The sequence below is a fragment of the Diospyros lotus genome, chromosome 6 (genome assembly GCF_014633365.1).
Source record: "Diospyros lotus cultivar Yz01 chromosome 6, ASM1463336v1, whole genome shotgun sequence".
NCBI lineage: Eukaryota > Viridiplantae > Streptophyta > Magnoliopsida > Ericales > Ebenaceae > Diospyros > Diospyros lotus.
The window spans coordinates 1912533-1974733 of record NC_068343.1 but is presented as its reverse complement, the minus strand read 5'-3'; the positions used below and the strand labels follow the sequence as shown (position 1 = coordinate 1974733).

General features: G+C 34.7%; 5 protein-coding genes across 6 annotated transcripts; 3 read left to right on the top strand and 2 right to left on the bottom strand.

The window, feature by feature from the left end:
• The first annotated feature begins 1873 nt into the window (after window positions 1–1873).
• On the top strand, window positions 1874–15492 carry LOC127804675 (polyribonucleotide nucleotidyltransferase 2, mitochondrial). The gene is made up of 17 exons (XM_052341599.1): window positions 1874–2347; window positions 3951–4106; window positions 4194–4364; window positions 6009–6134; window positions 6218–6379; window positions 6576–6695; window positions 7090–7227; window positions 7347–7509; window positions 8238–8363; window positions 8790–8920; window positions 9307–9526; window positions 9637–9720; window positions 10291–10370; window positions 12214–12357; window positions 13718–14081; window positions 14179–14408; window positions 14829–15492. The coding sequence occupies exons 1-17, from the start codon at window positions 1970–1972 to the stop codon at window positions 14931–14933; spliced, it is 2898 nt and encodes a 965-aa protein (XP_052197559.1). The 5' UTR covers window positions 1874–1969; the 3' UTR covers window positions 14934–15492.
• A 1526-nt stretch (window positions 15493–17018) lies between these two features.
• On the top strand, window positions 17019–20125 carry LOC127803036 (cysteine-rich receptor-like protein kinase 46). Its single transcript, XM_052339040.1, has 7 exons — window positions 17019–17436; window positions 17656–17974; window positions 18080–18214; window positions 18314–18438; window positions 18540–18747; window positions 18850–19084; window positions 19220–20125. The coding sequence occupies exons 1-7, from the start codon at window positions 17080–17082 to the stop codon at window positions 19404–19406; spliced, it is 1566 nt and encodes a 521-aa protein (XP_052195000.1). The 5' UTR covers window positions 17019–17079; the 3' UTR covers window positions 19407–20125.
• Window positions 20126–20257: 132 nt separating this feature from the next.
• On the bottom strand, window positions 20258–22906 carry LOC127803037 (60S ribosomal protein L22-2-like). The gene is made up of 2 exons (XM_052339041.1): window positions 22620–22906; window positions 20258–20607 (listed from the first exon to the last, which is right to left on the bottom strand). The coding sequence occupies exons 1-2, from the start codon at window positions 22859–22861 to the stop codon at window positions 20463–20465; spliced, it is 387 nt and encodes a 128-aa protein (XP_052195001.1). The 5' UTR covers window positions 22862–22906; the 3' UTR covers window positions 20258–20462.
• A 9134-nt stretch (window positions 22907–32040) lies between these two features.
• LOC127804861 (cysteine-rich receptor-like protein kinase 42) lies at window positions 32041–35391 on the top strand. Of its 2 annotated transcripts, XM_052341917.1 has the most exons (7): window positions 32044–32794; window positions 32874–33256; window positions 33403–33516; window positions 33629–33979; window positions 34090–34324; window positions 34527–34671; window positions 34789–35391. In XM_052341917.1, exons 1-7 carry the CDS (start codon window positions 32082–32084, stop codon window positions 35173–35175), a joined length of 2328 nt encoding a protein of 775 aa, XP_052197877.1. In that variant the 5' UTR covers window positions 32044–32081; the 3' UTR covers window positions 35176–35391. The 2 variants fall into 2 exon arrangements, with proteins under 2 accessions (XP_052197878.1, XP_052197877.1); XM_052341918.1 differs by lacking the exons at window positions 34527–34671; window positions 34789–35391 and having other exon boundaries at window positions 32041–32794; window positions 34090–34328.
• A 1271-nt stretch (window positions 35392–36662) lies between these two features.
• LOC127804857 (DExH-box ATP-dependent RNA helicase DExH17) lies at window positions 36663–50745 on the bottom strand. The gene is made up of 29 exons (XM_052341908.1): window positions 50626–50745; window positions 49321–49400; window positions 48706–48889; window positions 46828–46989; window positions 46435–46672; window positions 46285–46321; window positions 46130–46176; window positions 45823–45860; window positions 45603–45624; window positions 45286–45498; window positions 45009–45165; window positions 44870–44921; window positions 44622–44693; window positions 44371–44420; window positions 44149–44266; window positions 44004–44067; window positions 43840–43923; window positions 43609–43734; window positions 43333–43529; window positions 43048–43236; window positions 42689–42940; window positions 42521–42570; window positions 41935–41952; window positions 41671–41753; window positions 41382–41589; window positions 41212–41246; window positions 39967–40606; window positions 39044–39881; window positions 36663–37164 (listed from the first exon to the last, which is right to left on the bottom strand). Exons 2-27 carry the CDS (start codon window positions 49398–49400, stop codon window positions 40059–40061), a joined length of 3324 nt encoding a protein of 1107 aa, XP_052197868.1. The 5' UTR covers window positions 50626–50745; the 3' UTR covers window positions 36663–37164; window positions 39044–39881; window positions 39967–40058.
• Window positions 50746–62201: the final 11456 nt, after the last annotated feature.

Below are 62201 nucleotides of genomic sequence, written 5' to 3'. Positions count from 1 at the left end.
ATATATATATAAATTGTATCAGCTTATATATGAATCGAACCAGTAATTTCTAAATCAATCAGTTGCTATTTTTCTGTTTCATAATCAAATAAGAAAAAACCTAAAACGAAGTCATGAATTATGGAACCTACCGTTACGGATATCTATATGTGTGTGTAAGAGAGAGAAGACACTCACTGTCAATGTCCAACTCAATAACCTTTAAGTTTGCCCCCAAGCTCTTCACGTAATACGTCTTCTTATTAATCCAAATCCATAATTATAGTAATACTTTAAAAATAACATTATCATCGATCACTACTTCGCCACAAATAAATCTATGCATATAACACCTGTGTATATAAGGATAGAAAAGCTAGCAAAAAAATAGAGAGGTACTAGAAGGCGACCATTAGATTGGAATCTCAACCTACAATATTCTTGACTTTCGATACCGTCATATTCGCGCTCTCTCTCTACTCCTCTTTGTTGCTTTTCGTTTGAGAATTCTTCTTTCTTCGCTTATGAAAATTGAACTCTATACACAGCGTTGCGATTACGTGGCAATATTAGCTTCGTAAAATAATATTATATAATTCAATATTAGAATAAATATTCTTATTTTTTTAATATAAAATGGTTGGGGCCATAAAGATAAAAATTTTATTTTGCCCTTACCTTGACATTAGTGTCAAAATAAAATAGAGTTCCTTCAAAAAATATTAAATTAAAAAAATAGACTCATTAATAAAAAATATTTAAATACTTAATCGGCATCTTTTTTTAGTTTTAATTTTGAATTTTAAATTTTTTATTTTAGTAGCTTATTTTCAAAAATAAAAATAAAAAATACATTATGTTTGAAATTTTGAGAATAATTTTTTAATCATATTTTATTCAATAAATTTGATAATTTATTAAATTAAAACTATTTAATACTAATATATTATTAAGAAATATATACATTTTAAAGTTGATGAATTTTGTAACATTTTTTCTCATTACAAGAATAAAGTATGAATAAATAAATAAATTATTTCATCTTTTCCGTATTTTGATTGTTTGGACTAATAATAGTCAAAATTGTTTTAAATTTTCATTATAAATTTTTTTCTTATTTTTAAAAATAACAAAGAAATATATTTTTACTGTTTTATAAAACTAAAAATTAAAAATAGTCTAAAAAAATAAAGAAAATGAGCCCTTATTTTTCTGAAGTATACGCTCGCCTTTCAAATAAAATGAAAATTTTATGTCTTTCTGGATTTAAATATATATTATTTTTCAATCAAATAAGATCAATTCATGAGTTAAGATTCAATTGTTTATGTGATGTGATCATAGTCATCTATCGAGTTTGCATCTAATTGTTTGCATGGCGCCATTTTGACCTTTCAGCATTTTCACAATGTGCCTGTATAAGGGTGTGAATTTCAAAAATTAGATATATAATTAATTATATTATTATTGCATAATTGTAATGTCATTTTTCCTTGAAATTAACTTAATTGCTTGAGAATGAATTGAGTGACATAGTCAGACTTATCAATTGAGGGACATAATCTGATTTTTTTTTTTTTTTTATATATCAAGCAAGTTTTAGATGAATATAAAATTAAATATAACGAGAAATAACTTAAGATTGAAGAAAATATGGGATTGTTATGTTGTCTGTGTCGGATAAATCTTATATTGTTCGACATGGATAATAATTTTTTTTTTACAAAAATTTGTCTAAAAATACAGTTCTAAAACGGAATTAATGATGATAGACTAAAAAAAATCAGAAATATTCAATTGAATAAATTTAAAAAATAAACTGAAAAATGATTTAATTTTTATTTACGCAACTATTATTTTCCCCAATACTTTTATTTTCTCCTTGCCAGGACCAGGAGCACCCTCATGGACCGAACCCTTGCCAGAAGTGCCAAGCAGAGACTGAGAGCTCTTAAACCCTAAACCCTTGCCAAAGCTCTATTCCTTCAAAATGCCCTCTCTTCTCGCCATGGCGTCGGTGGCGAGCAGAAGAAACCGACTCCTCGCGTCATCGCCTTTCATCCTCGCATGGAGAAGATTCGGTTTCCGCAATATTTGCAGTGGCCGGGTCGGCTTAGCTCCGTCGACGTCGACGTCGACGTCGCCGTCACCGCCACCGTCCGATTACAAAACTCCCCTGCCTGGAACAAAGGTTCTCGAATCATTCACGGAAGAGTTCGAAATCGGATCACGCAAAATAACGCTGGAGACGGGAAAGATCGCACGCTTTGCCAATGGTGCTGTTGTTTTAGCCATGGAAGAGACCAAAGTCCTCTCAACCGTTGCTTCCGCTAAAGGCGACTCTGTTCGCGACTTTTTACCCCTCACTGTATGTTCGATACGAGTACATTTTTCATGGCTACTGCTGACTTTTTTGTTTTTTCGTTTATCTATTTATTTATTTATTTTTTGCAGGATTATTTCTTGACTCTTGGCTCTATTCTATTTAATTTTTGATTTGAAATTTGTGATTGCCAAGGCTGCGGATATTTAAAAACGAATGGCGGTTTGGTCACCAGAGGACTATAGGAAATTAGGGGGCATTATTTGCATCAATCAGGGTTAAGATTAAGACACTAATCGTGGAGCCAGCCAAATATCAAGATACGGGCACATGTTATTATAAAAATGCGAAGTATTTTTTAGTTTAAAATATACCCCTGGGTAGGGGCTGCATTTTGATGGTATTACTAGCCAAGTTGGTGTTTGATTTGCAAATAAGCCTTATGGTTTTGGTAATTTATTTCTGCAAGTAGTTGTGGAAATTTCATACGTTGATAAAAATCAGAAAATCATAGAGCATGGGTAAATGTTTAACAGGCTTCATGATTCTAGTGGATGTTTCAATTATAGTTATTGCTTTGATTCTATGGGTTAGCTTGTAAATAGTTTTGAACCATCTTACTTTTTTATACTTAAATAGAATCATGATATTGTGGAACAAGGCCTGGCTCTAGTTAGTTTGTTATGACTGTTACATTTTCTTTTGATTTTATTTGGAAACAATCTATTATATTGCTTCACATGTTTTTCATTGATAAGTAAATTGGAATGGAGCTTACTTCAACAATCACAATCCTCTATCCTACTAAGTGGGTTTGGCTTCAAGAATTCTAGATCCTCAATCATCTTTATCCCACTGTAATGCATGAGCGTAATACTGAAAATAAGAGTGCTTGTGTTTCATGCCTGGAGGCTGTTAATGCATTTGAAATTCAACTGGGTTTAACCCAAAAAACTGACTCCAATAAGGTGTTTGGTTAAGTAATCAATACATTTGGAGCATATTCTTTATTTTAAGTAGTTACTTTTAAGTTTTTGACTTAATGAATTGGTGAAAAATTCCTACGGGCGCCCAGCAGATCAGTTATAGTTGGATAGCAGGAGACGATTCCTGTTTTTTGTTTTTGTGGTCTTGTTTTGTTATTTTTTTTTAGGTAAATTAAATCATCATAGAAAGGAGATGATTTAAACTTCGTAGTTGATTTTTGAATTTCTCATTGGGGTGCATCAAGTCAATTGGTGTATGAAGTTAATGTAACATAAGGTGAAAATTAATGAATGATTAGCAACTGCATAGACAGGAGAAAAAACAAACAGCCAGGCATCTAGGTGTTTTCTTTTTTTTGGGTGTGTGTGTGTGTGTGTGTAGAAACATTGGGTGATCAAACATAGAGTCCCCTTTTTGAGTGATGGTCCTCCCTTCTTTAAGTAGATGACTGCAAGTTCTTATATTGTCATCTCTTGATGGAGTGGTGTTAGCATCTAATGGGTGCTATTTAATTGGGATTGTTAATTTATTCTTATAGGGCATACTTGGCAGTGCCTTTTTTGTCCATTTGTTTGGGTTGGAGTGTGAGGGGGTACCATTGGAATTAGTTCTCATTGTGTTATCTATCAATAAATATTTACTGGTTTTTGCTTATTCTAAGGTTGATTATCAAGAGAAACAATTTGCCCAAGGTGCGATTCCCCGCACATTCATGCGAAGGGAGGGTGCTCCAAAAGAACGTGAACTTTTATGTGGTCGTATCATTGATCGACCCATACGGCCGCTTTTTCCGGCTGGATTCTACCATGAAGTTCAGGTATGGTGTTGGGTTTGATTTCTGCATGTTTTATTGGGTTCCATTTTGACACTCTGTTCTTTTCTGTACTCCGTTAATGTTTTTTAGGTAATGGCAAGTGTTCTTTCTTCTGATGGGAAGCAAGATCCAGATATAATGGCAGCTAATGCCACATCTGCGGCTCTTATGTTGTCAGATATCCCTTGGGGTGGTCCCATTGGTGTGATTCGCATAGGAAGGATTTCTGGCAAATTTATTGTTAATCCAAGCATGGATGAGGTAAATCCCAGTTGGTTGTTTTTGTTACAGATTATATATACACTTCCAGGGAATGCATTGATTAAGATACTCAAAAGGTTAAATAATTTAGTAGATTATATTTATGTTCCATATGGTGGTTTATTGATCTGACCTTGAAGGTGGTTCTTTCATGGAACTTTAGGCTTTGCGGCTACTGATTTCTCTTTATATTTGTCATTTTCTTTTATCATGTTCAGTTTTTGTGAGCATTTGATTTGCCTGTTGATATTAGTTTTTTATTTTTCTTTCCCTCTTTTTATCAAATGAAAGGTGGAAAAGGAAACAAAGAGGTCCAAAGCTTTTTTTTTTTTTTTTCTTGCTTGAGCAAAGTGTTTAATCAGTGGCATAACCATAATTTTGACCTCACTAATTAATAAATTTCACTTGTTCAATTTTAAATAATCCATCTATATTAATTCTTTCTTATCATAGCTGGAATACGTTTAATAGTTAAAGTACTCATTTGTGTTCCATATAAACTGAGTCTGACCAATCTGATAGAGTTCCATCTTTTTTTGGAAGTCCACTCATTGCCATCGAAAACAGTGGTATTGCATCGATATGAATCAGGGTAGTGCTCCATTAGGTGGTCTATGTAAGGAATTTCTATGAGCGCTGTGTTTTATGGGAGGGAGGGAAAATGAAGGGAATGAAAGAGAAAATTTTAAAAACCTTTGTATTCTCCTATTTGGTTAACCTAGCAGGTGAGAAGAAAAAGAATTTGGGGAAGAGAATTTCTAGATGATTTTCCTTAAAGAATCTCCCTTGAATGCTGTAGAGGACTCTGTTGGTTAACATAATGTTGGGATGTTTATAAAATGTAATTGCAAAATGTGTACCTTAAACGTTGCCAAACAGCTACTAGTCTTATATTTGAACATGCATGCGATAGTCATGATTCTATTTGTTTGGTCAAACAGAATGGTGTTTGTCTAATGTCGAGCATGGGTTTATTGGTTTCTGAAGAATCACACGGCTTGGACCAGTGGACACTGATTGTTATAACCATATCATTTCATTAACTATTCACCGGGGTGTACCCTGCAAGTTCAGTTAAAGTTTAGGCGCAATAAATATTTCTGAAGGTTCAAAAACTGATTTTTTTTATCTTTTATTTTTATTTTCTCCCCTCTTCTCTTCAAAACAACTAATAATACTTGTAAATTTTGTAACTTAGTTTCTTCCCTTCCTTCCTTTGATGTTTTTTCTTCTCTGTTTTTTTTCCCCTGCCAAATGCAGCATAAAATGCTTCAATTGCAATCATTATGCAGTGTGTTTCAGCATAACCCTTGCATTCTTGCCCAATCCAAGCATAAGCTTCTACTTCTTTCTGCTGTATGACTTCATTTTTTTTCCTCTCAAGTTATTGGACAATAAAACATAAATTGAATGGTAATTTGCTCAATTTTATTTTATTGTCATATTCAATTTTATTGAATCTGATGTCTTATTGACTTGAGTTCCTGAATTCCTTTTGAACTTCTCTCAACTCTCCATACCCTTGATTCTTTCAACATAAGCTGTTATACAAGACAAATATCAAGTTCCATATATAGATTGATATAGAATGAAACTTTGTTCATATTCTAATTAGCATTTGGCAACATGTTGTCTGTCACACAGCTCAGTTTAAGTGATCTCAATTTGGTATATGCTTGCACAAAAGACAAAACAATGATGATAGATGTGCAAGCTCGCAAGATATCAGAAAGGGATCTGGAAGCTGCTTTAAGGCTGGCTCATCCTGAGGTGTGTCATTAACATCATAACAACTTTCAGGCATAGAGTATTGGTAGCCAATTATGTTAAGATGTCTGATTCTGAATAACCAGGCAATTAAATATCTAGAGCCTCAAATCAGGCTGGCAGCCAGAGCTGGTAAGCAGAAGAAGGAATATAAATTGTCAATGGTGTCAGAGACAACACTGGAAAAAATCAGGAACTTGGCTGAAGCACCTATTGAAGCTGTCTTTACTGATCCTACATATGGCAAGGTATGCTCTGTTTTTTTCTTTTTTGGCAGAAAGTGTTTTATACATTATTGATATACATGTGTACAACTGTGTATTGAGAGATATCTTTGTTTGGTTGCTCATCTTACCTAGCTAATATTGAAGCAAGAAAAAATTGATATTCTTTCAAGTCAATTTTTTTTTTTTTTAAGTAATGGTTATCCTACTTGACATTCAGTTTGCTCGAGGAGAGGCCCTAGATAAGATTACCCAAGATGTAAAAAGGACACTTGTAGAAGAATGTGATGAAGAGAGCTTACAAGTCTTATCAAAGACAGTCGACACAGTACGAAAAGAGGTAATGCATAGAGCTCTGTAGTCAATTGTTGAAGTTAGCTTTATTCTGTGAGTTTGTTATTAAAAGTTTGCAGAAAGTCTGCTGTATGTTTAAAACTTATTCTTGATAAGTAGTGCATTATCATCTCTTGCCCCTATATTGTCATTGAGTTACTTATATGCCCTCACCCTGATTTTATAGCTTAATTTTCTTCTGGGAAAAAGATGCCATTTTGTATGTTTATGTTTCACACTGGTGTATAGATATTTGTCTATATTTTTCACACAGATCCAGTATGTCTTTTGATATTTTATTGCAGCATAAATAATTCTGGTGTATATATGTCTTGCAAGTTGTTTATTTTTCAATAGCCCAATAATGGTGAGTTTATTAATTTATTAAAAAACAATGCCAGGTTGTTCGTAGAAGGATTATTGCTGAAGGAATTAGAGTTGATGGGAGACATCTTGACGAAGTTAGGCCTTTATTTTGTGAAGCTGGTAATCTTCCTCAATTGCATGGGTCAGCACTTTTTTCACGTGGAGATACTCAGGTCAGTGTGTTCACACTTGATAGCATCCTTGATTGATGTACTTTGGTATTGAGGCAAAATCTGTCCTAATTTATGTGTTCTAGTTCCAACAGCAGTCATATGCTGATGTGGTGTAACAGGTTCTGTGCACTGTGACCCTTGGAGCACCTGGGGAGGCTCAAAACTTGGCTTCCCTTGTTGGCCCGTCAAGCAAGCGATTTATGCTTCATTACAGTTTTCCACCATTCTGTATTAATGAAGTGGGCAAAAGAACTGGCCTGAATAGGCGAGAAGTTGGCCATGGTAAAGCAATTGAATTCTCCTCCTGTCTAGATTAGTCTGTTGACTTGATTTGTTGAATTACTTACCAAAAATAATGACCTGATCTGTTGAATCTACCTTCTTACTTCGCTCCTTATTCCCTATGTGTTTGATTCTTAAACTTGGTGTTGTATGTAGAATTATTGATTATTATTTATATCACAATTTTCACAATTTATGCAGTGAGGAACAAAAATGCAGGATATAAAATGAACTGAACTTGGTTTTTATATGGTTTCTATGTAGATTCTATTTATATTTGAAGCTGTTCATGACACAAGTTTGCTTTGAAGAAACACAAAGATTGACACCCTGGGTGTGTTGAGTCTCCCTATAAATAACTTCAGTTTTTCTCCGGATCTATTTTGAACATTGGGAATCCATTTTGGTGATGTTATCTGAAATGCAAGCATGAAACTTCAACTACTCTGATTTTCCTACTCATATGATCAGAGCTATAATGTAGACATTGAACTGTTGGTATTGGCACTTTGACATTGCGAAAAACATGTATTCTGACCGATCCTACTTGTTACTGTATTATCATAAAATGATAAATCTTGTTCTACTTAAAAAATTATTAAAATGATAATCTTGTGTGGGAAATGCTGTTCAGTCTAAATAATATGTGTGTAGAATATACAAGGTATTCACTAATTCCAAGAATATCCAAAATTGCTTTCACTGATTAGGTTAATCATTGCTTGTAGGCACTCTAGCTGAGAAGGCTCTACTTGCCGTCTTACCTCCTGAAGATGATTTACAGTACACAATTCGTGTTAATTCAGAAGTTATGGCCTCTGATGGTTCGACATCAATGGCAACTGTCTGTGGAGGTAGTATAATCCACTCCAGTTCCTTTGATCCGGCATCTCACTTGTTCGAACCGTGCACTTGATTCCTCATACTGCTGTGGAACTTCTTTCAATTGTTTGCATTTTATCCTTATTCTGTATTTCATTTGCTATTTCCTGTCATTTACATTTGTGATTAAAGTTGTTTCTCTTGGGTGATAAGTTTGCATGGTTTCTTCAATATTTGTTACTGACTGTTTGGACACTTGAAGGCTGTAAAGTAATTCAAGCAGAACCATATTCCTTTGTCTTGCTTGAAAATTCATATATGATCTAAAAACTGGTTATTTGATAGGCTGATAGCTGTATTTCATATTAAAGTGCATATGGTCTACCCTGTAATTGCTATATTTCATTCAACATGCTGTTTTGTTTTATGTTGTCTTTCTTTCTTTTTATTAACTGTAGGAAGCATGGCTTTGATGGATGCCGGAATTCCCTTAAGAGAACATGTAGCAGGTGTATCAATAGGCCTTGTGAGTGATGTTGACCCATCAACTGGCACAATCAGAGATTATCGCATACTGACTGATATTTTGGTAAGGATTTGCTCATACTATAGATTTGCTTTTTTGTTTTTGACTTTCCATGAGATGAAAATTGAAAAGATTTTGGAAAATTTGTGTAAAGAAAAAGTAACATTGGAAGTCTTTGGAATCCTCTAGAATCCATGACCTTTTTTTTGGGTACATATTATAACTTTTTTAGTCTATTTACAGGAAAAAAACTTTTTTAGTCTACTCTTTTGTCATTCTATAAAAGAGGGAAAAATAAACTCATATAGGTTGCTCCTTGCTTGCAAAGTAATTTATTGACTTCTGTGGTGGAACATTTTGCAGCATTAACTGGTGATAAGTTTGTGTAATCTGTTACTCGTGCATCTAAAATTCTTACAAGTTATATTCATGTCTGTTTTTCTCTCTAGGGCCTGGAAGATCATCTCGGAGACATGGACTTCAAAGTTGCAGGGACACGGAATGGAATAACAGCAATTCAATTGGATATAAAGCCTGCTGGAATTCCTCTAGATATTATTTGTGAGTGCTTGGAACCTGCACTTAAAGCTCGGCTTCAAATCCTTGATCACATGGAGCGAGAGCTAAATGCATCACGTACCCAAGATGAAAGGAATTCTCCTCGAATAGGTTGCTTTTTCACTGCTATTGAGCAGTCTTTTGGAAGGCCAGTTATGAAACTTCTGGATTTTGAATACTGCATATGTTATTTTGGGTAAAACTTGTGATCTGTGGTGCAGTTACATTAAAGTATAGCAACGATGCTCTTCGGCGCTTAATTGGCCCGCTTGGTGCCCTTAAGAGAAAAATTGAAGAGGAAACAGGTTTGACATAATCTTGTATCTTTTCCATTACTACTGAATTGGATATCCAGTATTCCTTCATTGCATGTAACCTTTGTATGGTATGAGAGTGTTTTGATGCATTGTAACTGCTCAAAATCATTAAGACATTGTTTTACTCACATTTTTCTTTATGTACTGTAGTTGTATAAATCACGGCCCACTATGGTAATTATAATAAGCAAAAGTTACTATTTGGACCAAACAATTAAACTAAAGGACGGGTCTGCCTCCAGAGATAGTTCCAGTGAAAACGGTTCACTGGAAAACCTCTTCATGCTGCCCTAGCGTTGTCCTTTATTGGCAAGCAAAGACTACAGTCTTTGCCATTGTGTACTGGTGCATGGAGTCTCTATCCAACTTTTGATTAGTCCCTTCTTGTTAACTTGAGTAGATCTACTGATTGGGTAGTGTGTTTGAGCTGCTCCAAGCACTTGGTTGTTACATAGCATCTCGCATTTTCTGATCACTTGGCAGTTAATCATCATTGTGGTTTTATGTGCATGTATATGGTTATTTGCTTAATAACCTGTACTAATTTCTGCAATCCAGGTGCACAGATATCTGTGAGTGATGGGGCACTCACTGTATTTGCTAAGAACCCTCCTGACCTGGAAAAAGTATTAGACAAGGTACATTCTGCACCTTGATATGTGTCTATTAAAGTAGTTGGATTGAGATTTGTTATTTTCATGGTTGTATTTCATTCTAAACCACATAAATTATGAGAAACTAAGTATTTCTATTCAACTTACAACTTTTAAACCGTAAAAGACCCTATTTTCCTTATGAAGAAATAAGCCAACCAGCCAACTAAAAAATATAGTGTTTGCACCATTGTTGTTAAAATCTCGATTTTACACGTACGATTTTACGATTCGAAGACTCCCAAACGATTCAAATCCTATGTAAAATCCAATTTGGGATAAAATCCTATAAAATCTCGATTTTGCATGTACGATTTTACGCTTCAGAGATCTCCAAACGATTTTACGATTCAAAGACCTCCATTGATTTAAGTTGTAATTTAGAGGATGCTTACAACGTCTCAATGTCACATAACAGCATCTGACATTGGAACTTATGCAATGAATTGTTATATTTTGCCTCTAAATTGGAACTTGATTTAACATTGATTACATAACTTCCAATGTCACATAGCATCTAACATTAATTGCATAAGTTCCAATTTACTTGATTTAAATTATAATTTTTACTTGATTTAACATTGATTGCATAAGTAAATCAAGACAAACAAGTAATTAATTAATGGACCACCCAACCCCAAATCGGGATATTACTTGATTTAATTAATGTTAAATAAAAAAAAAATTGCAATCTAAATCTAATGGAAGACGTTGGAAGCATCCTCTAAAGAATTTTAAGTTATATTTTATTTTTAAATTACCTATATTTTGCCTCTAAATTGCCTATACCAACCTGCTAGTTTTTGAGCTATATTTTGGAAGTATCATCTTTTGAATTATAATAAGGAATAATCAGGTTATTAAATGATATTAATTCATTTTCTACAAAATTATATTATTATAAACATATATTTACAAAAATTAAAGGGTATTTTTAATTATCTCTAAAATTTTACGATTTTATGATTTGATTTTATGGACCCTTTGTCGATCTCACTTAAAATCCTGATTTTAACAACCTTGGTTTGCACTATATCTGATTTGGAAAGGAGATATTGTAAAATCAGGTAACTTAATTATCTTGACTTTTCAAACAGGCACTGTTATAAGACATCCTAGATTGGATTCGTGGATAAAATGTGGTAGTGGGAGTATTCCAGTCAACCTGAACTCTGAGTGATTGTCTGCATATTTGGTAGTGAGTTGGGGGATTGGACCATGGGTAGAATTGCTTCTCCATATGGGGTTACTGTATGGAGAGCAGTTTAAGATGGGTGATGGTATCATTGACGGTGGCTTGTCTTGTCTTGTCATAATTGGTTCTGATTTCACCTTGATGGAATACTTTCTTAGTTGTCCTTCAGCCGTCATCACTTGTTATCTAGCCTAATCTTTGGAGGCTAGTTTTGTTTTTTCTCTTGTATTTTATTATTCATGTCATTGCTTTGGCTCATTTCTTTATAGTTTTTTAGGCCAAAAAAGTGAAATGTAGTATTATTTGTACCACATCCAGGAGTCAGCTTTGTGGGACCACTTAGTCCACTCTAGAGAGCTCAGTGTATTGGGTTAGGCTCAAAATGATAACTTCTAGGATTGCTGAATGTCTTGTAGCAGCTGTTTGAAACAAGCCAAGGAAACCACACCATACTGATTGAGATATTCACACTGGATGCTCTCACAAGCTGATAGTGGTTAACGATGATTCCACTGTTTGCATTGCATATTTAATTTGTATTTGCCTAAACTTCATGTACTATTTAGCATTCTTAATGGCATTTTTGGTATCTAAGAATAGACAAATGAATTTTTAATAATGGAAAATTCTCAGGTTGATTTTATAATTGGCCGTGAGATTGAAGTTGGGGGGATTTATAAAGGCACTGTAACAACAATTAAAGAATATGGAGCGTTTGTGGAATTTAATGGTGGTCAACAAGGCCTCCTGCACATTTCTGAATTGTCACATGAACTGGTACGTAAATTGTTGTGGTGCTTAAGTAGAAATCTCTACTTTTCCTCTGTTTCAATGAACAAATTGCTAATGACTGTCATCTTGGTTATGCATGTGGCATTCAAGATATTTTTCCTTGTCGGTTATGTTATTACAGTATATGTGGATGGTTGAAGACAATTATTTGAATTTTTTGTTCTTTTTTTAAAATCTTGTATTGTGTGCTCAGCATGCTAAAGTCAATCTCCGTGATTGAAGTTTAACATTTATGTTTACTGGAAGATATACAGTGTTGTGGAATGAAGAAATTTATTCTTTACCATTCTTGGCTAGAAACAATACTTGGTAAGTAACTAGACTGTCTATTTTTACATAGGCATAAGATCAATAATTGAAACTTCTTTTGAGCTAAAAAATGATGTATAATTGACAGTACTAATGGTCCATCCCTTGCGGAGATTGTAGTGATGAATAGCTACAATATGTAGCTTATTGGTTGGAAAAAAAAAGGAAAAAAGAAATATGTGCAAAACCTTAATGGAGTAGAAAAGATCAAGAAATTGAATTATATATTAAAGTTTTGATGCTGAAGCTGGATGGCCAGGGAAACAAGAAAGGTTTAAATTGTGTAAAATTAAATGTTACAGATTTACTGAACTAGTTAAAAGGGTTGATGTTGCCATGGTTGAAGGTGCTGCAAAATCAGAAACTACAATTGATACTCCAAGAGCGTAAAAGATATGCCCATAAATTAATGGCAAAAATTGTTCCCTTGCAGAGTGAACTGATTATAGAATAATGTCTAATAACTTGTAATAGTTATTTTTAGTATGGTTGAGTGCAAGTTCTTAATATCCTTTTCATTTCTTTTTGAGATGAATTCTATTACTAAAATTTCACCAAACTATTCCTAATTTTTATTTTTTGTCTTGGGTTTTTAAAGAAGTTACCTGCTAATTTGATTCTTAGAAGATCTTATATATTACAATGAAGCTGTGGCCCTGTTGCACTTGGAGTGTCGCAATTATTTTCTAAGGGTGTGTTTGATTGGGGGGTGGAAAGTGGGGCGAAATTCCAATTCTCACCCCCACCCCTATGAATTCCAATTCCTTGATTTTAAGGAAAATCTTCACTCTTTGAACTAAGATGGAATTTGAATTCCATAGGAAAAAAAAACTGTTTGATGGAATTTTCCTAGAATATGGATGGAAAATGAATTCCACACCCATTTTCCACCCCTATCAAACACACCCTAACTGTTTTTCAGCAATTTACATTTCTCAATGTTACTTCTTATGCATGCCCATTGAAGGATTGTATCCAGTATTCCAGCTGTTTTTTGATATCTTTTCCTAAAACTTCTTTCTTGTTTTATAATCAGGTTACCCGAGTATCTGATGTGGTATCCATTGGCCAGCAACTATCCTTGAAATGCATAGGGCAGGATATTCGTGGCAACATCAAATTATCTCTTAAGGAAACTTTACCCCGATCCCGTTCTGAAACAAATATTGTGCTTGAAGGAGCTTCCACACATACAAAACAAGTGCCTGATGGTTGGCCAGCAGTTGGGGATGTGCTTACTGGGCAAGTGACGCAGCCATCTGCTGTGGCAGATTTGCAAGTGAGTACATATGAAAATAGTGGGGTAGCCTCTTCTGGCTCATCACCATCTATTCTGATTCGGAGTGCTACAGAGTGTGATGAGGAGGAAAAATCTGCTAACTTGAATCAGAATCCTAAACGTAAGATCTCTTAAGTCCTCTGTTAAGAAGTAGAATATTGTGGCATCTTTAAGTTACGGGCTTCATTCACCATTCTCTGTTTCTGGTCTGCTGCCAGCCACCAAAGTGAAGATGTCAAAACTATCTTCGCTGAAGTTAGAGAGAGAATCCAACTTGAAGTTTGTGATTGAGGATGATCAGAATGATAAAGAAGCTTTGATTGACACTCCGATAAGTGCAAAAAATCTAACGCTTGGGACTAAGATAACAGCTAAGGTTCATCAAATTCGTGCACGAGGTTTAGTCCTTCACTTGGGCAGTGGACTTTATGGGATGTACCGGTTTGAGGTATGAAGTAGCTTCTCCTTTAAATTTTTAGCATTCTGTTTGGTTCTTATGTTAGGGTTCATTATCACTGATATAGCAGTAGTTTGGGTAGAATACTGTCCATGAGAGGTTGTTAAGAGGGGTGATTGTTTTGGGTCTCTACCTATACGTATCCTTACCCAGCTAGGAGATCTAAAATCTGCACAACTTCCCAAATGATACCCAGGAACTTGATTTTATTTTAAATCTGATGCCATGGGTCATGTTCCCTAGTCCTAAAAGAACATTTATATGACCTGTACCATGAGTGGCAGATTCGCACTAGCTTTTGGGATGCATAGTCTTAGGTGGAGAAAACTTGTTGATTCTTATACATCATCTAGATTTCTCTCTTCTTCAAGGAGGTTGAAACCATCTTAAATTCCTAATCCTGCCTTGCAGACTGGTGGAAGGAGTGATTTTGAGGTAGGCGATGAGTTGCTAGTGAAATGTTCGAGTTTTTCTAGCAAGGGAATCCCTATAATGACTATGGTAGAAGATGAATAATCCCGCATCAGCGTATCCTTCCTGAGCCTGAAGACACGTGCCTGTCGATGCAGGAGAATATCGCGTGCCATAATCGCTGCGCCGCCAGAAACTTTGGCATAACTTAAAAACGGTGACCTTTGTAGGCAGTGCAGGTTGAGTCTAAGCAAAGCAAAGCTTCTGGGACGACCTGGCTAGAAAGGCAATAGTTGTCATCAATCAGAATGGCTGAAATCTTACTTCCAATACATGTTCTAATAGAGTTGAACTTTGCCGGAGTAAACTGCCGTGATTTCGCTCATACACGAGAACACTTGAAATTTTGATAAAATCCATGAAGCTTCATTGCACATCTTTCGTTTTGATATTCAAATTCGAGTGCCAGGTTTCATTTTTTTTTTTTTTGTTGGGCCAAAGGATGAATAAATTAAATGTATTTTGTGTTTCAATGCCTGATGTTATGGGTGATGCTTTCTTGTGGCTTTTAAGACTATAAAGCGTTGGAGAGAGCTTCGTCATTAACATTTTGTCTTCGGTAAGTTCGTTAATATATGTGAATGTATACATTCTACTTGAGGTCTGTTTGGTTCGGCAGTGAGAACTAGAAAAGTGTATTTTATTTTATTTTTTTAGTTTTTTCTCTTGGGATGTGTTTGATTAAAAATTAGATAGCAAAATTTATATTTTTTTTCTCTTTATTTTCACGTGGGTTTTTTGTGTGATTATTTGAATTTTTTTATTATTTTAATTATATTTTAAATTTAAATTTAATTTTTTTGGTAATCTATTTTTTTTTATTTTTTCAATAATATTCTTGAATTTTTATTTTTAAATTAATTTAATTTATTTATTTTGACATGAACAAAGATAGAAGTATATTTTATTATATTATTTTATTTTTTTACACAAAAATATAAGAATTAAATTGACTTAAAAAATTTAAGTTTAAAAGTATAATTAAAATAATAAAAAGTTAATATTTTTTATAAGAAAAAAATTAAAGTATAGAGATTAAATTAATTTAAAAATTAAGTTTAGAAGGGTAATTGAAATAATAAAAAATTTAAATAATTATGTTTAATACAAGTAAAAGAGAATATATATGTGGCCAAAATTAGATAGGTGTTTTTATTAGGGTTGGATCATGTAACTATTTTTTTCAGGATTTGTTGGGGTAAATCACACTAAAGGTCACAAAATTTTGGTGTTCTTTTTAATTTGATCACTAAATTTCAATTCCTTGTAAAGTGATAACAAAATTTTAAAATATTTTGTAATGTAATAAATAAAGTGATTTTTTGATGATTCTTAGTCGAAATTGTTGACGTGGCAATGATGTGGCGCTGACGTGGCGATGATGTGACCATTGCCACATCAGTAATTTTGATAAAAAATTATTAAAAAATTACTTTAGTGATCATATTACAAAATATTTTAAAGGTTTGTGATCACTTTGCAAAGAATTAAAATTTAGTGATCAAATTATAAAAGACACTAAAATTTTGTGACCTTTAGTGTGATTTACCCGGATTTGTTCATATAATAATATCGATAAAACTATTTTTTTCAATTAAAAAAAGAAATTTACAACAATTACAGATGGATTGTTAACAGTGGCTGTTAAATTGAAAGTCAAAGCATAACTGGAAGCAATAATAATAATACTAGTATATATATATATATATATTAATTAGTTGTGACTTGTCAATTTTTCCTTTAAACAACTCACTAAAACGGTCATTATTGGCACCCAAACGCATTGAACTAGCTGTCACTCGCTAACAATAACAATAACCCCCACAGAATTGTTCATACTGATCATATATCCTTAAAATCATAATAATACTAATTGAGGAGTAATAATGTGGATTAAACCATTCTCCTTCTCGAGCTCCAACCGATCAGAACCTCATCTGCCATCGATCTCTCGCAGAAGCAAGCACTGGCACCAATTAACAGGAAGAAAGACATGAACAACAATTAAGAAGAAGGGTCATCTCTTTCTTGCTTAATTCTTGTCTTGATTGACTCTTTTCTCTCTTAATTAATCACCTCCGTCTATATATATATATATATATATATCCATTTGGCGCGCATGGGCATGGCTACTGCCCTTCTCCCGATCGTCGTCCTCCTCCTCGTCGCAGCTTCATCGATCCATCCAACAATGGCGGCAGATCACGCGAAACAACTTGCAAGAAAATGCGGGGATGTTCGGGTGCAGGACGAGAGCAAATACATCAAGAGCTACGCGAGGATCTTGCAAACCATGCAAAAAGGCATGGATACTAAGGGGTTCGCGACGGGTGAAGATGGTCAGCACCCTAACAGGCTTTACGTTCTGTCCCAGTGCTGGGACGGTCTGTCTAAAGATAATTGCAGCGCATGTTTCTCGTATATTAGTTCCAAATTGTTCAGTTGCTTCCCCTCCACCAGCGGCCGCCTTTTCATCGACGGTTGCTTCATGAGATTCGACAATTACAGCTTCTTTCAAGAAAGCACTTCAGATTCCTTCAAGATAAGGGTAAATTGATTCTTGGCATCAGTAGATAACTTCTGTTACCTGATCGCTGTTCTTGAACCCTAGTTTTTGGAAACGTTTGTTTGAACCATAAATAGAACCTAGAATCAATCATTGTAAGATTATATAGCGCAGTAATTAACTGATAGTTAAACCTCGTAAGAGTTCTACATTTTTCGATCGCCTAACAAGTTCTTGTGCGAACGCTCTCAATGGCAACAGAACTGCAGCAGTGTCATCGGTCGATCCGAACAATACACTCGTTCAACGAACCAGTTGATAAATAATTTGGTAGAGATTGCGCCAAAGAACAAAGGGCATGCAGATGAAGAGGTGGCGTTAGATACTTCATCAGTCTATGGCATCGCTAGTTGCTGGAAGACTTTGAACAGGGAGCAATGCACTGAATGCCTGATGGAAGCCGGCGCCGCCGTCTCGAAATGCCTGCCGGCGGCGCACGGCCGTGCATTCTACACCGGCTGCTTTCTGCGTTACTCAAGTTCTCCCGTCTCCTACAAGTATCGCTCACTCCCAAAGCGAGGTTGGTTCCACCGATTTAATCACCCTCCAACTGTTCGATCAATTCACCAGCCATCCACACAAATTGTTCAAATATCTCGATGCTAAAACTACTAATCTGTGACAGATACGGTTGTTCTATACTTTGCTTATACTCTTGGAGGATTTGGGGTCTGCATATTCGCAGTTCTGATTGGAATATCTGCGGGTAAACGCTTATACAAGAGACAGCGAAATGCCAAGGACGAAACACATCATCAGGGTACGCATGGCTTCGCTCGTGTATGAATTGTTTTCCTATGATCTACTGCCAGCCCATTCCCAGGCAGTTGATATGGTTTTTGTGTTTGATCTTTTAAAGGCTTGGCGACGCAATCGCTGGCAATGATTAGCTTGAGATTCAAGTTCTCAACTCTACAGAAAGCAACCGATGATTTCAGTGAAGCTCGCAAGATCGGTCAAGGTGGATACGGTGAAGTGTTCAAGGTGAAAGGAAAAGCACTGGGTTTGCTGGTTGTGCGATTTCATGGCTTTAGGGTTACTACTATTCAAATGTATTTGACCTCAATGCTTTGTGATCGAGACAGGGATCATTGCCAGGCGGCAGAGAAATCGCCGTGAAGCGGCTGTTCGGAACCGGAAAATATCAAACTGAATTGGTTTGCAATGAAGTGGACATCATTTGTCAAGCCCAGCACAGGAACCTTGTTCGTTTGCTGGGTTGTTGTTTCACTACCGAGAGCCTCCTTGTCTATGAATTCCTCGCGAATGGAAGCCTTGATCACACCCTATTTGGTAAAGTTTTAGCTTTCTTGGATTGATGCTAAGTCACGTATTCATCGTTGCCTTGCTCTGAGACTGACTTGAATCGCTTTGTGTACGTTTAATGGAAGGAAGATCCGGAGAAGAAGAAAGAATTAGACTGGAAAAAGAGGCTCGGAATCATCAAAGGAATAGCCGAAGGTTTAGAGTTTCTTCACAAAGATGCTCAAGTTCAGATCGTTCATAGAGACATCAAAGCAAGCAACATCTTGTTGGACACAAAATATAGACCCAAAATCGCGGATTTTGGTCTGGCAACCTTTCAGTCAAAAGACCAAATCTTCAGCAACACACCCATAGCAGGCACATTGTAAGTTTTGAATTTCTCCATAGCCAATGTCAGTATGCAAAATTATCAACACAAACAATTCAAAATTAAACTTTTCTTCGAGTACACAAACTGTATACTGATGGGTTTTTGTGCTAATTCTTCTTTTAAATTCAGAGGTTACATGGCTCCTGAATACCTTTCCCATGGAAGGTTAACTGAAAAAGTAGATGTTTATAGCTATGGAGTTCTCGTCCTTGAAATAGTCAGCGGTGTCCAGAACAACAAATATGATTCTGAGAATACCCTCGGCACACTTGTTGCCACCTGTAAATCTCTCTCTCTCTCTCTAATAAACAAATGATCATTATTAATTTTGTGGGTTTTTTTTTAATGAATGGTTACAAGCTTAATCATACTCCTCGTTGTACAGACATGGAAGCTGTTCAAGGCAAACAGAGCAGAAGAAATTATAGACAAAAGCATGGAGATTGAAGATGTTGAAGAAGTTCTGAGAATAGTTCAGATTGGGCTATTGTGTACCCAAGAGTCGACGTTTATGAGGCCTTCCATGAGACAGATAGTTCAAATGCTTAAGCAAAAGGATTCGCATTTGCCTGCTCCATCGAAGCCGCCTTTCACAGATGAATCTCTAACAATATCAGATTTGTTGGGCTCTTCACACCACCATTATATTTCAGTTGATTTGTGTAAATCCTGTGATGTCCTTCATTCCGATCAAAGATGACATTCATGTTTATTTCATTACCTCGATCCTTGCCTCCTTTTTGGCTTAAATTTAAATCTTTTTTTTTTTTTCATTTTATTATGTCAAATTCTTCTAAATTACTTTTGAGGACACTTGAATCCACGTGAATACCAATGAACAGCCCCATATTGAAAAACAATCTATAATATCGTAGATGAGAAACATAATTACATTTGAAAACTAGAAAACAGTTACCTCAGTAAGCATGACAAAATATACAATGACTTTTGGAGAACTTGTTACTACTCTTAAGAGCATTGGCAATGGATTGAACGACATCAGAAAGTGTCAAAAGTGAATTATTAACCCATCTCTAAGGCATTCTGGTAGTGAACATAAATCACTAATGAATGAAAAGCTCCTAATTGCAATATTTTATCCAACCAAGTTATAACACAGTCACAATATTTACTTCTCAGACCATCGTCAAGCATTGCATCATGAAATTCAATGTAAAACCCATATAAATACTCAGACTAATTCAACTCCACATCACAAAGAAATTGAAGACAAATTCTGGAATACCCAAGTCAAGTGCTCTCACTCAGAGACAATGTTTATAAACAAAATTGTGTAAAGAGAAAACTAAAGACGAAAGAAGTGGGTAATATTGACACAAGAATGCTCTAAAAAAGGCAGACTGATTTATCATCAATCTTCATCCTCGCCCTCGTTCTCAGCAATGTTGAAGTACCTAAGTTCATAGACGTTTCGATCATTGTTTGAAGCTATGACCCGGAGCCAATCTCGTACATTATGTTTCTTCAGGTATTTTTTAGTCAAGTACTTCAGATACCTGAATATAAGCTATTATCAGAATATTCCAGACTCAAGTACTCGCACCAACAACTATTCATCTTTCTTTTCGAATAGTTGTGGGGATAAACAGCTTGTATATAACTTATTAGTCAAAAAAACCTTGAGAACAAGGTGTCACTTGCCTGAACAAAATCGGCAAACCAATCTATACATCCAGGGTTGGTTGCACCAAATAACAATAACCAATCAATAACAATAATGACTGAAGAAACTTGTATAAAATGCCAAAATTAGCTTTTCCCTTTGCATTTGATAAGTGATTGTTTGGTCATTATTTTTCCATTCCCTTGGGAAAAGAAGCATCATAGAAATGAACACAAGTCAAATATTGAGAGTGATGCACAACCATGAACCTGATTGGCACTCACCAATAGGATAGGGCAGAGATATGGGAAAGACACACTGATAAATTGAGATCAATTCACAAAAGCTTGAAAGAAAAATAAGAAAAGGACTTATCTCTTCATCTTTTACATAAAAAGACATAATAACTGGAGAATCATTTTCATGTATTTTATAAGTCAAAAAAATGAATAAAAACCCATAACATGATGTGTTTACGCTGATACATTCTCATACAAATTAAAAAATGTCACAAAAAGATAACTTCAATTGTCCTTGAACATAACATCTCATTTCCCTTTTTTTCTGTCTTTGGCAGGGGCTATGGGGCTTAAAAAGAGATTTTGCTATTAATGAACTGATCACAAGGAGACAACTAAAATATATCTAGCCTAGCATTTCAAAGCAAGCATTATCCCCACATTGGGCACCATAACAGATGAACGGGTTAAAGTTGTCCACATCCAAAACATCTTTACAAGTTAGATGGTCAAGTCAGCATCTTGCAGTAAGGTTCACGAATTCACACAACAATACACAACCAAGCTTTCACTACTAAATCGCTCTTGCAAGCCAGCACAAGTGCATGCAAAATGTTGCCTTTGAAATGCACAATTATTTGAACCACAATACATTCAACCGTAGATGGGCAGTGTTCCTTTTCAATTCTTCATGTCAAGTCAGCATCTTGCAGTAAGGTTCATGAATTCACACAACAATACACAACCAAGCTTTCACTACTAAACCGCTCTTGCAAGCCAGCACAAGTGTATGCAAAATGTTGCCTTTGAAATGCACAATTATTTGAACCACAATACATTCAACCGTAGATGGGCAGTGTTCCTTTTCAATTCTTCATTTCAACTTGTGCATTACCTCTTCCAAGCCCCTTCTCTATAATGTGAAATTTAATGCAGTAGTAAAATAGAAAAGGCAGTTATTAAAAAATAGTGGCGTAAAGATTTTCTTTTTTGAGTATGCATTTCAGCATTACGTTAGCCCTCAACTTTATGAAAAATAAACAGTCAGTGATTGGAATGAGCAAGGATAATTCTTATTTAAGAAAGTGACCAAGCAGGAAACTTCATTTGTTCAACCGGTCGCTTGAACAAAATTATTTTTTGATGGGGAACCTATAGCAAAGATGTTTTTCTTTATACAACCCATTCACGTGTATGGGTAACAAAAATAACTTAGCTTGAAATTGAAGGATAAGGGGAATAAAACAAGGTAAGTAATATTTTCAAAAGAGAGGAAAGAAAAAAATGATTTGAGAGCAGAATAAATTGTTTCCTCTCCCAAGCTAGGAAGGATATAAAGTTACTTAAAATGTCTTTTTCCTTTCCCTTTTTACATCGGAAAACGCAGGTGCCGCTGATTAACAGCTTCGAACAAACACATCACAAAGAGGTCAAATGCGAGAGGCCCTAGTGTCGACAACTTGTTGTATAAATGAAGGCAGCGCAGTGTGATGCTTTGATAATTTTGAACAAGAACTAGAGAAACAAGGCCAATTATTGCACAATTTCACAACTTTATAAAACAAACCAACTCGTCAAACCCTAGACGCACGAATCCAACAAAGAACATATACGTACGTGATAACTGAGAAATGAGAATATGAGAAGAGAGAAGATGGATAACTACCGCTTGGAGAAATTAGAGTCGGAGGTGACGGTGATTTTGCTCTTGTCACGAGTAACCGTGACGGAATTGCCGAGAGCGCCGGCTTTGCCGCCGACCTTGATCCGCTCCTGAAGGAACTTCTCGAGAGAGGCAATGTCCATGATCTTGTCCTCCACTGGCTTCGAGCAGTCGAAGGTGAAGGTCGCCCCCTTCTTCTTCCCCTTGGCGCCGGCGCCCGCTGCCGCGCTCCCGCCTCGACTCATCTTTCAATGGGAAGCTTGTTTGAGCTGGCCTGGAGAGACTATGGTTAAAACTATACATAGCATGCATGGCATTCGTATTTAGTTTTGTTGGGCTCTCTAACTTGGGCCTGTACCCTAGCGGGATGGTGGGCTAAGCCTGCAACTAATAGAAAGTCATTTATATACTGCATCACTTTTATCTTTTAATTTTCTAATTATGAAATAGTGAAATTAGATAAATTTTGGATAGCCATTATCATCCATATTTAAGATGGAAATAAATAAATTAAAAAAAAAAATCACATATATAAATAACACCCTAAATTGAGATAAAAAAAAAAAATCACTAAATTGAGATTAAATTTAATAAAACTTAATTTGACTCCAGTCTGTCTATTGCAACCCTACTTAGTGGGGTTCTAAGGAGATTTTAATTCTTAAATTTAAACGTAATACTCAAAATGATTGCACATTATAAAATCGATAGCACCCTACCCTACCCTACCATGCACTTATTTTTTTTACCTGAGTCCTTTCAACATCTAGTCTTTGGCCCTTTTTTGGTTAAAAAAAACATTAAAAAAAATCTCCTTTTAACTTGTCGTGTCTGCAAATTCATGGCCCAAGTTGGCCTAAATTTAAAATTCATTTTATTATTCATATAATAATCTCAAACTTTATGAAATTTGAGGTTAGAAGTTTCGGTGTCTTTGAATGTTAAATTATTTGTTTATTTGACTAAGTTATAACCTAATTACCAACTATCTATCCATCCTTTTAGACTAGCTAGGTGTCGAATAAACGATAAACTTTAGATTAGATCAACTAACCTAGCTAGTCTAGTCTTATATATATATACCCAATCTACCTACTGACTTTAATAATAATACATGTACATATATATATATATATGTTAAATTAACGTTCTGCTGTTTAATAGGTAAAATATTAAGATTTTATATTTTAATTATTAAAAAATATTATTTTTAACTCTTTATCTTAATCATAAGAGTACATGGAATTGTCATATACAAAAAATATATATATAAATATTACGTCATAAAAAAATTATATTCATAAATATATATATATATATATATACAGACGCACGCATTAGAAATATGTGCATGTGTATATAAAATAATTTCAAGCGAATCTTATATTCATTATTGGGTTGGGATTCAGAAAAGGCAACCTTCGAGAAGAAGCCATCCCCAGACTTTGAAAACCAACCACCCTTTATTTAGCTTGCAAAAGTTGACAAATAAGAAGAAACTTTGAAATCCATTTGAACTATACTTGAAAATGAAATATATTGATTTTTTTTTGACAAGTTAGAGGTTTTAGAGGAACGAAAATTAATCACAGATAATATATATATATTAAGATATACATTATTCATAAATTTTTTAATTTTAATGAATTTGAAAATATTAATATAAATATTATTTATAATAATTTTAATTCTAGTAAATTTTGAAATATTATAATAAATATTATCTAGAAAAACCTAATACTAAAGGATTTAGGAAAGCTCCGTGTCTATCTATAAGTAAATAACCTTTCATTTTAAAAAAATGTATGTCTCTTATACTGGTTTCAATACAACATTCAAGTTTTCAGTATTTAATTTAAGCATTAAAGTATTTATGCGGAGATTTTACTGATCGTTCTCTTTTTTGTAGAGTCGATGAAGACGTTTTCAGTCAATATATCTATTATTGTGTTCTACCGACAATAGTACCATTTTATGATAAATTAACAATAAGTTCAAATCTTGTTTCTTATACTTTAAAATTAGAATAGTTTGAAATTAAGAGGTAAGTGAGCCATTTTAGTCTCTCAACACCCTAATTAAGTTGGTCTTCTATTTTAATTGTCGTACAATTATTATATTTCATTAATTTATAGATGTCGAAATATAACATACTAATACTATTTTTAAATTTGAAGATTGCTTGCGAGTTAGATATTTAAAATATTTTTTTTAAAAAAAAAAACTATGTTAAAACCATCCGGGAGACAATTTTCATAATTTTGTTAATCTTTTTCTATGTATAAACATTGGTTTATAGTAATATTTTTTATAAAACTTTTATATACCATCCGAATTTGCACATAGAATTTTCTTTTTTAAATATAAAGCATCTAAATGGAATTCAGATAAATCACCTCATTCACATAAATAAGGCAAAGCTCTACCATGTGGTCAGCAAAGTCCTCCAACATCTACGAAGGACAAGCAACGGGTACATCATATTAAAAGTCACAAAATTTTGGTGTCTTTTATAATTTAATTGTTAAATTTTAATTTTTTACAAAATAATTACAAAATCTTAAAATATTTTGTAATATGGTTACTAAAGTGATTTTTCGACAATTTCTCGTCAAAATTGCTGATGTGGCAATGGCCACATCATTGCCACGTCAGTGCTACATCATCGCACCAGCAATTTCGATTAGGAATCATTAAAAAATCACTTTAGTGACCACATTATAAAATATTTTAAAATTTTATTATTATTTTATAAAGAATTAAAATTTAATGATCAAATAAAAAAGAATGTTAAAATTTTGTAACATTTGATGTGATTTACCCGACAAACAATCTTTCTACAAACCCCATCATATGATATGATGCGCAAATCACTGCATTAATTACACACGGAGTGATGAGCCCAACATGGTACATAAGGGGATCTCTGACTATTATAAAGTATGATATTTATCCATCAACTAAATTTTCGGTATCTTTGCTCCTTCAACGATTTTTTGGTGACCATAAATACTTTTCACATTCTTATAATGTTTGTGTAATTCACGGAAACTAATACCATGGACTTAAGGTGACGAAAAGATGATTGAAGAATAAAATATATTAAAATTTTAGTGGAAAGACTAAATGTCACGTTTTTTTAGTAGTCTAGTGACTGCGACTCCTTGTGTATTAAACCAAATTAATTTTTTTGTCCTTAATTATCTCAGTCTTCTAAATGCTTTCTTTGATGATTTTTCACTGCAATATTTTTCCTTATGATCAATGATTAATATAATTATTATACGAAAATTATCTTATAAAGTTAAGTTAAAATGTGATGTTACTTCTCTAAGATGAAAAGTTATAACCTCATTTTTATTTATTTATTTATTTTGCTAAATAAGACCTCATTTTTTTTGAAAAACTTAGGATGTGATTGATTGAAATTATTTTTCATAAAAAATATCACATCAATAAAAAATTTTCTATGCTCGGATGTTTGATTGCTTAACATTTTATGTGGAATTTTTTTATGGTATAACATATTGAAGTATGTTTTTGTCCATTTTTCGTAGAAAATTGCAACTAAAGGGGAGGTGGAAATTATTTTTCATGGAATTGACAAGTATTTTCCATGGAAATTTTCTCATGACCCATTTTCCATGAAAAATTTTCATGGAAAATATTTTTCAATTCATGAAAACAATTCTCATCTCCTCCTTAGTTGCAATTTTTTATAAAAAAATGGGTTAAAAATATACTTTAATATGTTGTATCATGAAATTTTACACATTTACAATAAAAAATATGTAATTAATTTTACACATTTTTTATGAAAAACAATCAAACACTCTTAATTTTTTCATGAAAAAATATATATGGTATAAGCATTTAAAGTTTCTTTCATAGAATTCATTTTCTAAGAAGGTGTGGTGGTTTTTGTTTTCTAAGCAATATTACCTAGAATTAAATTCTAGATAATGTAATCAAATACACCTTTATAGGTGTGTTGATTGTATTTAGTTGGAAAAGGAAAACATTTTCATCTTCTATCGAAAATAAAAACCACCACCCCATTGGAATCAATTTTCTATAGAAATTATGTCAAAATATGTTTTAAATGGTTATACCATAGAATTGAATTCCATGAAAAATGTTGTGTGTCAAACAACATGAAATTAAATTTCTTGGATATGATATTTTTTATAGAAATTCCATGCTATCAAACACATTGAAATTTTGAAATAAACAATTATTTTTTACTTAAATAAAGAGAAGGCTTCTTGTAATGGTAAAATTGGTAATAATGATGCACGCAAATCTAAGTTAAGAATTCTAAAATAAAAGGATGGATGGTAGAATCAATAAGAGCTATGGTGTCCTAAGTCGAGCGATCGGATCAATAATATGTTGGTGTTAATTTGGTGAGTTATGAATTCGATCATCACATGTGTAAGGGCCAAAGGTTCAACTTGTGATTTATCTCCTCTAATATAATTGAGGGCATGAATATCGAAAACCGCACAAGAATGATCATTCCAAGAAGCGCCATGGCCATCGACTATTAAGAAATTTAGGTTCAGTCCATTAACTAAAATCTTAATATATTTCTTTCTTTAACTATGTTTTTTGATCACCTTAAGTTCTCTCCGCATGCTTGTAACAGCTATGTAATTTAGGTTTTACTGGAGGCTAATGTCAATAGTTTAAGATGATAAAAAAAAAATAGTTAAGGGAGCAAATATATTAAAATTTTAGTTGACGCGTTAAAAATTATTTTTTTTAATAATCCAAAAACTCTACTACGTATTAAGTTCTAAAAATTTAACTAAAAATCTTTTAGGGTAGCAAAGATAATTCACCGTATATGTTTAGGAACTTGAATTACTACAAGGTCGTAAGATCGAATATGTCGATTTTTGATAATCTGCATCTATTCAAAAGATTAGGCGTCGATTTTGACCTAACTCACTTGTTCGTCCACTTAAATCGAAGTGTATTAAGTTGTGAGTTTTAAAAAGTATAAAATCTATAAACCGAGTCAAACACTATGGATGAACTCTTGAATTTCCCACACTAAGAAAATAAATTCAACCTAAAGAAGTGCTTCTCAAAGTCCATCAATAAGACTCAATCATGCAGTAAACAACCCTAAAAACATGCCCAGGCACCTATTTGTACACAGAATTGATTGCCCGTTTTATTTGTTTAAGTCATCGTCAATTGAGAGAAGGGCGAATGAAGGGCAATTGGACCTATCATTCCTCTGTACAGCCGATAAGTTTGAACTTTTGAAAGTTGAAAATAAGAAGCCATGATCTCTCTCTCTCTCTCTCTCTCTCTCTGTGTGTATCATGGCCGAAAGTGCTTTTTCTCCACTGTAACCCATCCTTCTCATCCATCCATAAAACTCTTTAAAAAAGAGTCAATTAATGTTACAAGTCAAATATGATTCAACCAAACAAGCCCTTCGAACCCCCCTCCCCCTGACCCGTCGGCGGATGACTAGAAAACGACATGAGATATATCACTTATTTTGACCTTCTGGATCCTTACTTTCCCTTCCAAACAAAACCCACAATTATTCGCAGCTGGGTATTTTATTTTAATTTAGTGGTGTGAGGTCCATTTCATATATCGTACGAACACACCTCCTAAGAATCGTTTCTTCATTTTAGAAACGTTTTTTATTTCTATTTCAGATATTATTTATGCATATTTTAATTTAATGATACGGGGTCCATTTCATATACTAGATTTAAATTACACTTTTGACCATTGACATAGTAGTTTAATAAGTGATATAGAAAAGATTCGAAATTTTTACCTTCCTAAAAAGTCTAATTAATGGCTCAACGTTAAAGATTCAAAATTTTTATCTCCTTAAAAAGTTTAGTTCATGGCTCGACATTAGTTTGTTGAAGAAACAAAGTTGTGATAAAAGTTTTGCAAAAAATATTGTCAGTGTTACGACTAACATTTGGGATAACTATTCATGTGCTACGCTCGATACTTGTGTCTTCGATTACGACAAGAGAAATAAATCGCACGTTGAGTCTTCGATCTTACGTAAGATGAGAATTAAATCGTAACCTACTAAATTAATACGAATATATTGCTCATTCAACTACTTTACTTGTATCCAACCGTTAAGTTTAACGAATAAAGTGTAGCAAAAGAATGTTAATTAAATTGATGGACAAGCTTAATATCATAGATGAACGCTTGTAATAAGAGAAGGTTAGTTAGGCCGGCCGACAAAGCTTAATATATCATGGATGAAGCATGGGTTGGCCGACTCTTTCTAATGGTTTAAAATTTATCTTAACAAATATGATATTTATTTAAAAATATTATTTCAATATGTATGACTACGATAGTGCCATCACAACAATTAATTACAAACCACTTTAGGGAGTATTTTTTAAATGTCACTAAGGGATCATATTACTTTGTATGAGTTATTATTATTTTTGTGATTGTTATTATTCTTTATAAGCATATTGGGCAAATTTTCGAACATCCCATTGTGTTTTAAAAAAGTGGGTCCAACTCTAAGGTAAGCTTAAGAGAAAGAAACCTAAAAAAAAAAGCACCGGAGATTTTCTTAATAGAGTAATTCCCAAGAGACTCTCTCAGGTATTCTCCACGATACTTTTCTAGGAGTTTTTTCTAGATTCATGGTATGACATAATAAAAATATATTAAATAACTTTTGAGATTTTTACTTAGAGATTCATAATAGACAATTCTAAAAGATTCAAATGCCCTTCTACCTATCAATTTCACTTTTATAAATAGAAAGTAGGTAATCTGTTTGATCGATGTATGATTAAAACTCTAATCGAGTTATATATTTTACTATTCTTGCGTATTTATTCAGTGAGACTAATTTAAGCATCGATAAATTTACGTAGGAAGACACCTTGTGCTCTTAATTATTCTTCTATCTTACGAGATCTCCCAAGACTAAAATTGTATGAATAATATTTTATAGTAATTATAAAATTATTATTGTTACTATAGTGGTTTCCTTTTTCCTTGAAACGCCTCCCTGGCAACAGTCCAAAGTTCAACAGAACAACCAGAGCAATAGACTTCAATACCGGCTGCAATGCAATTGATTTGATGGCACTAGAAAATGCTAAACCAGAGATTATTAACAATAATAATGTATTTAAATGCCTTCGTCGTCTTTTTGTGTATGAGATAAGATAAAGATGATACGAATATATATTTTGATGAGAAGATGAGTTATTTTTTAATTATAAGTGATATATCACATTAATGACATATGTTTTTTAAATTTATTTTGATATTAGATAAAATTATATCTAATTAAATTAATTATAATATAATTATTAAAATTAAAATGTTTAAATAAATTTACAAATTCACAAAAATATTTAATTTTTTTTTTGCTACTTATCCCAAAAAGTAAGGATAATAATAATAATTATTTTATTAGAAGTAATGTACGATATCATCAATTATGTATCGCATATTCATTGAAAGAGATATTAGACAGATAAAATAATAATTTATAATTTTTTTAATCTCTTCTAATAAAAAAATTATCACATAATTAATAACATCATAATCAATTATAACTGTTAATAATAATATTATTCCATCTTTTTCTAACAAAACTAATATTGTCGTGCGTTGGAGATGACAGAAGATGGCATTTAATTACACGTAAATAAATGGGGGTATTGGAAGAGAAGTCGTTATCAAGGAAGGAGCAATCAAAAGTCAAGATTTTTAAATAAAAAATTATATATTAAATTATCATATGAGAAGAAGAAGAAGTGGTGTTACAACACGCGAGCATCACTCTAATTTTTTTAGTGTTCAGTCACTATCACGCGGCCAAGTGCGTCATTTGGGCTACATTTTACATTTTTGTTTGAATAACGTTACCTATATATATATATATATATAAAAATCAAGCTTAATCTCTTGGTTAAATAATATGGATGATGTAATAGTGTTTGAATCCCGTCACTCGAATCGGGGAAGAAAATAGAAATTAAGTAAAAAAATAATGTTGTATGGTCTTAGCTTAATTGTCTGTCTATGACGCACGAAAGCTTTTTATAAGTGTTATTTTAGCGTTTTTAAAATATTTTTATTTTTAAAATATTAGAAAACATTTTTATGTCATTTTTATAATTTTAAAAATATTTATAGCCACCAAATCGTAATTTTAAGCAATATATTTTGTAAAAGTCTTATTAGTAGACATTTGATCAAAAAATTCGTAGAAATAATTGCTATTATAATTATAATTATTACTCTCTCACATCACACGCGGGTGGCACGTGATTGGGTCAATGGTGTGGAAATAGAAAAAGGAAGCGTGATAAAATTGAAATTGATCATTTTTGTGCAATTATATATAAATATATATATATAAAAAATAATAATTAATTAAGAAGATGTGTTAGTTGTGCCATTCAATAATATTATTGCCTTGATTGTGGGTGACATGAATTGGTTGAATTCAGGATTAAGCTTAACTCATTCTCTAATAAAATAATCTATGGGGGTGGGATAAATTAATCCCCCCCCCACATTGCCCATTGAAATTATTTGAGGCATAAGATTAATTTAATCACTAATTTGGGTTTCTGTTGTAAAAATCACCACCATTCTCTCATGTTCACGAGAGTAACATTTTAATTAAATTAAAATAATTAAATCGTATTAATTGAAATTGTTTGTTCAATTTTATTTATGTTTAATCGGTAAGTCAGATAAATTTAATTTTTAAATTTAACAAATTCAATTATTTCGATTCAGTTTGATCTCTTTATTAAAATAAACAAATCAATTAAAATGTCAAAAATAATTTTTTTTGCACTTTGTTGTTTCATTTTTTTTTATTTTATTTTTTTGAATAGTTCAATTCTGTGAATTTTTTTTAATTTGAAAACTTATTTGGTCGATTCTATTCGATTCAATTTTTAACACATATTTAGCTTATTTAATTCGAGTAATTTGATCAGTTGGGTGAATGTCATCTCTACTTTTATGATTGTTTGTTAAATTTTGTTGTGGTGTGAAAGGGGATAATTTGACCTTTTAATAATTGATATCAAATAATACCTATTTTAGTTTATACTCTTAAATTAAATTTTATTCTATTATTTGAGACTAAAAGTAAAATCTTTCATCTTAAGGCCCCGCAGCTCAGTCCCAGACTTCTATAAGAGAAGTAAATTACGGAATCCAATAGCAAAATAGGAACACGAGATTTGTAATTGATTATATAACAGTTAGAATCTAAAGCTCTTCACAACTAATAAAGTGAAGGTATATTTTTTTTTTATCCTATTATTATTATTATTTAATATACGTGTGTCTGAAGCCAACTGTAGAGGAAAGGCAAAAGGCTAAGTTCATGACAAAATAAAGAGAGATAATTTAGGAACAATTCACCAAGTGGGCAGTATAATAATGGAATCGAGAATATTTTGAATGGTATGCCTGAGGCTGAGGAAAGATGGACTTTGCATCTCCGTTCCGTTCCTCTACTGCAGAGGAATTGAATTAGGCGTTGGCCGATTCACTGTTTGGTTGTTGACCTACCCACCATCGGACGAGTTGGAAAGGAAAGGAAGAAAGAGAAGCAGTATTTGGTATTTACGGAGCAAAGAAATTGAAAACCCATTTGGATTTTGGATTGGGAACGCAGTAACCTCGAAGCTTGTTCATCTTCAGCTTCCGTCGTCTCTGCAAAAAAAACTTGTAAAAGGAAGAGAAAAGCCAGAAGAAGAAGAAGAAGATTTTGTGAGATTGTTCAACATCATGATATTGAATCGCAAGAAAAAGCATTTCCCTTTCGAGCTATGGCTGTTTCCGGTGATCTGCCGTTTAATCTCCGTCTGTCTAGCCGCCGATTCCCGAATCTACGAGGTCGGGCTCTTCTGCGGCACCAAGACGCCGCCGGCGAACACCAGCTACATCCCATATTTCACGCAGGAAATGCAGGTTCTGTCGCAGCTAGTGAGCGCCCACCATTGGGGCCACTACGCCGTCAACGCGACGGTGCCCATTTACGGCCTCGCCCAGTGCCGCGAAGACCTCTCCCTCGACGACTGCCTCTTCTGCTTCGCCGTCAGCCGGACCCGCCTCCCCCACTGCCTCCCTGCCGTCTCCGGCCGCTTATACCTCGATGGCTGCTTCCTCAGGTACTCAATTGCCTCTACATGGTTCAAGATATGTGTCATCTTATATGATAAAAAAATATTTCATCTGTTTTTTTGACAGGTACGATGACTACAACTTCTTCAACGAGAGCACGGACCCGGCTCGAGACAAGGTGAACTGCAGCAGCACGGTGGCTTCAGATGGCGGCGCCGCGGAGGCGAGGAAGGCAGGATTCAACAGCAGCGTCGGCGAGTTGCTAGAGAATGTGACGAAATCGGCGGTTTCGAAGGGGGGATTTGCGGTTGGGGAAGTGAAGGGAGTCTACGGATTGGCGCAGTGTTGGGAGACTCTGAGTAGCGACGGTTGCAGAGCTTGCCTGGAGAAGGCGGCCGACGAGGTACGAGGTTGTCTGCCCAGCAGCGAAGGCCGAGGATTGAATGCCGGCTGTTTTCTGAGATATTCTACTACCAAGTTCTACAACGATGGATCCCAAAATAGTTCCGGTAATTCACCTTCTGTTCTTGATATCTACAACTCTGCTCATATAATTCTTCTAAAATAAGACAAAATTCATTCTTTTGATTCTAGTATTATCTTTATGAATCTGTAAAACTGAAACATAATTCGATTGCTTGCTCTTCTTCTTCAGGGTCGTCAAAAACTGGAGCCATTATAGCCATTGCTTTGGGGACGGCAGCCTTCCTCATGTTCTCATTCTTTGCCGGCTACGCATGCTACGTGAGATTCAAAAGGTTGAAACAAGGTATATTACAATCATGATTACTTGAAGACCCACAATCTGAAATCCGAATCATCAGAAAAGCAAACTCTTCTTTAGAAATCTGATAAATTTTCCAACTCTTTTGGTTCTGCAGAACGCTACAATCTGGGTCAGGTTTCGGCGTCATTCAGCAGGTCTGGCTTGAAATTCAAGTACGAAACGCTAGAGAAGGCGACGGATTACTTCAACCCTTCGAAGAAACTAGGACAGGGCGGAGCAGGCTCTGTGTTCAAAGGGACGCTCCCAAGCGGGGAAACCGTCGCGGTGAAGAGACTGTTCTTCAGTACCAGACAATGGGTGGATGAGTTCTTCAACGAGGTGAACTTGATCAATGGGATTCAACACAAGAACCTAGTCAAGCTTCTGGGTTGCAGCATTGAAGGGCCCGAGAGCTTGTTGGTTTATGAATATGTTCCAAACAATAGCCTTGACCAGTCACTTTTCGGTACCAGAATTCTTCCCTCTTTGAATCCAATTTTTTGTGGAAATCTGGATGATGGGGTTCTTGACTGCATTGTGAGATGATCATGTCATGCGTTTGTTTGTTTGGTGCAGATAAGGAGAAGGCTCCGAGCCTGAGCTGGAAGCAGAGGTTTGATATAATAGTTGGGACAGCTGAGGGACTGGCTTTTCTTCATGGTGGATCTGAAATAAGAATAATTCACCGAGACATCAAGAGTGGCAACATTCTTCTCGACGAGAATTTTGCTCCGAAGATTGCAGATTTCGGGCTGGCTCGATGTTTTGGTCCTGATAAGTCTCATCTCAGCACTGGCATTGCCGGAACACTGTAAGAGAGTATTTGTGTGCTTTGACTAGGAGAGTTCTTGTGGTTGTCGAATAAAATAAGAGTAGCGAGTTCTCTTCCTTTTCAACACATACACATGCATAAAAGATTAATTAAGCACATTGATTGATTTAACCTGCGATTTGTCGGGCATTGACTAGGGAAAATGTTAATTTTGACGATGAACCTGTTTTGGCGTTTGCAGAGGTTATATGGCTCCTGAGTATCTTGTTCGAGGACAGCTTACAGAGAAAGCTGATGTTTACAGCTATGGAGTGCTGGTTCTTGAGATCGTCTCTGGTAGGAAAAACAATGCCTTCCTGGAAGACAATTCTTCACTCCTCCAAACAGTAAGTTAACAACTTAACTTCACTAAAATTATTATTGTGAATCTTACTCGGAATTCAGTGCAAATTATGGTCAAAACTGTGGTCTGACAATGTGGGTGTTCCTGAACTTAACTTCAGGTTTGGCAACTCTACAGGACGGAGAGGCTGGCAGAATGCGTCGACCCTCGCCTGAAAAATGATTTCCCGGCGAGAGATGCATCGTGTGTGCTTCAAATTGGACTTCTGTGCACACAAGCTTCAGCCACTCTCCGGCCATCAATGGCGGAGGTGGTTCGTATGCTGACCATCGGAGACTCCGAAATTCCGGCACCAAATCAACCTCCTTTTCTCAATGCCAGCGTACTCAACGCGGCCAGCTCTACCGGAAGTTATAGCTTAAACCGCCTAATAACAAGCGCATTGATGAAGATTGATGAACCCAGCACCTCCACGGAGTCGTCGAGCCTGCCCAGTTCAGATGATCGGTCAAGAAGTGTAGAACAAAGGCTAAAGCAGTCAATCTGAATCCAACCGCTGTGTTCAGTGCCTTCAAAGGCCATTAAAAGCCAACCCAGAGCTCTGGACATGAAGCTTTATAGGAAAAGGCTTCATGATCTAGTCAATACACGTCAGAACAAAGGCCGAATTTTTGTTGAAATTCTGTGAGATAGAGATGCCCATTATTCTTGTTGAATTTTTGTGTAAAAATTTTTGTAAAAATAAAATGAAAGCTTGCTACCAGAGTGGAAATGGTCCCCCCAATGGTCTAAGGGGTTTTACTCCTGGGCGGGTAGCCTGGATCCGATCCTACACATTGATTCAGTTCTGTTTTGTATTTAGGGTGTCCTTGCACTGGAGCTGCTGCTTTCGTGTTCAAATGCTGAACATTAAAATTTTCAACCTTCCAACCGCTTTTGATGGGTACCCAGTCGACGATTTAAAGTGATGGGGGCAAGAGGACCGATTTCTTTTCCCTTTCCCTTTCCCTTTCCCTTTCCCTTTCCCTTTTGATAGCTTATAGCTGTTGCCTGCTTGCTGACTAATGGGCAAAAAAGATTTAGCTTTGAGGTTGTTGATTAGTGAGCTGTGTGAGGGAACAACAATGGCAGCCACGTGGCAACTGCACGTGCATTGTTTCAGCTATCTGAATAATATTTAATTTAATAGAGGGAGGTGGCTGCTTAATCCCCATCAAGTTTAAAGCTGGCTGATGGATTAGATAGAAAGAAAGAAAGAAAGCAACCTTTTTTAAAAAATGGACATTCACCGACTGGCATTAATTCTGATGGGCCCGGGGTTGAGGTGAATTAATGGCCGGGATTTCTTTGTTTGGAGGACAAATGTGGGAAAGCAGAAAGGCAGAGACATTAACTTCAGGAAAAGAATGGAACGGATGGATTGGAAGAAGAAAGAAGAAGAAGAAGAAGAAGACGACAAAAGGACCAATTTAACGCGTGGCCTGGCCGACCATTTGTTCATCAATCAGCCTCCATCTCAGCCTCATGTACGTCACTTTATGGTTCATGCTAATTAATTCAAACACGTTATCCTAAAGGGGTATTGGGTTAACAAGTAATGGTCCAAAACCCAACTAACTAGCTGGCCAGAAATTATTTAGATATGATTACATAATAATATAAATAATCATTAAATTTTATATTAAAATATAAAAAATATTAAATTTTAATTTATAGTCAAAAATCACTCAATTTAAGCTAATAAAATACTGATATGACTAACAATTATTTAAGTCCAACTTAAAAATAGTCATTGAATTTTACACTAAAATATAAAAAGTCATTAAACTTCAATTTGTAATCAAAAGGTTCAATTTAGTATATAATTCTATAACTACCGTTAATTATCAAAAATGAATCATATTGTTAGTCATGTCAACATTCATCATCTTTTAACGATAATAATTGACGATAGTTATAGAATTATATATTAAATTAAAATTAAGTAATTTTTTAATTATAAATTAAAATTTAATTATCTTTTTGCACTTTAAAAAGAAGTTCAAGATAACATTGATTTCAAAGTCATAAAGTCTTAAATAGTTTCCTAGAAGCAAGTATGAATAATATTAGAGGGAAACTTCATTGTTGCTTAAAGTGCCAAGATACGCTACACCAAGGGGTGGCGGTGGCACTCGTAGCTCAAGGGGCGGCGGCGAAGCCACTTTACACACAGATCACTAAAGGAGGTGACGGTACCAACATCGATCGACAAAAGAACACCGCTACTAAGTCCAGCCAAGCAGTAGATTACCTGGCATTGCATGTATCCACGTCCTACATATTCCTACTCTTCTTCTTCTTCTTCCACCACCACCACCACGGTGCTGATTTCACCTTTCTCGAGCAAATCATAGAATTCCCTGGTCCTCCTCTGGTAGTTCCAGTGGTGCATTTTCCAGAAGCCACCGGCAATCAGACCAAGAGTTATCCCGTAAATGACCTCCTTCACCACACTCGGGCCGGGGCCACCATATGCACCACCAGCCATTCTGCGCTGTAACAGTAAGAACAGAACAGAACAATAATTTCAATTTGCACAGCAAGTACATGCTAAAAAGTAAAAAGCAAAGCTGTTTCCAGATTTCATGCTAGAAAAAGCCACTCGGGAAAGGGCTATATAATATGGACCACATCACATGCTGGCATGCATGTGGAACAACTCAAAAACAAAGTAAAAGATAACTAAATAAGTATTTCCTATTCCCCACTAATAACCCCATACAGAATGTCAAATTTGTCCATTATGATCCATCTAAAGGAGAGTAGAGTAAGCCTCTCTCTCTCTCTCTCTCTCTCTCCGTACTCTGGCCTGAAGGGACAAAGTCAAAGTAGGAGATTTTGTTGGTACTGGTTTTCCACCAACCAGGCTTACAAAACACATTTTCATCATTAACAGGGGCCAAAAGTTCATTATTTTCCTCTTGTGAAACCAACTGTGATGCACACGGCCACCAAACAAGATAAAAGAAATATAAAAGCAAAGACGGGCATACAAACTTATTAATGTACTTGAGGTTCGACTTGTCTTGGTTCTATCTGTGTTCACATGTGAGGAATGGATAACAAATTGTATCAAGTCAAGAGATTCTCTTTTTTCAATACAACGAAAAAGACTTCACAGCTATAATCCAAGTATACCTTTTCAGCTCAGAAAAGAAAAATAATAATATATGTTGCAGTTGCGGAAATACCTAATTTTTTATGATGGGAACCCTCACCATAGCAAGGTCAATTTGGGCTCCGGGATTGGGCTTGGGCTTCCACACAGCCCTAAAAGAGAATAACAATTTTGATTTTCTTTTCCTCAAGAGAAATCGGGTCAATTATGTGGGCTGGTCCATGGATTCGGGCTGTCCAATCATTTCTTCCATTTCTCATATAACACTACAATTTACTCTTTTATTTAGCTATATTGGCTGGAAACTGTTGCAACAAATAAAGATGAGCTCTCTTTACTTTTTAATTTTTAATTTAAAATTTATTTTTAATTTTTTATTTTGATAATCTTTTTTTAAAAAATTGAAAATATATTCTCTTTGTTATTTTGAAAAATTATTTTTCAAAATAGAAAATTAGAAAATAAATTCTCAAAATTTTGAAAATAATTTTTTAATAATATTTTATTTAATAAATTAGAAATATTTAATATTAATATATTATTAAATATATATATATTAAAGTTAATAAATTTTGTAATATTTTTTTTCATTACAATAATAGAGTATAAATAAATAAATATGTTTTGAGTTTAGAGTTTATTTTAAATGGAAACACTCAAAATAATTTTTATTTTTTTTTGAGTATTTTTATAAAAAAAATATATTTTTAAAAATAATAAAAATATATTTTTATTATTTTAAAAAATTAAAAATTAAAAATAACTTGAAAACGAGAATACAATCTAAATAGTTTTCATGCATAATTAGCAAAGGTAGTCAGAAATCTATACCTTGAATGCAAAATATGTACAAATAAAATCTCGCATTTTTAGGGTTCGCTAACCAAAACACATGTGTGTGTGTGTATATATATAGCATTTTTTAGTCAGGAGAAAGAAAAGGCCACAGAAGAAAAGAGAAGAACCAGAAATGACGAATTGCAATAGCAAGAACTAGAAGTCTAGAACTTGAGAAACCACTGCTACCAATCAATAGCATCAGTTGGAATTCCCGTAGTTCTATGTCTAATTCATCCGAGGAAGCGAAGAAAGGTATCGAAATTCAGGATCACACAAGTTTCGCTCAATTCATTTCATAGTCCATACATATATCCCTTGGTTCCTCCATTTTCCCCGAGAACCGAACAGAAATCAAGCGAACAAATATTTCCGCGTATGTAAGAATGAAAATTAAGAGTAAATTTCGGACACGTACCTTTCGGGAGAGACAAGCCCGCAGAAGAAGCTTCGCGAATAGGGTTATTCAGTAAAGGCGGTATGGGTGCTTAGAGATTTCAGGGTTATAGAAAAACGTTTTTTTTTTTTTCCTGTTAGAGAGAGAAGGAAGAGTCGAAGAGAGCACGGTGCATGTCGGACACGTTTGATGCCGCCTGACGTTCCGTGGCCAACGACCGTTGGGGTGTCGCTGGTGGTTCACAACTCGAAAAACGTGTTATTCTGGACCGCTTTAACACATATTTTTAGAACCCAAAAACTTTTCAAATTAGTTTATTAAAACATTATGTTAAATTGGAGATACCGAACAAGTACAAGGCAGGGTATATATATAAATAAAAAAGAGTAAATATTTTATAAAATTTATAAATTTAAATTATAACTTTTTATTTATCAAAATTTTAAAATAATAAAAAGGAAGACCTTTCAGTTTCGGCGCCCACAATGTTGGATTCTGCATTTTGGGTTAAATAAATCATAAATTCGGGATATTACTCCCAACTGCTAAATTACTTTAGGTTAAATAACTCATCATAAATATATAGCACAGATTTAGGCAATTACTGCTGCACTGGGCATAAGGATACATAAGGTCGTGTATCCTTCAAATAATTTTTCAAGCTCACCGTAGCTATTGCACGTAGAACATAAGCATATGTTGTATTGCAAGATTCATGTTGTACGTCACATCCCAAAGCTTCCAAGAACCATTTGATTCCGACCAGAATATGAATTATTAACCACAAACGCTTGGATATATGCTGTAATAAGCTTGGCTTTGGTTTTTATGATGCCATGAGAGCGAGAGAGAGTCCATCCTGGAAGCAAGGTTTTTCCTTGTGTAATTTTTGTTTTTCTAACTGAGAAAGGTGAAATCAAATTTCAGATTTGGAAAGAATGTACCTCTTACGTACAGGTGACAAGCTGTTGAAACAGATTAAAATCCAAGCCTGCAATAACGTTCTCTGAGCTCCCTTGAAGAGATGTCGGAATGATTAAAGAAATGAAAAGACACTCTTGAACCCAAGAAAGGAATCCACTTCCTTGTTTTGACTTGTGGTTGCAGCTGAACTCCACTGTCTTCTAGATCTACTTGGAAACTCTAGCTGTTTCCTGCTGCTTTCCGTGGAGCTTCCTCGGCCTTTGAAGCTGAATCCATTGCTTACCATTTGATGAGCAAGAGTTGGAAAATTGGCAGCCATTTGATCGCTGCTTCCTACTGTGCCACGGGAGCTTTCAAAAAGAAGATTGTGTTTAACCTGCGACCCTGCCTTCATTAACGCTTCATTTTTCAGCTCCATGGGTGGTTCTGTGTCGAGATCAACAAGATCTTGATTTGAAAACGTCAGCTTCAGAATGTCAAAAGCAGCATTTTTAGACTCGAGCTGGTTTCTGGCATAGAGTTCTTTTGTCATGATAAATGATTCAGATTTCAAGGTGTTGACAGCCGGAAAGTTCTTGGCTTTTTTGCGGATGTGCTCAAATATTGTTTCTTCAGTGAGGATTTTGGATGTGCTCTCTTCAGATTCAGGACGAAGCTCCCCTACAGTAAAGATTTTTGAGATTAGAGCCCCCAGTAAGCATAAAAAATAATAATATAACAAGCAGTCTCCAGTCTATAGATAAGCCAAGCCCTCTGTCTACTTGACAATAGATTTTATCAAAGCAGATAGAGGGATTTGAAATGAAAGTTTTGTCAATGCCAATTTATCAGTTTGAATGTTAAATTTTATTTTTCTTCCACATTTTGCATTATCATGTCCAAGTTGCAACTCACGAGGGCATTTTGTGACGGGGAGCTAGGCCTCCAACAAAGGGGAACATGCACTGGTTGAGGCAGCCAAGGCAGGAAAGCTTTGGTCTTTTCCCATATGTGGCCAAATACTGCTCCATCAGTTATTATTCTGCACTTGCTACCTTAAGTTTCCAAGGCTATGTTTCAAGCAAAGTTTTCTCTTTTTTCTTGATGGATAGAAAAAGGAAAAGGAACAGAAAATAACATATGTACATGCACGTCTACATCATAACATTTGTGTTCCTTGTCCTCTCACAAATCCTAGTTCTATGTGTAACTCAATATGGTTGTATTAGTGCGTAAAAGAAGACAGAAGAGCAAGGGAAATGAGTCAGATTGTCCATAGAGTATACCTTCATCCGGCTCATCTAGAAGGTTGAAAGTGGGCCTGGGTTTAGAAAACCAAAACCATGGTAAAGCATAAGATTGTGTAACATATTTTTGAGTCCAACAGCAACTTGAAGTGTCGAGGATCAGAACAAAATATGAAGTCTAACCGAACATGCAAAGGGTAAGCACTTACATACAATCACGTCTTTGGTTGGATTTGTTTGAATTGTCAATCTCCTTAGTTGGAGCACAAAATGTATAATCGTCATCATCTTCTATAATGCATACGTCCTTGGACTGAGGAAAAGAGGGGAGATGCTTAATTCCATGTTTATGGATAGCATTGGTGTCAGATTCCTTCCTCGCTACAAGTTCATACTTTTGGTGGAGGTCAATGCCAACTGCATATTGATATGCATTAGTAAAATGAAACCTGGATCAAATTTGAAACTATATGTTCATTAAAAAGACAGAAGCTTTACTTATTTCTTCAAAAATCAGATCTGCTTTAACTGTCAGCTTGTCTTGGTGAGGGTTTGACACCAGAACACTCGCACTATAAGGACTGCAAAGGCAACAAACTTCGGGCAACAATATATATGTACACATATATATATATATATATAATATAACACTGGATTCAACATGATTCTGGCATATACATGGAAGGATGCATTGGAATTTCCCCAAGTTCCTAACAGTCATATTGGGAAAAGGAGAACTACCAGGACTTGACATTTTCATACCTTGAAAATTCATCCACTCTGCTGCAACCAATTCGAGAATAATTGTTCAGAAAGTTAACAGAATAATGATAACAAAGTGAACAAAATCAAGAGTGGAAACTCCATTACAATGTTGCAATTGCTGTTGGCCCTTCCTTTCAAATTAAAGCACTCAATATTTTGCTAATATTTAAAAAAATATCATTGTCACATCACTATAGTGGACTTCTACCCTTTTGCGTGCAAAATTTTTAAGAAGAAGAATTTTCCATAAAGTCATCATGCCCAGGGATAACAAATAAATTGACAATCCTGGAAGTACAGGCCTATGTGAAAACCAGAAGAGCATTGAAACTCATTGGCAAATTGGAACTGCAAGTAAAGCCCCTTAAGTGGTCATAAGAATTCTATTGATTAGAAATATCAAGACAAAATATTGACACTAGATTGGATTTGTTTGGCTCTTAGAACTTGGGGTATCACCGGAAATTGGATACTGTGTAAGTGGAAACACCTACTATTCTTATAATCAGAACCCTGGAATATTGTGATCGCATCCATTTTAATTCTCTAAATACAGCCCAAAAATGAACCAAACCAGCATCACCTTATTTTTTCATGGAACAGCATCAAGTTATCTTCCTCTAAAGCAACAAACTGCAAGAAGAAAGAAAAGTTTGTACACACATTCCAGAGTAGTAGCTGTTAGAAACTAAAATCTATAAAATGGATTCAAATCAAGTTTCATAATCAAATGCAAAGGATGTCTGCATACCATATCAGCATAATGCCGCTTGGTCGCTTGAGCCAATCCTGACATCCTAGTCAATGTTACTACAAGCTTGGACTTCCCTTGCCTTTGGCATTCAGTTTCCACAAGCTTCATCTCAACTTTTGGGGGTAGTGACAGTAATGACTCCTTTATGTGATTCCCAAATGGGTATTTTCGATTTGTAACCATCTCTATTTTCCTTGGATCAGCTTCAGCAAGGGTCTCAAATGACTTTACTCCCATGGAATGCAGAGCCTAAGGAGAGCATTTCATTGTTGGGAGTGAAACTTAAGAATTTCTATAATTCAAAGTAACTAAATCAATTGTTGTCAAATATTAAGTTACGAGTCAATTGACAGAACCTTGGCAGTCACCATTCCAATGCCAGGTAATTGTTTCAGCAAGTATGGGCTGTCATCCCAAACTTTTTGATACAAGGATTTGGCTAGAAGGGCCGAGTTCAAAGCTCCTTTGTAATTCTTTCTATAAATAAAAAACTCCTTCATGCACTTGGCAATTCTACACCCATTTGAACTAATAGCATTCATGTCCTATAGTAGCAGATACTAGTTCAATATTTAGTGAGCAAAGCAAAGGATTCAAGTATTTTAAAATACAACTTCAATTAGAATTCAAGTTTCTGACACCTGGTTCATGGATAAGTCATGCAGCAAAGGATCTCCAGTCAAGCAGTCATTTGCCAAAATAAATATCTTCTCCTCTCTAGTCTGGATACGTTTTTTCCTTTTTCCTCTATCTCCAAAGATGTGAAAACGAAGCCGGCCATCTTTGTCTGTGTTTATGTCATTTAAAAGCTTTTTTTCATTGCGCCTTAGCTGTATCCCTTCATTTCCCAGAAAACAGAATGTCACTCCACCTTTTTAAGATTACGAATACAAGTTATGCAAGTATATGACACATACAGGCAATTTCTTCAGCTCGGCAAATGATATGAAGAGCATCTTCTATACTGCAGTCTGCAGGAGACTTCATAATGTTTTTCATTGTGTTGAATCTCAAATAGTACTTTGTCATAAGTTTTCCAGGCTCTGAATGCAGAAAGAGCATAAAGATGAGATCTTTAGTATAATATATTTATATATTGTATGTGTGTATATGTAACAGCAAGGTTATGCTTTAAAAGTTCAGGCTACCTAGCGGCTTCAACAGAAAACCATCGTCATCCGTCCAGACCATTTGATTTCTTGATAGCTCATTGACATTCTGAACACAAATATCTGAAAGCACACTAGATGAATCAAGAAATAAGAAAGAAAGAAGAGCCTACCAACTTCATCAGTGTGATTACCATAAATACCTTGGATATGCTTTTCTACAAGGTTTCTTGGAGTCCCTTTCTTCAGTGCATAATTTTCTGGGTTCTGATGTTGATAAAAAAAATTAGATGTGTGATTAACAGACATGAATTGCCAAACAAATTCTACTAGTCCACCGGAACATACCTTCTTCATTCTGACATATAAGTAGGAACATTTCATCCATTCTATTGCCCGTGTTATATCTGAAATGGTAAGTTGAACTATTTCTGCAGTTAGGTGCTCCATCACACATGAAAGTAGTCTGAGGAAGGAAATCACATAAACCTAGTTAGATCACAGGCTGCCTGCATCACAGCATTTCTCAGAAATACTAAAGCGCCAGATCAATATAAGTTGTAGGCATACTGTGATTCGACCGTTTCACATCCACTCAGAAGATTCTCATACAGATGGACCTAACATTATGGAAAAAGCAAAGACTATCAATTACATGTTCTATTTTGCATATCCATATAAGTATGAAATGGAAAGGGGCTTCTCTGATCCCCCAACACTGTTTCTACATAGGTTAACTCAACTATGCGAAAATTAAGACAATCAAATGTAAGGATGAATTTCTATTTGTCCACCATATAGAGAGAGAGATTTTTAATTACCGTTTCTCTTCTTGTCATTATTATAACCATTCCTGTATCATCAAAAGGTGGACGGCCTGCTCTCCCACTCATCTGCATAAACAAAGAGCTAATAAACTTTCCCAAGTAATAAAGTTAAATAGCAAGAGAATTGAAGAAAAGCACTATTTGGATGGTATTCATTGATAACTTGCAACTCTGGGTATTATGGCCAACAAAAACAGGCCTACAAAAGTTGTTCCAGATAATCTCCAGTACAAATTAAGCACCTGCAGTATCATCGATCGGTCATATTCCATATATAATCCTTTTTCCTTGTTGCTGGCAAGAAACAAGTTAAATTGATTAAATACAAGAAAGATCATTAAAACTACAATAAAATAATAATTAGATACTGATTCAGCATACAAATGCTGTGTCGATTTAATCACTACAGTATGTGCTGGCAGGTTGATTCCATGAGCCAGAGTATTCGTAGTGCACAGAACTTGAAGATCACCATTAAGAAAAAGACCTTCAATGAGGTTGCGATCCTTCAGGCTAAGCCCACCATTGTGGTAACCAACTGCAAACAGGCCAATGAATAAAATAATAACAATATTGAACTCTTCTTAAAGTTGACTCCAGATACAAGATAGATGCTGCAAAAAAGATTTTAGAGAACTTCAAAATAATTATCACTTACTGCCAAAGGGGATATATGACTGCATTTGTTTATCACTACAAAGTAGAGAAGCTTCCCTGAGCCTTTCCTGCTGGTGCGTGTCTTTGATGAATGGATTTGAGTAACCAAAAGTCATCGCAATCTGAGAGAGCCGCTGGGCTGCTTCTTGTGCTCCTTTTCTGGTTGAGCAGAAGACCAGGGCAGATTTCCCTCTAGAATATTGCATCAGAACATCTGTAATTCAATTTTGACTTCTAAGTATTTTCTGGTCCTCAGTTGTAGAAATCAAGATCAAATATATATGATTAGACTTAAATCAATACAGAATCTCTGCTTACCAAAAATATAATTCTGAAGCCGCTGGATTATAGAATGACAGAGTGACACATTAGAGAGAGAGAGAGAGTAGGCATTCGTCAAACAATTAAACAACTATCACAGGCCTTCATCTCACTAAGAAAAATATAGTTTCATTTGTCAAAATATTAGAGTGAAAACTAAGATTTAAACTTCACAAAATTTTACTAATGGCAATACATGAAAATAATGAGCACTTACTTTTTCAAATAAAAAGTCATTTTTTGCTGGTTGGTAGCCTGCAATAAATGGTTTCCATTATAAACAAATTGAAATAAAAGAAATGAGAAGAGTTAACAGCTAATTATACAATGAAAGGTCCATATAAATACATGTGCTCTTAAACATTTTCCATAATCGACAAGATTGCTAGGTAAACCCATCCATAATGGAATTTAGCATAGTTTTAGCTTATCTTTCTCTAGCAGGAATTATATTATATACAGCAGTTGAGATGTAGACAAACTTGAGGAGAATTATTATGAAGTAACGAGGATACTCTTCATACCAAAAACCTTAAAAGTCAACTTTACAGGTCTCATCTCTTCACCAAACCTGTTAAAATTTACCCCAGGGAGGAGGGGGTGAGAGAGAGAACTGTATAGGCACTAATATTTTAAGAATGAGAATCACAGTAATAAACTATATATTTCTTAGATGTACCTTTTGACTCCTTGGATGGGAACCATAAGCCATTCCGCTGTAAAATTTAAATGAATTCTTTTACTACTCAAGGTTTGATACTTCTCTCTAGCATCAAATATCAAACAAAAACATCATGTTGGAATCAATACATTCAGTCTCAAATTTTACCAAGGTCAGCAATATTTGGGATAGTGGCAGAAACAGCAAGGAAACGGACTTGAGCCAGAGGACTTGATTTCATTTCAGGGTTACGAGCAAGCATTTTTACTCTACTGACTATTGCCTCCAAAGCAGATCCACGTGGATCACTTAACAAGTGAACTTCATCAATAAGCACAAGGGCTATATCACTGAAAAAGCTCAGACCACCATCTTTGATTCGGTAACGAGTCACCGCATTGAACTTCTGGAAAAAGAATTGGCAGCTTATTAAGCTATGCTCCAACACCGAGGTTTTTTTTCTGTTCCAAGCAATAAGATTCAGAATATAACAAGCAAAAAATCAAGCAAACAGTGGTATTTGATAAGTTATACTTGCAGAATATTTATCTGCAAACTGACCTCGGGAGTGGTTAGAATGATGTCTGCTTCCTGTATATTCCTGATATTGAAATATACATTGTCACCTGTCAGTTCTAGGCAATTTATGCCCAACGAACCAAGTTTCTGGCTCCAATCACGAAGCTTCTCTTGTACCAATGCCTTAGATGGTGCTATATAAATCTGCACATCACATTATAAAAAAATTAAGGGAGAAAAAACTAAGATGATAGAACTCACAAACAGTGAAGGGAGACAGTGAGGATCTATTACTACCCTCATGTAACATCATCCAAAGCAGTGTTATTAAAGGCGCACCTAGGTGCAAGGCTAGCCAAGGCGCACCCTGGGCGCCTGAAAGCATTCTAGGTGAGCGCAGACCAAAAGGCACGACAAGGCACACCTCAGCCCAAGGCATGGCTAGGCTAAGGCACTCCTTGGGCTGTTTTTCAAGATTTTTATTTCATTGTTTGTTACTTTATTTAATTTTTTCCTATTTAGAGTTTAAATTTATTGTTTCAACTACAAATTTGACAATAAAGTAAAAAGACTACTATTTCAAATACTCCAATTGAATTTGAACTAGATGAAGATGGATAGGGAGAATTGAAAAAATTCAAGGCATGCAGTAACAAAATGCAACATTAAGTCACCAAAACAGCACCCCCATACTTCAACCATCTTTCTTAGGCTTCTATATATCACCTATGATCTCCAGATGCAAGAAGTGGACAAAAAGGGAAAAAAAAAAATTATATTTTCATAGGCCCAAGTTAAATAGTGGCTTTTCCTTAGTTTCCCATCTTCCTTGATTGTGTTTCATTTACTTCAACAATGTTTTGTTAAAATTGTTCAAGTCTCGATTTTCTTAAAATTATATTATTCCAGTAATAAAAAGTCAAAATACACTCAATATCCAATGATCAACATTCTATTGGCGTGATAATATTTATAGACACCACAGAGGTTGAGTTTTTATTATACAAAGAAAGATGCAAATTCAAGTCTAGTATATTACCTACAAAAAAAATGTATGAAACTATCATCACACTTCTAAACCATAGAAATCATCCGACAAGAGGAGTATATGATGTGAAAGAAGATATTAGAGATGATGTTTCTAATGATGAAAATATAGAAATGTTTGATCTTGATGATGAGGATGATTTTTAGATTATTTAAAATACATAATTAGTTAATCTTGATTAAGATTTAAGACCTATAAATTTTTTTAAGATTTAATTTAAGTTGACTTAAGACTTTTAGATTACATCTTTTGGCATTTTTTATTGTTCTTTTTATTAGTATATGTTGAATTTTTTAATTTCCTTGATAACATACTTGTAAATATGTCATTAGCAGTTAGGACTTATTTTATACCTTATTTTTCAAGTAGAATATATATTTTTCTTTTTTTTTTTTAGTAAGCATGCGCCTAGTTCTATTAGGCGCGCGTCTCGCCTTGCACCTCAGGCTCCAACACGCTTTTGCGCCTTAGTGTGCTTTGAGCCTTTAATAACACTTATCCAAAGCATGGTTCTGTCTAGATGAGGGGAATGACAATTAGTTTATTAGAAATCTTTGTCCCAATCAGAATTGAAGTATGAAGTAAAAGATTACACTCATCAACAACAGGTCCAGTTAACAATCATAATCAATTAATACACTCATCAACAACAGGTCCAGTTAACAATCATAGTCAATTAATCTGCCCAATAATAAATATTGCATGGGCCAATAATAACCCCTACCCCCAAAGCAAACGAAATAGAACATCTATCAGTATGTTGATATAGTGGATACCACAATGGTCTCCACAAAATCAATGATTTTCTGAACTTACAGGCATTGAGAATGATATTTAAAACTTTAATATAGAAAAGTCACGTAGAATCCTACCGTTTTGAGGGTTCCCTTTATGTGCATAAACCTTCCTTCTGTAGAGATGAACCTAGAGAGTAATCTCAAAATGCATAGCTCAAAAAGAACGGTTTTTCCACTTCCAGTTGGTGCTGAAATAATCATATTTATATCGGATAGGAAACATGCAGAAAAGCATTCACTTTGCAGCGAGTTGAAGTACCTGAGCAACATAAAAATGTGGAGGCAATAGTGTATTACAAATACACAGAGCAAACAAACAGTCTCATTAGGCATTGTAGGAAGCCCATTCCTAAACATTGGGGGTCTGCTACCATTGATATTATCAAACTTAGGCAAACATGATAACAGTGTGTGAAATTTTAATACATAAACACGGCATGTCACCATCTTTGGCCATTGCATGTACCGGTTACGGTAATGAGTAATTGCATACAACTAATGTAGGAAATGTATGAAGCCAAAAAAAAAGGTGAAAGTGGATGATTGCACGAGGACAATATATTAGACACAAAAGTCATACACTGTTTTGATTGTTTGGGAAATAATTTTGCGAAAATATTAAACATTCAGCTATAAATTTCGATGCCAATGTAACAGCAACCATAAAATTGCAATAGAAATTTGATTGACCTGAAATTGAAGATTGAACGAAAAGGAACTGGTAAATCTGATACAGACTTCAATGCATGTGGATCCATAACGGAGCTCATCTACAAGTTCAGCGAGGAAACAAAAAAGACATTGTCCTTTGTTAACTGGGGTACAATATATATCACAGCAACCACCAAAGTAAGATTCGGCTGTTGAATTATAATGTTTGTTGCAAGACAATGCAGAAAGTGAATCTAATCCATTAAAAAATTGGACAAGAAGACAATACCCCTCCTGTGAGTATGTTTAAAGAAGTGTAACGCTGCTTATATACATTTAAAAGTAAAAATCTGCATGTGCGAAGAGTAAAAGGTAAGCTGCATAACATGTTCCAATCCTTTTTTATTTCCTTTATTTATAAAGAATTTCTTCGCTGAAATTACCTAAAGGATAATGATAATTTAATGAAATTTTAGACCATTTCAGGCTGCCGACCAAACAAAATATCATTTTTGCCCCTTTTTAATGTGTAATCTTTCTTCTCTTGCTGTTTGGGCAAGCCACTAGCTACTGCTTCACGTTATTTTCTTCATCTGAAATTACCTACATGTTGATTTTTTTTACTTTTTATTAGTCAAAAGCAGATAGATGCTTCCTACATCCCACTGTAGCACACTGGCAAAAGGGTGATAGTGTTGACAGATGACAGATGCCGTGTTGTTTACACCAAAAACTAGTAATAGAATCAAAACCATATGAGCATAAAACATGTTTCCACTACCTATAAAATACCGTTAACGTCCATATAAAGATCTTGAAAGAATATTTTGCATTCCTAACCTCGTAATAAGGGTGAAATCAACCGAATAAACTAAAAGCAGTAAGCAGAGACAATAAATAAATAAGACGAAATGAAGGAAAACTAGCACTGAAACCGAAAATATGTCAAAAATAGCCGAACATCTGCTACGTTTGATCGTATTGACGACCTATCAATCGCCTTCACAAATTTGGACCGTAGAGATCTGCAACGCTCAAATTTCGAATTCCATAGATTATATGTAAATGCATTCCTTGTAACACTATGAGTTCGCCTAAGCGCCATAGAGGAGAGTTCCAAGATCTCTGGACTCAAGAACAAAAGAGTGCAGTGACAATGGCTAGGGTTTCAAGTTCAAAACATGCAGTTTTTCCATTAACGATCGACATTATTCGTGGAGATCACAAAATTATGCGAAGCTTGCAAAGGCTCTTCATTCCAGTCCGATTCATAAATGAGATCAATCATGAGAGAGAGAGAGAGAGAGAGAGAGAGAGAGAGAGAAGGGGGGAGAAGTGGATTACCTTGACGAAGAAGCTTCTTGTTCAGTTGGAACTGGAATTTGCGGACCGGGAAGATGGAGGCGTTTATTTATCTGCGTCCTTTGGGCGGGACCGCGGGAGCGAAGAGGCATAGAGCAATGCCAATACAACAAAATAAAAATAAAATAGGCACCCTGGGGGGATGAGTGCGATTTTGTTCACCCTGCGCGTGGATAAAAATATTATTTTGCTCTTTCACTTTATTCACTCTATTTTTTTTTCTTTTATCTCTTTTTATCATGTCACCAACCACGATCCCTTTGTTGTGTGAGGCAACGGCGAAGTGGCAATGCAACGAGTTGACAATGTAATCAGGGGCAGTTCATGGGAGTTGGGACATTTAAAATTTAGAATTTCTTTAAAATATATTAAAAATTTATTGAACCCCTTTTTAATACTAAAATATTTATTATTATAAATTTATTGGGACTCTTTTAAGTAAAAAATATTTTTAATGTTAAAATATTTAAATATTTTTATTGTTAAACTTGACAAAACAAATTATTGAGCCGCTCTTTTAGGGGGCCCTAGGCATAGGCCTCACTAGTCTATGCCTTAAGCTGCGCTTGAATGCAACGAGTTGGCAAGGCAACTGAAGGCGATGAGAGAAAAGAGAAAGAGGAAAAAGAAATTGGGTGAATAGAGAATGAGGCCCAAAATGATTTTTTTATTTCAAGATAAATAAAATCACACTTGAAAAAAATTAAGTATCTATTCGAATCAGTTTCCTTTCCTTAAGTTTCAATTTTTTATTTTTATTATTTTAAGAAGAAAAATTAAAAGAATAATGTTATTACCTAAAACAAAATGGTAACGTTAACTATTATTTTTAAAAAATATTATATCTATAAATTAATTTAATTAATAATTTTTAAATTTTAATATAATGCACATAAATTCATAATAATTTTATTTAAAACTAATAATAAATCTACTCTCAAGGGTAGTTTAATAATTTTATCATTCGGGTGTTCCTTCATACATATTAAATTTTGAAATTAATTAATTATGAGTTAATTAAATATAAATATTTTTATATTTTATAATGTATTCATATAAATTAAATTTTAAAATTAATGAATACAAATTAACTAAATATATTATGTTTAATAATTTAAATACAAATTAAATAAATAATTTTAATAAAATTATGCACAAAAAGATTCGGCTTGTAATAGTGATGTTAGGTTGGCGAGGCCCATGAGAGTTGATATAGACCATAGCAATAGAGACAAGGATGGGTGAGGGAGAAAGGGGTGGTAGTTTTGTCTATAAATAAATAATTTATTGTCAAGTCGTGGAATTTATTTTTAAGTTTCATCTATTTTCTTGTATTGATTTGTGGTGTTAAAGATATATAATTAAATTAATTATATTTGTCAATTCACTTAGATTTATCAGTGTAAGTTTGGGATGAGTTTTGTTTCTATAATTAATGTTATCGGGGATTCAAATTAATCTTGATTAGATTAATTAAATTTATTTTTATTTTGTAATTATAGCCTCTAAATATCAAGGATGGATTTGACTCAATGTGAATTTGGATCAATGATTCAATTTAGATTAATATGAAAGATTCAGACAAATTCAATTTACTCTTTAAATTTGGCCAATTGAAAATCTTCTTAGCAAATTTGATCGGTCAATAGTTTCGCATTATTATTTTCAAAATCTCTTTCAATCATTTGAGAATCACATTTCAATCGTCACTTCTCACCATCTACTAATAGAATTGAACTTCTGAAGATATAAGGATAAAAACAAAACTATTTTAATATTTATTCATATTTTATCGTACTAACTTAAGCATTGAACTTATTTGAAGAGATAAAAGTCCAATATTTTCAGTTGCTTCATTTGAGATAAGAACTAGGTGATCAATTTAAGAACAGAACTAGCTTAGTGGCACTCACCCCTCCTGATAAACATTAAGTATTAAATTTGAACTTTCTTATAATTCTTAATATAGATATTTCCTTCTAATTTACATAAGAAATTAATTTAAAATATCTTTGTCTACTTATTCAGTCGATCTTAAATAAATAAACTGAATTTAGATTTACTAATTTGTCATAAATAAAATTAATAGTTGTTAAATTTTATATGTTATAATAAATTAATTAATGTACTTTAATGTATCTTATAGTAATTATTACAATTTTAATTTTATTATAACTTAGAGTGTGTTTGATTGCACACATTTATCATAAAAAATATATAATTATTACACATTTTCTATGAAAAACAATCAAACACTTTTAACTTTTCTATGAAAAAATATATATGGTATAAACATTTAAAACTTATTTCCATAAAATTCATTTTTCAAGGGGGTGGGGTGGTTTTTATTTTCTAGACAATATTACTTAGAATTAAATTATAGGTAATGTAATCAAACACACCCTTTAGTCTCTTTTATTTTAATGTATAAATCAATAAGTCTCTACTATAACTGTTTTTAATTGGAGAATCATATTCTCTCTATAAACCACAATCTGTCACACCTGGGTTGACCAGTAAGTCAAAACCCAAGTCCTGACCTCACAAATCACAATCTTAATTAGGCATATAAAAAGTATAATTAACAATGGTGTTATCCATCCTAATTAGGCGTATAAAAGATATAATAATAATTAAATAAAATTATAAGGAGTGTTAGGCACGAACAACAAAAAATTATAAAAGATAATTAATAATACTTTTTTTATAAAGTGTTTATAAAATTTAAAGTATTTTATAATTTTTTAATAATTTTTATTACTAATTTCTTAAATAAATACTCATAAATTTATAAATGTTAAAATTAAATACTAAAAATTAATATGCAAAAAATATTACCATTTTTTATTAGGCGTCACAACTAGGGGTGAACATTTTTTTTAATAAATGTTATTAAATCGACCAAATTATTTTAACTGAATAGATTAAACTTATATAAAAAAATCAAACCAAAATGATAAAATAGATTCTCAGAAAAATTAAAAAAAAAAAGATACCAAAAAAATTAAAAAATCAAAATAATAAAATACAAAAAATACATTATTTTTTATATTTCAGTCAGTTTAATTATTTGAGTTTTTTCAATATGGAGACAAAATCAAATCGAAATTGTTAAACTTAAAAATTGAACTGATCGACCTACAATTGAAGAGGAACGCAAATGCTTGGTATATTAATACAAGGGTTTTGTCGTTTTCAATTTTTTTTTTGAAAACATAAATAAGAACGCAATGAAAATAAATTCAAAAGCACATTGCAAGACTCGGTATCAATAACTATATGCAATATAAAATCGAAACCATCCATAGGGCCTTTAGGAGTATGCCTCTCAGACGATTTTGATTCCAATGAAGAGGTTGAACGTCCTCTCGCGACAATAACCATTGCTTCCTGATCAGCTCTGAATAGTCCAACTATTTTGATCAAATATCCGGACGACCAATCCAACCCTCGAAAATACGATGGACATAGTTAATTCATATTCCGAGTTAGGAATGAATCCTACAATTTGGCTTATGTACTAGACAAGTTAAATGCATGAGATGAAAAGCTTTTGGGTTCAAAATAAAAGAATTCAAAAAACCAATAGACTCTCTATTGGATTGGATTTGCTACACTAGCAACAGTGGAATAAAGAGCAAATGGGATAGCAAATGTTAACGGAATTGCAACTAGAATGAGAAGAGAAAGAGTTCATGGTCAAGATAAAATGTAGCAACAACTTACAATAGTCCAAGGTTTTTTCTTCTTCCACTATCTTTTAAAACAACATATATATAAAGGAAATGCTACTTGTACATAAGGGCTTAGCGAATGGTTTATCGAAAATATTAATTTATTATTTATTTTTTTGTCCTTTTTCTAAATACTCGCCCACACTCTCTTTCTTTGGCGCGCTCGCCCAAAAACTAACAAATTGCACCCTCACTCATCGTCGTCGCTTGAAACCTGCCACCACCGTCACCCCCACTGACGTTGCTCAACTGCTGTCATCCCCACTCGATAGATCGCATTGTCGTTGCCCTCACTCAGCCGACCACAGAACCCCTCCTCGGTAGCCGCTCCAATCTCACCCTCAAATGGCCATTCCCAGTCGAAAATCACCGGCCACGATGGCCGATGACAAATGCCAGTGCGTTTTTTAGTTTTAACCGAAAATCAAAAATCATATCTAAAAAAATTCAACCGTTAAATCTGGCCCACTTTTGTGTATATTAAACCCATTGACTTGGTATTTCTAATGGTAGGCTATAATCATAGAAATCTCTCACCGACTGTGGTCGCCATCAGCCAACAATGGTAGCGGTTGTGATTGGTTTAGGTTGTTTTTGCGTGTACATACATACATATATATATATTTCTTTTTTTTTCTCATTTAGTAACTATATTGTAAGCACCCCTGCCCGGATATCCCAGCCGCCCGGACTATCCGAACGGGAGCACTTACGACAGGGGAAAAATAATGAAACATGGAGACAAGAACCACCCTGGCATGCATACTCAAAATAGGAACAACGGAAGCGAAGTTAAACACATGCATGCACTACGGGTACCCCGCTAACACAGCGGTCATAAGATAAATAAATAAACACAAACTCCTGTGCCGACATACACAAGACTCGAGGAAAGACCGGCACAATACAAAATGATAGAGTAAACCCTACTCAACCATCAGAGTTGACAAGGATTGACGGGACTGCCTGTACACCACACCGACTCTGCCGCTAAAAGATGACTCCATTGCCATGGCCCACGCTGTCATTACCTGGAATGATTGAAAAACAAGGTGAGTCGAAAGACTCAGCAAGCATAAGAAAAGAGAGGCTAAAGGCTGCACAAAGCCAGAAATCTCTCCCCAGAATAAACCCCCAGGCACACACAAGCCATGAGACGCTACAACACAATAGTATAGCATAATAAAAGCACATACCGGTCCTTAGGGCCCACATAAGACACCTGGCACCCAAGTCTCATACCAATCTGTCGCTGCCCTGTGCGCACTGTCCCGGGGCGGTACTCCCGTCACCCTTATCCCTGCCAGTACTCCCGACAGCCGAGTCATAGGCTCCCTCAGAACGGTACTCCCGTCCGAGAACTAATAACTATCAGTAACCATGCAATGCATATAAAATGCAAGGCGTAATGAGCATCAACATGATACAAGGCGCCCATACATCTAGGCATCAGGCCATGCTCCGCCCACATAGTAAACCACACGCGATGCATATGCCCGTGCTGGATGCAACCTAACAAAGCTAGAATGTCTGTGTCCAAGCATACTCAATAAATGAATATCTCAATATGCAACCCGTACCCATGTGCATATCAAATCATGAACAGTAAAATAATGAATCTAGACGTGCAATAAATCACATACTGGCAGAGCTAGTCAGCAGTACCCGGCACCGGTCAACGGCCAATGACTAGGGGTGTCCACCCGACAGTCTACTTCAGGGCCGTACAATAGTCTACCCCAACGTCACCAACAACCGACCCCCGCCCTTCTACTCGATAGCTCTAACCGAACCATAAATAAATTCAAGAAAACTGTAAATAAACCCGATAAAATCATACATAAACCTGCACGTCTAGAAACCTAGTTCTCAAACTGGTTCAGCATCATTCCCAAAGGAATGGGGGCGATACAAACCCCCGTAAACTCACAACAAATAAAACTCTAGAAGTCCTGGATTTAATTTAAATTAAACCCAATGAATAATAATTCAACAAATAAGGTCAGGTGCCGAATTAAAGTAAGGGAGATGATAAAATACGAGAAACTATGAAGTCTCTCACGGGAATTAAAGAACACGAGGAGAGGGTTAGGAGCTTGCCTTTACACGGCCGTTTCCTCCATTTCTTGCATTCCCGCTGTGAAGTAAAACGTTTAAAACGTTTGATAGCAATTAATAAAACCCGAGGATCACATTAATTAAATCTAACCGTATAATATAATTAATTTAGCTATCTAAATCCCACATAGGCACCTCGTAAATAAAATCCCAATAATCTCATATTTCTTTTAAATTAAATCATGCCCAAAACATCCCTAATTCGTATAATTAATACGCAAAATCAAACTGAATTAAGGGAAGACAAGGGGTTCACCAAATGGAAATAGATCGCGAGGGTAGAGGAGAACTTGCCTCGCTTAAGCTGATTACAGCGTTTCTACGCTTAAACACCACCAAATTAATACACGCTGCAAATTAGTTTAATTTAACTAAAAATTAATAAATTTGCACCTTAAATTAAATTTTAACCGTAAAAATTTATTCACATAACTAACACAACTTACCTGAATTTATAAACTTTAATTAAATTGCATCTCTTCTATTTTTTTCTTGATTTTTTCCCCCTCATTTCCATGGCCGCGCACGACTTCATCTTCTCCAATTTTTCTCTTCACTGTTGCTGTAAAAACTAAGGGCCTGTTCTCTTTAGCATTTTCGGTCCGTTTTCTGTTTTCAAATTTTCAAAACACTGAAAACGTGTTCTCTTTATTATTTTCAAAAACGCGTTTTCAAAAACAAGAAAATTTTTTGTACAGAAAATCCAAAACAGCAAAAAATCGTTTTGGCTGTTTTCAGCCAAAACATAGCTAAAAAATCAAAACGCGGAAAACGGTTGCTGCTTCTTCTCTCTCCTGCTGCTTCTTCTCTCTCCCTTCTCTCTTACAGATTCGACGACCTCCCTCCCTTCTCTCACCTCTCTTGCTGGCTCTTCTCTCTCCCTTCTCTCTTCCTTGCTTCCTCCATCTCTTGCTTCTTGGCCGGCGACGCACCTGCCACGGTCATCTCTGCCGCGGTCTCGCTCTTCCTTTTCTCTTCCAGATCAGTCCTCTGTCTCTTCCTCTCTCTCTATCTCTCTCCCTTGTTGGCCAGCGATGCGCCTGCCATGGCTTTCACAGCCGCGATCCGTCACAGCCGCGACCAACAAACCAGATCCGCCTCACCTCGCCTTCGTCGTTTCAGCAACTCCGTCGTGCCTCGCCTTCGCCTATGCCCGTCGTTGCAGCAACCCAAATTCGCCGTTCGCCTACGCCGTCGATCACCTCCTCCTGCGGCTACCCTCTGCCATTTCTTCCTTCCGCCACCGTCTCTGCCATTTCTTCTTTCCTTCACCGCCTCACATGCCCACTGCCATTTCTTCTCTCTTCCTTCCTTCACCGCCCCACACGCCCAAATGTCATATAATTTTTTTATTAAGTTTTTCTTTTTAAAGATATTTTTATAATTTTGAATAAATTAATGATATTTTATGATTTATAATTTTTTTAATATTTATGTTGTTGTAATTTAAATGTGAAGATAAAAAGAATTTATTACAAAATTAATAGTTGAGTCAAATTAAAAATGATTTTAGAAAGTAATTTGTAATTTTAATACATTATATAAGATTAAATTTATAACTTATTAATAAATATTTATAATTTATTTTGAATTAAAATTTTTAAATAAAATATTATAAAATAATATTTTACAAAATTTTAAAGTAAACGCGTTTTTCAGTTTTCTATTTTGAAAAACAATTTTTCAGAATAACAAAAAGAACATGTTTTTAAAAATCTCAAAACAAACAATCAAAACATAAAATTAAAAATGAATTCAAAATTCAAAATTGAAACACAAAGAGAAGACTACCTAAGAAATTTGAGGCTGAAATCGGCTTAAAAGAGAGCAATTCGGGTTAAGAAATTTGCTGTAAAAACGACGTTTTGGGGCTAATTTTGCTGAAAAATCAGCAAATTTCCTCCCCAGCGCACGGAGCCTCCGCGGCTCGAACCCGCGTCCCGCCTATGGATCCCCCGCGCACGAGCCACCCGGCTGCTTGCCCTCCTTGATATATAAACACACCAAATCGGCTGCTTGCCCTCCTTGATATATAAACACACCAAATTAATTTTAAAGAGGCCTCACGGCCATTCCCGAAAACCACATTCAGCCCCCACCATTTCCATTAATTGCACGTTCGCCCGGACTCCAATTTTCCTTTATTGGACTTACACCCGAACTCTCCAGAAATTATCATTTAAACCCCACCAATACAATAATTAATAATTATCAACCATGAATTCCTTATTTTCCTCAAAACCACATAAATACATACTTTCTCTTAAATTCCCAAATATTTAATAATGTCCTCAAACACCAATTTGACTAATTATTATTTATTTTCAAATTTCGAGATATTACATATATGCTTCGGTTATTTTTTTTATGGTGATAATAATGATGATTTGGTTGTTGAAATATAAATTAGAGTACATGTTTTGTTTTGAGTTGTAAAAAAATATAATTTATTTTTTTATTGTGTTGTGCGTCCATTCCAATGTTGAGAAGTTGAATGTTGTATCTTTAACAGTCAGGGCAGAAAAGATTGCTTATATTATTTCTGCAAAGTGTGCATGTTCCATGTTTTGCTATCACTTTTCCTTCAATTTGAGGGCATTAATCAAATTACTTAATACGATATGTTTACTGTTTATCGTATATGAAGAAAATGGTATTTCAATGCACAAGGCTCTCCACCCTAAGAAGGTTGGTTGCAGGTCATTTTCCAAGTATAACTGTAACCTTATTTAATTATTTTATAAAAATATTATTTTTATGAATTTATTGAAACTCATACAAAGCAGAAGATTTGAGCAACGTCTTCGGCATATAGAATGCATCGTGCATTGTTTGCATTTATCATGAATTATAGCTTTTCAAGTACATTACACAATATGAAATTAATTACATTACGTAAATTCTCATGAATTGTAGCTTTTTAAGTATATCACATAATATGAAGTTAATTACATTACATGAATTCTAACTTTTCAAGTATATGAATTTCACAATATGAAATTAATTACATAAATTTTAGCTTTTCAAGTATTAAATTTACACACCCAAATAGCAGATTTTGATCATAATTATAAGAACTAAATAATTGTAAACAAAGTAATATTTAAGCGTTTTTGTCTCCCTCCAAACCGTCTTCAACCCTTTCCCCACTGCATTCATCAGCGGGTGAATTCTATTCACCGACCACATCATATAAGCCTGATTCTTTATCTCTTTCACGAACATGATCCCAAACTCCTCCTCAATATTTGAATGCACGCACAACAAAATAAAAAAACAAGACGTGTTCTTTTACAACAAAAAAAAAATAACTAAATCATCATTATCATTACCATAAAAAAAAAATTGAAAAACTAAGGCAGTCAAAAGGGGAATATATAAATATATATATATATGTATGTACATATAAAAATAACCTGAACCAGCTACAATCGTCGCCACCGTTGGTTGGAGATTCTCACGATTAGAGTCTACAAAGTCAACGGAGTTCAACAAACACAAAAGTGGACCAAATTTAACAGCGAGATTTTTGTAGATCTAATTTTTAATTTTTTGCCATAATTGAAAACGCATTAGCAATCACCACCGGCCACCATGGCCGATAATTTTTGGCGATCAAAGGCAACCACTCAACACCCTTATCTCCATCAACTCGTATGCCAAAAATCAACAAGATTCAACTATTGAATCTCCATATATCTAAGTTAAAACTGTTAGTGTTGCGTGCCCTAATGCTATATTTGGATGACATTTAGTGAGCTTATTTTAATGCATTAATTGTATATTTGAATAAATTAATAAAATATAAAGTTTTATTCATTTATATTCTCTCAAATCAATTATATGAATAAATCCCTAGATCTTTTATGTAAGAATCTTATTCTCAAGGTGTTGAGACTGTGTGACAGGATTATCTAGTAACAAAACTTTTTAAACTATTCGTAATCCTTAAATTCTTTGGATGGGGACTCCGATTAATTGAGTATGGACTAGCACAAGGGTTACTACCTCGTTCGGTATGGGGATACCGATGGAAGAACGGTGTGTCACGTGCTATATGATACGAGATATCGCTAGTAGACCTGTAGGTGGTCATTCGGGAATAATCAGTCGAATGTGACGTCGATGACTGATCACATGGCTTGGTGGATAATGGTCGTGTTGTCAAGTTGTGATGGCGTGTTGATTCTTACACTTGAACCAACACAGTTATTTTGTGTATTGGTGTGCAGGATTTGCTAATGAGTCGAACCATCCAATTGGGAGGTAGGAACGTTCATCTATATGGTTTTGTATTGCTGGTATATGGAAATAGATGTTGGAAATATGATCTGTCGCTCTCGTCGGTATTTAATGGTGTGAACGTCATATGTGATCTACTATTAATGTGACGGGACAGTCCCTGGGCATGGCAGATTGAAAGTCAGTAAATGTATTTCATGAGGTGTCATTTGGTCACATTAATAAGATCTGATACATAATTATTGAGTTTGTCACTCCATGGCTATCGCTCAGTTGGGACGTTAGGTAACGAAAATATTATAACACGCGATAATCGCCAACTGTAATAGTTTCACTTGAAATGAGACTTCACTATCACCTATATTGTCCTTAACCGCTACTAGGTGTTATTCAGAAACTCTCAGAACATCATCGGGATTTGGAGATTCGATGATAGGTCAAAGGGTTGACCGATACCGAAAATAGTTTCAATGTTATCCGATTGTTAGCGGATAGTGAATCTAGAAAATCACACACCATATAGTGTTGCGTTTGATATCGACATCATGTGCCCAAAATGTCTTTGAAAGTGATTGGTTAAATGTTGACCCTTGGCCCCTCATGCCAATAATGTATAGTGCATAGTTAAAATGCATAGTAAAACTAATTATTGATTGGAGTGACGGATTTCAAATAATTAAACTGCATAGTGTATAATGAAATCAATTATTGATTGCACAGTAAATTGCACAGTGGGGCAATGGACGTGAGAAGAAAAATAAGAGGAGGATTGAATAAAATAAATCATGGCCTCTGCCTTTTCTCTCTCTCATTTCGTGTGTAGCTTCTTTTCTCTCTTCTTCATCTGTCAATAGTCTGTTATCATAAATTATTCGTGTGAAGGTCACTCGTATAATTTTGGCATATAATTTTGAGATGTGGGCACTGGTTATATGCGAAACCTTGGTGTCTAGCACGAGAATAGATGATTGGAACAACACCATTCGGCATATTAGGTGTGGACCGACTAAGACCACTGCATCGTGAGGTGGACACAGTCTTAGTACATAAATTGTTTTTGTACCCTAACCTTATATCGGACAGTAGGTATGCATTTATTTATATTCAATTGTTGAATATGACTGTTGTTTAAATACATAAATTTTGTATGTTGTGTATATTATATTTCGCTGAGTATATCTAATACGCAATAAAAATAAAATAAAAATTGCTCATACCGTCGTACTAGTGATTCCCTTCATAAAATTTCGACCAAACCCAACACACATGTATATACGTATATATCATGGATTTGTGTCAGCAGTGGTGGATCCGACTAAAGTGGCAAGTACAGGTTTCTATGGCCGACAAATGAGGGCTACGGTGGTGCGAGCAACGGTGGTAGGTTCTGTGGTTAGGGGGTGGGTAGGCCTGGCAACGGTGACAAGTTTTTGTGGTCGACGGTGGTAGGGGCGGCAATGGTGG

Bases quoted from the DNA above. Each gene is read 5' to 3' on its own strand.
- LOC127803036 (XM_052339040.1), top strand. From the start codon at position 17,080: ATGGCGGCAGATCACGCGAAACAACTTGCAAGAAAATGCGGGGATGTT. The intron at 17,437-17,655 runs GTAAATTGATTC...CAATGGCAACAG, and splicing joins CAGATTCCTTCAAGATAAGG to AACTGCAGCAGTGTCATCGG. The intron at 17,975-18,079 runs GTTGGTTCCACC...AATCTGTGACAG, and splicing joins TCGCTCACTCCCAAAGCGAG to ATACGGTTGTTCTATACTTT.
- LOC127804675 (XM_052341599.1), top strand. From the start codon at position 1,970: ATGCCCTCTCTTCTCGCCATGGCGTCGGTGGCGAGCAGAAGAAACCGA. The intron at 4,107-4,193 runs GTATGGTGTTGG...AATGTTTTTTAG, and splicing joins GATTCTACCATGAAGTTCAG to GTAATGGCAAGTGTTCTTTC. The intron at 6,135-6,217 runs GTGTGTCATTAA...CTGAATAACCAG, and splicing joins TAAGGCTGGCTCATCCTGAG to GCAATTAAATATCTAGAGCC.
- LOC127804861 (XM_052341917.1), top strand. From the start codon at position 32,082: ATGGTATGCCTGAGGCTGAGGAAAGATGGACTTTGCATCTCCGTTCCG. The intron at 32,795-32,873 runs GTACTCAATTGC...TTTTTTTGACAG, and splicing joins CTCGATGGCTGCTTCCTCAG to GTACGATGACTACAACTTCT. The intron at 33,257-33,402 runs GTAATTCACCTT...CTTCTTCTTCAG, and splicing joins TGGATCCCAAAATAGTTCCG to GGTCGTCAAAAACTGGAGCC.
- LOC127803037 (XM_052339041.1), bottom strand. From the start codon at position 22,861: ATGAGTCGAGGCGGGAGCGCGGCAGCGGGCGCCGGCGCCAAGGGGAAG. The intron at 20,608-22,619 runs GTAGTTATCCAT...GCTTATATTCAG, and splicing joins GACTCTAATTTCTCCAAGCG to GTATCTGAAGTACTTGACTA.
- LOC127804857 (XM_052341908.1), bottom strand. From the start codon at position 49,400: ATGAGCTCCGTTATGGATCCACATGCATTGAAGTCTGTATCAGATTTA. The intron at 46,673-46,827 runs GTCAGTTTGCAG...TTCTTTTTCCAG, and splicing joins TCATTCTAACCACTCCCGAG to AAGTTCAATGCGGTGACTCG. The intron at 44,421-44,621 runs GTAATTAAAAAT...CCATAATGTTAG, and splicing joins TAATGACAAGAAGAGAAACG to GTCCATCTGTATGAGAATCT.